This window comes from Solanum verrucosum, unplaced genomic scaffold, assembly GCF_900185275.1.
Source record: "Solanum verrucosum unplaced genomic scaffold, falcon-dt-bn FXZP01000196.1, whole genome shotgun sequence".
NCBI classification, from domain to species: Eukaryota; Viridiplantae; Streptophyta; class Magnoliopsida; order Solanales; family Solanaceae; genus Solanum; species Solanum verrucosum.
This window is the reverse complement of record NW_026020420.1, coordinates 2,415,942-2,488,030: the sequence shown is the minus strand read 5'-3', so window position 1 is coordinate 2,488,030 and position 72,089 is coordinate 2,415,942. Positions and strand designations below refer to the sequence as shown.

The 72,089-nt window shown below is 31.7% G+C and overlaps 8 protein-coding genes and 2 pseudogenes across 8 annotated transcripts; 3 read left to right on the top strand and 7 right to left on the bottom strand.

Moving 5' to 3' along the window:
• Positions 1 to 723: 723 nt before the first annotated feature.
• On the bottom strand, positions 724 to 1,698 carry LOC125807113 (NDR1/HIN1-like protein 10). The gene has a single exon (XM_049486885.1). It carries the CDS (start codon positions 1,557 to 1,559, stop codon positions 867 to 869), a length of 693 nt encoding a protein of 230 aa, XP_049342842.1. The 5' UTR covers positions 1,560 to 1,698; the 3' UTR covers positions 724 to 866.
• Positions 1,699 to 5,668: 3,970 nt separating this feature from the next.
• Positions 5,669 to 6,375, bottom strand: LOC125807115 (NDR1/HIN1-like protein 10; annotated as a pseudogene).
• Positions 6,376 to 9,021: 2,646 nt separating this feature from the next.
• On the top strand, positions 9,022 to 9,796 carry LOC125807116 (NDR1/HIN1-like protein 3; annotated as a pseudogene).
• Positions 9,797 to 12,851: 3,055 nt separating this feature from the next.
• LOC125807118 (NDR1/HIN1-like protein 1) lies at positions 12,852 to 13,799 on the bottom strand. Its single transcript, XM_049486889.1, has one exon. It carries the CDS (start codon positions 13,695 to 13,697, stop codon positions 13,062 to 13,064), a length of 636 nt encoding a protein of 211 aa, XP_049342846.1. The 5' UTR covers positions 13,698 to 13,799; the 3' UTR covers positions 12,852 to 13,061.
• A 7,095-nt stretch (positions 13,800 to 20,894) lies between these two features.
• On the bottom strand, positions 20,895 to 22,096 carry LOC125807098 (uncharacterized). Its single transcript, XM_049486867.1, has 2 exons — positions 21,161 to 22,096; positions 20,895 to 20,966 (listed from the first exon to the last, which is right to left on the bottom strand). The coding sequence occupies exons 1-2, from the start codon at positions 22,030 to 22,032 to the stop codon at positions 20,942 to 20,944; spliced, it is 897 nt and encodes a 298-aa protein (XP_049342824.1). The 5' UTR covers positions 22,033 to 22,096; the 3' UTR covers positions 20,895 to 20,941.
• A 1,144-nt stretch (positions 22,097 to 23,240) lies between these two features.
• Positions 23,241 to 27,002, bottom strand: LOC125807061 (exocyst complex component EXO70A1-like). Its single transcript, XM_049486820.1, has 11 exons — positions 26,718 to 27,002; positions 26,493 to 26,588; positions 26,020 to 26,225; positions 25,587 to 25,820; positions 25,221 to 25,359; positions 24,923 to 25,135; positions 24,579 to 24,784; positions 24,136 to 24,333; positions 23,951 to 24,050; positions 23,619 to 23,875; positions 23,241 to 23,488 (listed from the first exon to the last, which is right to left on the bottom strand). The coding sequence occupies exons 1-11, from the start codon at positions 26,877 to 26,879 to the stop codon at positions 23,377 to 23,379; spliced, it is 1,923 nt and encodes a 640-aa protein (XP_049342777.1). The 5' UTR covers positions 26,880 to 27,002; the 3' UTR covers positions 23,241 to 23,376.
• Positions 27,003 to 31,143: 4,141 nt separating this feature from the next.
• On the bottom strand, positions 31,144 to 32,334 carry LOC125807107 (uncharacterized). Its single transcript, XM_049486880.1, has one exon. The coding sequence runs from the start codon at positions 32,216 to 32,218 to the stop codon at positions 31,475 to 31,477; it is 744 nt and encodes a 247-aa protein (XP_049342837.1). The 5' UTR covers positions 32,219 to 32,334; the 3' UTR covers positions 31,144 to 31,474.
• Positions 32,335 to 36,915: 4,581 nt separating this feature from the next.
• LOC125807053 (coatomer subunit beta-1-like) lies at positions 36,916 to 43,379 on the top strand. The gene is made up of 5 exons (XM_049486808.1): positions 36,916 to 37,099; positions 38,012 to 40,076; positions 40,987 to 41,496; positions 41,950 to 42,035; positions 43,137 to 43,379. Exons 2-5 carry the CDS (start codon positions 38,031 to 38,033, stop codon positions 43,339 to 43,341), a joined length of 2,847 nt encoding a protein of 948 aa, XP_049342765.1. The 5' UTR covers positions 36,916 to 37,099; positions 38,012 to 38,030; the 3' UTR covers positions 43,342 to 43,379.
• A 5,499-nt stretch (positions 43,380 to 48,878) lies between these two features.
• LOC125807054 (receptor-like kinase TMK3) lies at positions 48,879 to 52,443 on the bottom strand. Its single transcript, XM_049486809.1, has 2 exons — positions 49,955 to 52,443; positions 48,879 to 49,624 (listed from the first exon to the last, which is right to left on the bottom strand). The coding sequence occupies exons 1-2, from the start codon at positions 52,245 to 52,247 to the stop codon at positions 49,113 to 49,115; spliced, it is 2,805 nt and encodes a 934-aa protein (XP_049342766.1). The 5' UTR covers positions 52,248 to 52,443; the 3' UTR covers positions 48,879 to 49,112.
• Positions 52,444 to 61,512: 9,069 nt separating this feature from the next.
• On the top strand, positions 61,513 to 68,486 carry LOC125807062 (digalactosyldiacylglycerol synthase 1, chloroplastic-like). The gene is made up of 7 exons (XM_049486821.1): positions 61,513 to 62,217; positions 63,974 to 64,006; positions 64,564 to 64,651; positions 65,707 to 66,191; positions 66,286 to 66,552; positions 66,741 to 67,090; positions 67,730 to 68,486. Exons 1-7 carry the CDS (start codon positions 61,579 to 61,581, stop codon positions 68,253 to 68,255), a joined length of 2,388 nt encoding a protein of 795 aa, XP_049342778.1. The 5' UTR covers positions 61,513 to 61,578; the 3' UTR covers positions 68,256 to 68,486.
• The last annotated feature ends 3,603 nt before the right edge of the window (positions 68,487 to 72,089 follow it).

Below are 72,089 nucleotides of genomic sequence, written 5' to 3'. Positions count from 1 at the left end.
GTCCAAAAAAATGATTTGTTCATTCGTCAGGTAAGATCCTGTTTTTATTACTTATCGATTAGAACCTCATGGAATATCAAGTAACGTAACGTCATTGATTTCTATACTAAAATGCCTTGTGCCTTCTTTGATTTGGAAGCTACTAACATAACAAGATAATGAAATTGATGTAAAGAGATAGCTCTTTGCTACGTAATTACTTATTGAATTCCTATCAAGAAATAGAAGTTGGTGAATCGAAAAGGACTAAAATGTAACATGTGTTGTCAAATAAAGGGGTGCAAGTGTAGTTTTTTTAAAATGAAAGGGCGTCTACGTGCAATTATTAATGGATTGTTATTGTGAATTTTCTTTTCAAACTTATCTTTTTGTACTTTTAATGATCGTGGTGTCTGTCCAGCCAACAAGTACGTACTTGGTAATCCTGACCAACAAGGCTATGTCAGATGGAAAAAATCACCTAATGTTTTTTTGTCTCCGCTAAAATTTGAACTTAATAAGACCTCACAACTCTCAACTACTTCATTGACTACTAGGCCACACCCTTGGGTGCTGGTTCGTAAAAGGTATTTTAGCTCACCTAAAATGAGAAATTTATGATCAAACTTAATGTAATTATTAGGAGTAATAGGTTTGGATTAGGTATCTCATTGACCCACCTAAAAAATTTTAATCAACACCCAAATTGAAATAACAAAAGCAAGAACCATTCCAATAATGAAATTAAAGAAAGAAAAATGTACATTATTTATTTCACAACAATAATCAAATAACAATAATACATATGTCCATGAATGCTAAAGTCCAAATGGAAAAAAAACAAAGAGATATAATAAAATAATAATACTCAAAAAAATATAATATATCTACCAATCAAGATGACATCTAGTTTCTTCAAAATTACGAGATCTACCATTAGCCTCCAAAGGTACCTTAAAATCACATTCAATTTTAGGCTTAATTTTGTGAGTTTTAATCCAACCAATCTTTAGCCTAATACGCATATTAAGCTTCACTTCAATCTCATAAGCCCCTAAATTCTTCTCATTAATATAATTTGATTTCTCTCTATCTCCCAATAAAACCAAACCTTGTCCCTTAAACACTGGATGCAAAATGCTAGTATTTTTGTGACCTTGATAAAATGGTTCCAAATTTTGACTAGCAAATCTCTGACCACCATATATAGCTCTTGCTTCTATCGAATCGTAGTAAATCCCAACGCGCTTGTTAGGGTTCCTAATAGTCATGTTGAGTGCTAGATCATAGTAGAGGGTGTTGTTTGTAGTGGAATAATCGAATTGTGTCAACGTGGCATCAGTCACGTAGAATTTGACCTTGTTAGGACGTAGGACTAGCCAAAGGACTAACGCGATGACTCCAATGATGATGAGGAGGGTGAAGATGATTTGGCAAATGCAAGTGCATAGACAGTTGAAGAGACAACTACATGGGTTGCAACAACTACCACCACCACGACTACGGTGGTAGGTTTTGGTTGGTGGTGGAGGAATTGAGGGGCCATAATAGGCTCCGTTTAAGTTAGGTTCTGGTGCCATAACTTAAACAAAGAAATACAAAAGATGTGTTGAGTTTCTTTGTGTTTATGAGGATGATGTTTTAGTGGAGGAAGATGAATTGTTTGTATTTTGGTAGGTTGAATATATATAGGTGTAAATTGTAATATGGATATGTGTGTTTTCTTTGTATGATTATAAATAGAAGAAAAAGGCCGTGTTTTGGAGTTTGAAGGACGCGCTAGTTTATTTATAGGTAGCTTCTTAGAAATTGTGCCTAACAATTACTCCCTCGGTCTGTAATTACTTGTCCACTTTTCCTTTTATAGTTATCCATAATTACTTGTCTATTTTGACAAATCAAGAAAGGATAAATTCTTTTTACCTATTATACCCTCAATTAAATGACTAATTATTTTGAAAAATGTGAAACTTTTTATCCACTTCATAATTAATAGGGGTAAAATGGTAAACTCACTATGTCATTAATTATTTTCTTAATAGGTGTGTTAATTCAAAAGTGGACAAGTAATTAGGGTCAGAGGGAGAGGAAGTATGTGTATCAAAATTATATTATACGTCATTGACTTGGTATTTAGTCAAGACTTTTATTAGACTTTAATAGAGGCTAAAGATGGGTACTTGGTCAATCTTTTATGATTTTGGGTGATTCTCATGTCCCCGCAAGTTAGCTTTCCGGATTAAATTAGGTCTGAGATTTATTTTGTTCTATAAGTATCGTGATATCAGAGTCAGACACGTCAATTCTTGATTTTTATCTATTGTTGGGCCTTTGTATCATATTATGGAAAAATTACCTAAATACACATCTTATTTTATCATAATCTCTAAAATTTCCTATCATTTAAAAATATTTCAAAAATTCCCTCTTGGATACATCACTCTCCTCTCGCTGATACATCCATATCCCTCTCATATACATCCCTCCACTCTCTGATACATCTCTCACCTATGTATCTAGATGTCCAGTGATGTATCAGGAAGTCCAGTAATATTGTATCTGAAGTCCATAAATTTTAAGGGAGTTTGTAATTTGGAAAAGAGTAGAAAAATAATATAATTAGCTCTTTAACACTATGTTATTTATGTAAGTTATACTATTATCACCCAAAGTCTAGATATTTAGTTGTAGGCGTGCGAAGGATCGAATAGGTAAAACTACTATATCTCCTATTTTTTTCGAGAGAAGTCTTCTAACTCGTTTTAAAACGTTGAAGATAGGGAGAAGTTGAATTTCAATTCCACAATTATACACATATTGCTCATGTGTACGTATGGGATTTGTGACTAAATTGGAATCTAAATGAGTACATTATTTTTCATATAATGTTGGTAACTTAGATATTTTGAGACAACTTTTGTTGGGCAGCTGTACTGTCTATTTTTGCTCCACTTTCCCAAATATGCCATAACACAACATTATCCTACCAAACTCTATTTTCGTATTCATTATGAAAAGGAAAAATGTTACACTTATCTATATTTATTGATTTTTACAACGAATTTATAAGTTAATATTATCATAATAATTGAGATTACAATTAATTATTTATAAAGATGAGTCTAATTTCGTATATATAGGAAATATTCCGTTTTAATCCAACCAGACTTTAGCCTTTTACGTATGTAATGAAGCTTCACTTCCATCTCATAAATCCACGAACTCTTGTCATTGTTGTAATTCGATTTTTCTTTATCTCCCAATAGAACAAAACTCTGTCCTTTAAACACTGGATGCAAATTGCTAGTATTTTTATGACTAGAAAATCTATCGCCTCCATACATATTACCTCTTGTTTTGATTGAATCGTAGCAAATCTCAACATGCCTATTGGTAGTCATGTTGAGGGAAAAATCGTAGTAAAAGGTTTTGTTCGTGTTGGATAAATCGAATTGTGTGAACATGTCATCTGTCACGTAAAATTTGATTTTGTTAGAACGTAGGACTAGCCAGAGGACTAATAACGCGATGATTCCGATGATCATGAGAAAGGTGAAGATAATTTTGAACAGGTAGTTGAAGAGACAGCTACATGGATTGGGTTCTGGCATTTTAAGAAATACAAAAGTAACTAAAATTGTGTTTATTTTGAAGTATATTATATATTGAAGCAAAAATATGTTTTTGTGTTAGATTGGAACTATGGAATATAGGTAAGCAAAAGGTGATTATATAATAATTAAATAGAAGAAAAAGGTCGTTTGATATTTTCAAAAGCACCTTCTTAGAAATTGAACACATTGTAGCAACGAAGATTGCGCGTGGTATATATTTATTATCAAGACTATTCTCATTGAAAAAATCTCCAAATTCTTTCGTCACAATTTAAGTGTTTTAGTTTGATTGGATATGAAATTTAAAAATAAAGAGAAATTCTTGAATCTTGTAATCTTAAATTAAAAATATGTGCAATCTTTTAACTTTGGCGGTCCTAAGCCTGTCACATGGAGTCTTCGAGTTGGAAAACTTAAATTGGGATATAGAGGGAGTAGTATAAATTATTTTTGTACATTTTCAAGTAACGATATATATAATAAGAAAGAAGTCACTACCAACAACAAAGATTGTGATAAAGTGGTAAGTCAAAGTTTCGAGTTCGAATCCTCCAAGTACGGAGTTACCTTTGTTACGAAGCACTTTATTCCCAAAGTGGGACTTCTTGGCATGACTCCAAATTTAGTCGGACTCCAATGTTAATACCGGACACAAAAAAAAATCACTAAAATTACATGTCTCGTATTCTAATTTGTAGTTTACCTCTCAAGTGAAAGTACTTCTTTTCACTGACTAAATTTGAATTTACACCGAAAAATCTCTCAAATGAAATATTTCCTAACAAACACAATTTCTTATACTACTTACCTCTCCCTCACGATTCTTTTTTCGCGATCGATCATTATCACTTTCATATTACTCTTTTTCATATTTATTATGAAGCCAAAGCATGTTAATTTCACATGTCTGGTCTTATTGAAGTACCAAAATTTGTGTCACAATCAAGACAGACATTGTGGCAAATGGCTTATTGGCTAGTCACATTCACAAGTCTCCATCATTTATTCATTTGTAAGAAAAACAATGTTATTAGCTTAATGTCAACATAAATTGATCTAATAATAAAATGTATATGGTTAATTTCTCAACGGATAGTTAATTGCACTTGACGTTAAGTGGTAACTCTACCTTGAAATGACTCGAACTCATATATATCAAGTACATATAGTTGAGCTACTAATTCGAGAATCTACATTACATACCGTGGCAGATACAAGATTTTAACTAAGGAATCACGAAAAATTAAAAAAAGTAGTGCTTGAATTATAAACTTGAAACCTCAAGATGAAATTTGAACCCCCTAAACCAATTAGCTAGTCTCTCTATATATTCTCAAGTATAAGGGATTCAAAAACACAGGAAAATTAACATGATTTTCCTAATAAAGGTACAAGCAAAAGTTTTTTTTGATTAATGGAATATATGCATGTGAAAATGTCTTACTAGGGAGATTTTTTGGACTCATCTATATGCATGACTATATATTGAATAATGAAATTTGTGGATTTCTTTAACCAGGCCAGCTATCCTTAGAAGGGTAGGAATATAGTGGGATTAATACCAAAATAATATTTATATCGAAAAATAATTAGAACAATCAATATCAAGGCTAGAAAACTCTTGTAGAACTTCCACAAATATTTATATTAGGGTCCACAAATATTTGTACTAGGGTGTATATTCTCTCCATTCCAATTTACGTGAGAAACAAAATATAAAAGAGAAAATAAGACTTCTAAAGCAACCAATATGTATATTTCTGTAATGTCAACCTTAGCCTTTTCTTGACATTTACTTTATGTTCTCTATGTGAAAAGGAAAATGTCAACTTTGCCTTTTCTTCAAAATTAAAAATTGGCTTTAATACACTTTAATTAACTTCCAAACTACTATATTAATAAACAAAAAACTATAGTATCCAAATTCCAGAATAAAGAAAATCAGCAAAAATAAAACAAACTCATTATTTATTAACAACCATAATATATATCCAAATAACAAAAAAGGAGATAAATCCCCTAATCAAGAAATTATACTAATATGATCCAATAAATATAGGAAATACAAAAAATCACAAATAAAAAAAATAAAAAAATTACCAATCAAGATGGCACCTAGCTACCTCAAAATTAACAGATCTGCCACTAGACTCCAAAGGTACCTTAAAATCACACTCAATTTTGGGCTTAATTTTGTGAGTTTTAATCCAACCAATCTTTAGCCTTATACGCATATAAAGCTTCATTTCCATCTCATAAATCCCTAAATTCTTCTCATTATTATAATTTGTTTTCTCTCTATCTCCCAATAGAACCAAATTTTGTCCTTTAAATACTGGATGCAAATAGCTAGTATTTTTGTGACCTTGATAAAATCGTTCCAAATTTTGACTAGCAAATCTCTGGCCTTGATACATACCTCTTGCTTCGATCGAATCGTAGTAAATCCCGATTCGTTTATTAGGGTTCCTAATAGTCATGTTGAGTGCAAGATCATAGTATAGGGTGTTGTTTGTAGTGGAATAATCGAATTGTGTCAACGTGGCATCTGTCACATAGAAATTGACCTTGTTAGGACGTAGGACTAGCCAGAGGACTAATGCAATGACTCCGAGGACGATGAGGATGGTGAAGATGATTTGGAAAATGCAGTTGCATAGGCAACCGAAGAGGCAGCTGCAAGGGTTGCAGCTGCTTCCCCGTCCATGTCGATGGTAGGATTTGGACGGGGGCGGAATGGATGGACCATAATAGGCTCCGTTCAAGTTGGACATAGCTTATAACAAAACAAGAAAGTCAAAATTAAGTACAACTTTTTTTGTTCTTTGTTCCTTTGGTGTAATATAAGATGAAAAAAATATATAGATGAGAGTTATGATCCTATGGTGAGTTGAGGTTAATATATATGTGTTTGTATAGTCTATGATTTAATGTGTATATTATTTGAGTAGGTAAAATATGTTGAATTGGTAAGCAAAAGTGGATTGATTTGAATAAAATACCGTGTTTTTATGTTCTTTGAAATGACGACGCGGTTGCTTCTTGGCAAGACTTCACATATAAACGCTACTTCATTCTCAATCAGAGATCTCGGATTTGAGTTTTTTTAATACAGAGTCATCTTCGTTGGGTAGAGTTTTATCCATGTGGAAATTTCTGACGTGATTTCAAATTTAGTCAAACTCCAATATTAATATCGAACATTGAATGAAAAAAAAAACTTAAAGCCTGTTTGAATTGACTTTTGACTTTTGCGTTTGGTTCGGAAATCAACGAGTCCTAAGAATATTCAAGCACGGAAGGCATGCTTACTAAGTACTATTTAATTTATTATTGCTAAAAATGGTAAGAGACGTAAGTTTGAAATATGAGATGAATAATATAATAAAATGTCTAATCATCGAAAGAATGCTTAACATAATGGATAAAGTCAGAAAGAAAGAAGATTTTTTGATGAGCTAATATTGATGTCTCAAGTTCAATTAACTACTCTAATTTTACTATTTCTATTCAAATTAATAATTAAAAACAAAACACAATTTTGAATTTTACTGTGTTGAAAAAAAAGAAATTGGTTTTCTTTTAGTTTTTTCAAGAGGATGCATCAATAACCTCTTTAACTTATCAGTAAATTTTATTTAGACACTAAAATATGGCATGTTTCGTGTGAATGCATGAATATATGATAAAATTATCCTATTAAACACATTTAGTTTAAATTTAGAAAATTCTTTTGTAATTTCTTATTGCATAAATTAGTTAATAAAATATGACTCATATATGATATAGTAATACATTAGCCTCAATTGGAACATATTTTTTTTAACTTAAGGAACATCCTTGAGGTTTTACAATTCATTGAATCTAATGTATAATTAAGAAAAATGACATATTTTAAGTAATTAACTTATCTAAATAAATGTGTGAAAATTTATTCAAAGCATTTCCAAAATTGACTGTAAATATCTAGTAGGAATACTTTATGATGTATTCAGTTGCTCAAATAAAATAGACCATCATTTAAGAAATTATCGACGTATTTAATTAATTTTTTAAGCTTCGTCAAATCATGACTTTCATTATCAGACAAACCACGTGTCCTACTAAACTGCTTTAAAAAATCAAATAACATCAAACATATATATATCATTTTCACTTGAAATTGTCTTCATAGAAGTTTCCATTCTTTTTCTATTTCCTTTTTATTTAGTCATGAACTAAAAATTCAACAACATATAAGTATGAAACTAATTTTTTATTTACGCGTGACAATTTATTTTTAAAAAAAATAACAGCGACCCTTAAAATACCATGTATACAAATTTCAACATCAATGTATATTTAGTCATAAAATGAGACTTTTCATTACCTAATCAACATATATATGATACCTACATGGAGTATTTGATTTTGACTATATTGTTTGAAATATATTTTATATTAAATCCGAGTAGTTAGGTTGTGAAATGAGAAAATGCTATAGAAACAAATGTAAGCTAATTATAATTAAAACCCAATTGGAAACGCATTACGTGTTCACGCAGGGTGAGGGAAAGGATCGCACCTCAAGAAATGTGATGTAAACAGTCTAAGTTAATGCAAATATTAGTGATTGTTTTCACAACTTAAATTTGTGATCTATAAATCACGTGAAGACAACCTTATTGTTACTCTAAAGGCTCCTATTCAATTAAAACCCAAGTACATTGCATAGATTATGTGAAAAACTTTGATGGGGGATTTCTAGGAATAACGTAAACAATCTTCTATGAAACATCGGCACAATCCTATGCAACTCAGCTACAATTTAGATTGTGAACCTTTCCCTTGCGATATGTATTTATACAAATGTAATTATATATATTGACGATTGACTAGGAATTAAAGTAATTCACACTTCATTTGTGGAATCAGACTGAATATATCATATATGATATCGTTGTAATGAATACCCTAATGAACTAGGTGATATTGATTATTCCTTCTACTTGACAAATTAGACAAGAAGGAAGAATGTTCCAACGTCCCTATCACAATATAGATATTTTAATTATAATACCACTTTACTCTTCTCATAATATCCCATTCACATTATTATCTTCTTAACTAATTAAACATCATATATATATATATGAAGAAGATACTTGAAAAAAATAACAAAAAATGTCTAAAACTTAAGTCAATAACTATATCTTAATTGGAAATTTCTAAGAAGACAATGTCAAGAGAAACCGTGTCTTTCAAATAAAAAATACGGCCTTTTCTACTATTCAATTAAATCCACATTTGCTTACCAATTCAACATTTTCCATTCTACACAAAAATAATATCTAACACATTAACCAAAGTTTAGTTAACAAACACCTATATATATTCATCTCTACTCACCAAAAGTTATATCATTCTCAAAGCAACAAATTATAAAAAAAGAAGAAGTTATACGTACTTAATTTTGACTTTCTTGTTTTTGTTATAAGCTATGTCCAACTTGAACGGAGCCTATTATGGCCCGTCTATTCCGCCCCCGTCCAAATCCTACCATCGACATGGACGGGGAAGCAGCTGCAACCCTTGCAGCTGCCTCTTCGGTTGCCTATGCAACTGCATTTTCCAAATCATCTTCACCATCCTCATCGTCCTCGGAGTCATTGCATTAGTCCTCTGGCTAGTCCTACGTCCTAACAAGGTCAATTTCTACGTGACAGATGCCACATTGACACAATTCGATTATTCCACTACAAACAACACCCTATACTATGATCTTGCACTCAACATGACTATTAGGAACCCTAATAAACGAATCGGGATTTACTACGATTCGATCGAAGCAAGAGGTATGTATCAAGGCCAGAGATTTGCAAGTCAAAATTTGGAACGATTTTATCAAGGTCACAAAAATACTAGCTATTTGCATCCAGTATTTAAAGGACAAAATTTGGTTTTATTGGGAGATAGAGAGAAAACAAATTATAATAATGAGAAGAATTTAGGGATTTATGAGATGGAAATGAAGCTTTATATGCGTATAAGACTAAAGATTGGTTGGATTAAAACTCACAAAATTAAGCCTAAAATTGAGTGTGATTTTAAGGTACCTATGGAGGCCAATGGCAGATCTGTTAATATTGAGGAAACTAGGTGCCATCTTGATTGGTAGATTTTTTAATTTTTTTTAATCATTTTCACATTTATGGAGTTTATTTATTTATTATCCTTTTTTTTCATTAGTATATTTTCTTGATTAGGAGATTTCTCTCCTTTTTGTTATTTGGATTATATTATGATTGTTAATAAATAATGAGTTACTTTTATTTATGCTGATTTTCTTTGTTATTATGAGGATATATATGTTAGTTTGTTTATTAGTTTGGAAGTTGATCATACTAATTCAGTTTGTTAGTATCTCACCTGATATGTTTAAGACGATAAAATTCAAATGACACTTTGATATATTGTTATCTGTTAGTACACCAAAAGTTCAAGATTACCTATCTTCAAGGTCATCCTTGTAAATCACCCAAACTTCCCCATTTCTTTTCGTTTTTACAAAAAATAATCTTGGTGGGTTGTTTTAACCTTTTACTCCGCTTGTCCTATGAAAAAACTAACGGTCAAAAGTTCAAAATCAACTATTTCCAATATAATTTAGTGCATCTCCTTCGACCAGTTTGAATGGTATTGAGCTGGATTGAGTCTCCTAACATGGGGCCATTTCTCTGTTCAACCGGCCCAACTACTACCATCACAGTTTTATCACTAACACATTATATCAAGAATTGCTTAGACTTGTCAGAATATTTTATTTAAAAACTCAAACTAAGCGTTGTTTGATCAATTGAACATCTTTTTCCCAGTAAAATGTTTTGACTAGACACCTTATCTCATTCTTCTATTAGTTAGTTAAGTTAACCACGTAAAATATGGCAGTTCCTTTAATTAAACATTCACTTCAATAAGTCATACAACCTCACACATTTCTTGAGATGACGCGTATAATTAAAGAAGATGACATATTTTATATGGTTAACTTCAATACCATATGTTATGATTCAAGCTCAACTATTAAGATATTATCTGTTTTCACACAACCCCTCTGAATATATCATCTCAAATTTTTTAATCTTATAATTTTATGTCGTTGGATTTTAACTAAAAGATAATAATAATTGAATTATGAACTCACTCTTCTAACTATTTCCCTATCATTCCAACTATTTGAGTTTATGTGCCACTTGTTCATCTTGGACTTTTATAGATTTGGTTTGTTGTAATTCTGGACCATGAAAACAACGAGCATAAAAGCCAAAATGGGCCAACCATAGATAGAATATTATTGGATGTCATATAGTACAATAGAATACAAATAAAAATTAATTAGAGATGGGACATATGCTATAGTCTATATTATTAGGTCATCCACCCATTCTTCTATTTTAGTCACATCTCTTTCTTACACGTAAAGTGCATTACCCATTTTTTGTCTTCTCCTCAAACCACTATTTATAATCATTCTATATTAACGTTAATCAGACCTCTTTATAATCGTCATTTTTTATAATAGTAATATTTAATTAGAAACTCCAGTTTTTAAAACAAATTGATAATTATTCATGTTATGTTATGCTATATATTCTCTTATTAAGATAAACGATGTTATAATTATTATATAAAGTTGAATGTATCTACTTTTTGCTAGTCTCTTTCATTGTTGTCCGATGACATAAAGCCACATAAATCTTATCTCTTTGATACTCAATTTTCTTAATCATAAACACACTTTCCCACTAATACTCTACCAACAATTCACTAATAATTAATCCACCTACTGCTAAGCACTTTCATAAAGTGTCAAAAAATATTTTCTTATAAAATTAGATCACATATATCCGACCTTAAATTATCATATGATTGAATTGAAATTGTTATTATTAAATCATAAATAAAAACCAATAATTATTATGACCCCCTCCCCCAATTAGTACACCTAACTTGTAGCGGATTCAGAGAGTAACATGCAAATTTACAAAAACACATTTTTCATGATCGATAAATTCTGAATTTGCCACTGCGTTAAATACCATCCCTAAAAAAGTGTCATCATGAACATTGAAATTGTGGTATAGTGAAGAGCGACGTATGAAACAAGTTATAGTTTGGTAAACAGCCTAAATCAGGCAGTACATTAAAATTAAATTATATATCACATGGGTTGCCCCCTTCTATATATTTCTAGACTAATCAAAACAGGTCACATGTCCCATTTTACCTAACTTTTAATATAAAAAATACAAATAAACGATAATTAAGTGCACAAAATATTTCACGTTAGCATGATTAGAAAAATTCACTACCCCTCAAAACCATTGAAGAGTAAACTTCAAAGCCTTAATATAGGCATGAGAAAGAAAAAAAAACAATTAAATCAACTTGAATACAACTGCAACAATCCAAGTTAATCAATTATTTTAATTATATATAAATTCTTTATGATCTTAATTAATTATTTGTAACTCTATATATTATAGTAGAAGGGAATATCTGTCACTTTTATATGTCCCTTTCATTAGCAAAAATACAAATAGAAGAATCACCATATGTAATAGTCATGAAAAATACCCTTTTCACATAAAGAATTAACTTTTTTTAATTTTACACTCGATCTGTCATATTCGTATTAGAATTCATTTTAATTCTGAATGAGGAAACATCAAACATATATTGAAAATAGAACACTATCTAAAAATATAATTTCATAATTAAAGGCTTGACTAACTCAAAACCTTGTATTATGAATCAAGAAGTACTTATTACTCATCTACAATCATATATCAATAAACAAAATATAATTTTTTTTAAAAACATAGAGTAAACATCAAGTAATTATTAGAGTAAACCAATTTTTTTTACATGATCCAATATTTCACCAATCCCTAAAAACGTTAGATAATCGAAAAACCATATTTCTAATTTTTTTAATTAACAAGCAAATAATTTATTTAATTAAAAAGAAAGGACAGTTCAGTGCACTAAAGCTCTCACTATGCATAGGATTCAGAGAAGAGTCACAAGACTTATTATACGTAGACTTACCTTACATTCCTGCCAAAATGTTTCCAATTACAAGAACTTATTATGCGCAGACTTACCTTATATTCCTATCAAAACTGTTTCCAAGACTTGAACTCAAGTATCGTTCACTTTTACTTATTTAATTTCTAACTAATGACAATAAGAAGACAATTATTTGTAATTTATTTATATATATAATATAAGTTTTCCAATATTATTCTTTAGCAGAAAAAATGTACAGTTCATTCAACTTTATAGGACCAAAAATATTAAAACTGTAAATAGCAGAAAAATAAAAATTAGAAAATAAAAGTTGGTCCAAAAAAAAAGTAATTAAAAAGAAAAATAAATACTTCCAGTGGCAATAAACTCCTCTGCTTCATCATCTTCTCCAAATTACTAGACACTCACATCACAGCTCCGGGCAAGTTGATATTTCACGGCGTTATTTCCTACGAAAATTCCGCCGTCGCCGGGATGATTTCCGAACGGTACATAAGCCGTACACGTAACATGTAAATGATAATGCCCAGTAGTAATCGTTCCAACTCTCCATTTCACACGGCCGTCAATTTTGAAATCGAGCCAAACGCCGCCGTTTTGCTGGTCTTCTTTCAGATCTGGTCCATTAAGAGGTGAAATCGGAACATTGTTACTGAAAACGAACGGCGACCATATGTTAACGTCTTTATGACCTTGATAAACTGAAGGAATTTGGGTATAATAAGTAATTTGTTGATTGTGATAGTTCGCGTATGATTTCATCTTATCGTAGTAAATGCCGATTTTGTCGTTTGGGTTCCGGGCATATATAGTGATTTGAATTGAAGTGGAGAAGATATTGGGAGCGGAAACGTTGAAATTGAAGATTGTAGCGTCTTGGAGAATGAATCTGGGTTTTTTGGGTTGTAGAATTGCCCAGACCAGTAAGATGGTTAAGAGGACGACGAAGAGGAAAATGAGGATTCCGGCGAAGAGTCGCCGGACGAGTTTTCGTTTTTTGTCTTTGTGGTGAGTGCACTCCTTGACTGACATGGTGGTGTTTTCTCCGGCGGTAGCTCCGGTGATCGGAAAAGTAGTGGTGGAGCTGAAGATGTGGATAGTAGTAGTACTAGTGTGGAATAAAAGGGAAGTGAGTGGTTATGGGGATTGGTTTATCTATATAGAGTAATAAAGTGAGCTAGTGTCACGTCCTTTTAAAAAAATGGATATTCAAAATTTAACCACTCGATTAATTTGGATTCGTATCGTATAAATATATAGTAGAATGAACTATGATGTCAAAAGATTCTTCCTTCTCATAATGTATCTATCTGTTCGAAATCACTGATTAAAGATGAAAGGTTAGAAAAAAACTATAAGAGGTTCATATATATATATATATATATATATATATATATATATATATATATATATATACTAGTAAAGAAAGCCCGGGTGCTGGTCGGGCCCAACATTAATAAAGTTATATTGTTATTCTCTCCGTCCCATATTAGATGAGAATCTTACTAAAAATATTTTTTTCATATTATTTGAGCACTTATTAAATTAGGATAGAATTAATTAATTTTTTTCCATTTTACCCCTACAATTAATATGACCATTCCTATATTGTATGTGTATGTTTTGTAACTCATTTCAATGTGCATTAATATAAACAAAGGGCAAAATGGTGAAGTCTTCCAATGTATTAATGATTTCTTAATCACCGTGTAAAGTTGGAAGTGCCCATCTAATATGGGACGGAGGGAGTATAGTTTATGTATTGTTATAAAATTAGTAAAGATTGTTATAATATATTTTGCTCATAAGTGAGCTAATATAGAAACTTATTTGTCATTTGTCTTTTTAATTTCAATTTAAATAGCAAATAAATGTAGCGATAAGATAGAGGGTAGAAATGAAGCATATATTTCTAAATTTAAGTAAAAATAAACAGAGTAGAAGAAACATTAGGGTTATTGATAGGACGATTCATTCGGTTATTTTTTTAAAAATTATATCATTCAATTTTTTAGCTATTTTATAATGTATAATCAAAATTAAAATTTTAAAATCATCCCAATCCTAATTTATGTGACACAAGCAGTACAAAAATTAGTGTTTTTTTTGTTGTCTTGTAGATATTTTAAGTTATTATTTATTGTAAATTATAGTACTTTTTATTAAAGTTTTTAATAACATATGTTACTTTTTATGTTTGAGAGTCAAACCAATTTTTTTTTATATGTCTTTTAATTTTATATGTGTTTTGTCTTTTCCATTTTCAAAAACTAATACTCTCTCCATTTCATTTTATATGTCATTTCTTTTTATAAATATATTGGTTATTCCCTGTTCTTATTGGAAAACACATGTTGACTTGTGGTGCTTGTTTATTTCCTCTTCTTATATAGTAATATATTATAGGCATGTTGAACCTTTTTTTAAAAAAATCTTTTTATATATTTAATTTGGTATATTTAAATGTAAATTTGATTCGTGATTGAATAGAAGTATTTCAATAGTCCCCTTTCTTATTATAAGCTAAAAAGGGATGAGTAAGTTTACTCAATTGAGATGTAGTTATATAATTGGTAATTGTTACCCAATTAAAGTTGTTTAAGAAGAATTACATATAATTGTTAGTTATTAAAAGTACATGTAGTAGTCCTTTGGGATGACTCAGTTGATTTGGAAGGTGGTTATTCACACGGATGACTCGGGATTGATCTTCCCTCAATGCCTTCTGAGTCGAGCCTGTTGCATAGGGCTTGCCTAGTGCGGTTTACATCCCCTGTGTGGTTTGCAGGCTATTACACAGTGAAGGATTTACCCAGTGCGCACAAAGTGTTCACCCAAAGAGCAGAGGCTATGACAAAAGTTGTAGCAGCTGCGGATTATCCTGGGGTTCCAAAATAAAAAAAGTAAATGTTTTAGTTTAAAAAAGAAAATTATGCTATACGTAGAATTCACAAAAAATTGATAAATGTTTGTTGAATACAATATGTTTTTCAAAATCCTTGTTTAGCTTGTGAAAATGATTAGTAATAAATGTTTGAAAAATAATTTAGAAGATAATAATGATGGCGTAAATGACACGTTTACATCGTAATAGGGTCCACTTGTATTATTATGGGGCAAAAAAAATTTCCCACCCAAGCCCGCCGACAACCGTTGGTTCTTTGTATATCCCAATTGATTATCGTATTTATTCTCTCAATTTCAAAATAAATATTACACCGTATAATGTAGTAAAATATTTTTAAATTTGAAATATTGTTATCGTTGTTTTTATGCCTTCCTAAAGCTCACATCTTGTTTGCTTCTCCGGTGACTTGAAGCTATAATTTTAGGATTAAAATAACGTCGTGATTGTTTTATGCCATTTTTTTTAATGATGAAATGACTTGAGAGATCATTATATTTGATTCAGTTTGTAAGTTGGATTCGTATACTCACGGTTTTGTCAATTGTACTTTGATCCCTTAAACAATGTTTCACTGTGTTTTATTGACAAATTCATAAGTACTATAAGCGTCCAACTTACAAACAAAGCCAAATATAAGAAACTTCTAAGTCATTCCATCTTTTAAAAATTATGTTCAATACAAGTACATTTCCCCCCTTTTTCCTTCTTCAAAAAATTGGAGGCAAAATATGTAAATTGAAGTTAATTTATAATCAGATAAATTAAAATAGACGTCAAGATCAATTAAAATGGAAATTTTTCATTTTAGTTTTAAGTAAATTGATTTAAGTAGTACTCATGATTCAATAGTATTACGTACAGCTATGAGATTATATCAAACGGGTGGTTAATCATTATCACGAAGCTAATATCTCAACTAAATGTTTCTATTTTGATTAGTGAAATTGTTTAGTAACGTCATTACTTAATAATCTCTAAAAAAGAATAATAACACGCTCTTTTAATTTGCATGAAGGGTTGTTTTCATATTTAATGTGAATAGTGAGGATGGTAACAGCCTAGCTAAGGGTGACAATGATGTTAACCACGATGGATCTAGAGGTTTGATTACATATGCATGTAAATTTAATATATTTACATAATCATGTATTTAAGTATATTTTAAAAAATTATTAACTATCTATAAATATTTGATTATGTATAAATTATTATTATAATATTAGCTTAAAATAATTATAAATATTTATAAATCTCAAATTCAAAATCCACGTCGGTAAGGTATGTATAGATAAAATAATGTAGCCGACCAAGTGGGAAAATGGTGCATCAAGACCCCCTACCCTTGGAAGGTTCATGTATAGGCCACGAGTCCAAAATGTATGTTATAAGAAATTAATGAATGAATCATGAATTAAATTGACAAATATAATTGATCAGAGAGAATTATATAAGAGTTTGTATGAAATGAATTTTGTCCGATTCATGTGATACATTTTTTAAGTTTTAAATTGCATATTACCATTTTTATATTTTAAATTATTTTATTTTATTTTTATAATAAAATAATTTATAACCATATAAATGAATAAATCACAAAAAAATTAGCAGGTATTACTATATAGAATAAGAGTCTATAACCAAACAACTCATAAACGACATATCTACTTGAGCTATGTGTTTATACTTTGTAATTAAAGGTGTCAAACTCATTTTAGTATTCTCTCCGTTTTAATTCATTTATCTAGAGTACATTTTTATATGACATATTATTATTAATGATGGAAAAGAAGAAAAGTTTTTTAAGCAACCATCCATGTGGTCAATTTGGGACATCATTTTCCTTGCATTATATTCCACCATATATACCCTACTAGCTAATGTTCACTTTTTCCCCTAATCAATAATTAACCTAAAATATTCTCCATAGTCTATTAATTAATTGATTAATTAATCAAATGGATCCACATAAATTTTGCTTCTAATTATTCTTGGATTTGACAAATTAGCAGCCCCAAACAAGGTCAGCAAAAGGCTCAAGTACTAGAAAGTTCAATCAACAACTATTTGCTTGGAAATTATTGGCATTTACATGTGAATAATTATATATGTTGTCTTATGATTCTAAATTATTGATCATGGGATTAATTAAATTAAAAAAAATTATGGCAACCAATCATTTTTGTCTTTAAACAATAAAATTCTTTAGCTAATTTTATCTAACGATGCATTATACATATAAATAACTTGCTTATTATGGGCTAGCTACTTGAACGCCAAAATTTATAGTTAATTCTCACAATACATCATATGAGCCATGGTGGGAAAATGTGTCTTAATTGTTTCAAAAATATTTTTTGTTTCTCACTCAGTATTTAATTCTTGTGTTAGAATTTGACTAAATCTAAAAAATCCACATACATTAGGAGATGAGAAGTCTCACATTGGGAGAGGGAGAGGGGGGGGGGGGCGGGGGGGGGGGACTGCTTCCAAACAAAAGCGACCTCAAAATACCTAACACATAAACCTAAAAAACTTTGAATGAGTACTTAACATTCCACTGTAATTTTATCAAATCATACTCTCTTTTTTTTGGTTGAAATCAAATCATACTCTCACAAATTAGGTCATGTATACCTTTTACTACTAACAACTTTTTTAGGTACATGGAGTTGAACTCCTCTAGTTGTTTCTTTTGGACAATATTGGTAGAAAAAAGCAAGAAGCAACAAATATAGAAAAGCCCCCCACAAATGCCATTTTAATGTTGTTTTGCTGGTGTCACTTAAAAAATCTAAGTATATGCATATTCCCCACAAGAATTTCATATGCTTTAACCTTATCATTATAATGTATATATATTCCAAAAGTAAAAAGGTATACTTTTTGGGCTCTGACACACACACAAACCTTCCTTGGAAAATTTCAATTATTTGTACTTGTAACTTGTCCTTGTTAACATCTTGTTTGAAGTTTGAGCTCTTTGATTATTCAAAGTACTTACACACAAGTTCATAATTTCCCTTTAAAAATTGGTTATTTCATCCGATGTGTGAGTTACACGTGGTGTACTAAATAAAACTATATTTTTTAGATGATTCATGCTTCCCTAATAGAAGAATGTGAAAATTCAAAAGGAATAGAAGGTTTGAAGGTGAGTGGGTGCGGGTAGGGGGTAAGACTTGGGGATGATGGAAAATATAGTAAACAAAGGATGTCTAACCAGAGTCGGAATCAAAATTTGAACTTTATTATGATTTTTAAATTTTAGTATAGCGATATTAGGTGTTATTATTAAGTGAATTTTCTAAATTGATTGTTTTATATATATATATATTTAAATTATTTTTAATACAAATAAAGAATTCAAATTAAATCTGTTGAGTTTGATTGGATTCATAAATAACAGTTTAGCACATATAATGAGTGGAATCAAAAAATTATACTACATAAAGAAGATTAAAATTATTATTTTTACGTATATATAGTAGACTGTTGAATTTCTTTAATTTCCTCGTATGTCTATTTTATATTTTAAATTTTCTTAACAAAAATTCTTACTCCGCTACCATTACTTCGGAGAAAATTAAAGTAGGTGTGGAAAATGAAAGGATGGATATATATAGAGGAATCAAGTGTGAGTCATACATGTGTGTGTTGTTCATTGGTCGTTTTCACACATTTAGCGCCTTTCTAGTGTATAGATAGAAAAAAAAAAAACAGTAAAAAGGGACCTTCTTTTTTGACATTTGAGGACTTTCATTTATTTAATTAGGTGTTGCTAGCTATATATCATGAGAATAGAGACTTTTCAATTTCCATAATACTCAAATAATTAAAATGCATTGTTAAGTTATGTCAAATAACTTCATAACATGAAACACAAATGTTTTTTTTTCTTCATTTTTTTAGTGTTAAATTTTGGAAGCTCGCTACATGATAACACGACTAATGTAGATTTGTATTAAGAAAATTAACTAAACAAATAATTAAATTGTTTTATTTGTAAGATTAACCATACTCAGCGTTTGAACTCAAAATGTCTTGCTTGTTGAAGGAGATATTTCAATTTCATACGACCCATGTTTCTGGGGCGGGGGGCGGGGGGGCGGGGGGGCAGGGGGTGATTATTAAATTAAATTCGACAGTTGAGCAATTACTTTAGGGTGCATGGGAGCCACATTTAACATTTAATTCAGAAGATATAAGAGACCTTTTGAAGGAGTATTATTTTGTATTACATATATTACAATATATATTATTATTAAATGTTGTAATAAAAGTAGTATGTACTTAATTATTTATTCTTAATTATTTTTTTTGAATTTAAGTTTTAGATATAAAGTTACTTTCGATAAGGAGCACTAGCTTTATCCTCGAAGTCGGATTTCCTAGAACAAATTTAAATTACCATGGCCTCGAAGTGATTATAAGAAAAAGAAAAAAAAGACAACTCAATGCACTAGAGCTCCTGTTATGCGCAAGATCCAAGAAGCGTCCGGCTATAAGGAGCTAATATACACAGTCTTACCTTGTATTTCTGGTAGAAGAAAAATATAAAATCAAAAAGTTCCCCCTCCACACCCCCACCCACATGCACTTCACCTAACTTTCCACAACTGCTTAAAAAAGTTATTAAGCTAATTAATATAACAATAACAGCATATAACATATCCAATATAATTTCACACATAAATATAAAGAAGGTTAAGTTTACATAGATTTTATTTTTACTTTTATGAGGTTGTTTCCAATAGATTGTCGGCTCAAGAAAAAGTATTTATCAAAACAAAATTTTAAAAATACAAAAATAAAAAGTCTTCCTGTTTTAAGAACATTTATTCTATGGCCACCAACTGCAAAGTGCTAAAAGTAATTAGGTGATAACTACATATCTACCCAAAAAGAGAGACAGAAATCAAATATATTTATATACATTAAATTTTGTGCACAAAAAGTTTTTACATTATATCAAAGGATACTTACAGATATGCCTCTATAAAAATTGAGATCTGTAAAAATTAAAAATAAAGGCAAATTATATGTTACTAAAAGTAAACATGACCTAAATAAAAACTTGATAGTGTATATAACTTAAACTATTTGTAATATCCATGTCTATGCTTTATCTAGGTTTTGTGATTTGATTGCTAATATATATACTAGCTTAAGTTTATCAAACTTGACTAAAAAAAAGGACATGTTAATTGCTGGTGAAAAAACTGTACACGTAAAGAAGCGATCTGTATCAGAAGTTTCTTCATTTTTAGGAATATTTGAAACGCGAAACTCTGCTTAAGAATGAAGGATTCATCTCACCATGCGTCACTTGTGGCCACTCCTTCTTATTGGTTGATGTTTACATGAAATTTCACCAAGGTTCCCATATGACATCCCTTCAATTAAAATGAGACAAGAGAATAAAGATGTTATGATGAGTAATTCAATTATAGATATATCTGAATAGTTAGAATTTTCTGTAATAATATTTTATCGTAATGGCCAAATATTTTGACAAACGATGTTATTATAAAGAGATTTATTTATAATTAACTTCACGTAAGAAAAAAAAGAATGAAGAAAAACTTACCACCATGTCTCATCGTACTCGCATTTCGATTTGTAATTATTTGTTCTACCATCCCACTCTGGCAAGCTAGTTGAATTCTTGAAATTCAAAATTAAATCATCACATGATAGATACAACTCTCTTTTGTAGCGACTATTGGTACCTTGATTTATTATTTTAGCTTCTATCCTCAAATCAATTAACAAGTTGTAACCTCTTCTCAAATCTCGAGCCATTTCATTAACCACAAGTCCTCCTATTTTCACCTGATTTGGATTTGGAATATTAGAATCGACATGAAACTTAGCATTACTTTTTCTAGACACATTGAAAGGCGCGCTGAACGATGATTCGAGTAGTTGTAGATTGTACATCAAGCTAGTTGATATGTACTCAAAACTAATTTCCACTTTCCTATTTGAATTCCTCACACTCACATCTACTTCCCAATCCACTGTTAACTTATTGGTGGGATTTGATATGTTGAAAGAATGTACAATAAATGATACAACCTCAAATGAAGGGTAATATGCGTAATTTTTCCAAATTCGAACAACGAAAAAAATACTGAAACTCAATATTAGAACGACGATAAGGCAAAAAAGGACACGACAAAAAGTTATAATTTTTCGTCGTGGAGGGGGTACGTTAGATAATTGGGGTTGCAAGATATTATTATTGTTGTTGTTGTCATTGTTATAGTAATTGGATTGGTAATTTGGGTAGTAATAATAGGGGTATTGATATGGATATTGATCATATGGTGGAGGATAGTGATAGGCAGGATTGGGATAAGGTGAGGCAAAATTACGATCCGATTGAGAAAATTGTTCAGGATAACCTAAAACAGGTTTTGTTTCATCTTTTTTATCATCACCTGAAGAATCTGTCATGGTTATAATTCGTCCCCTTCCCCCCTTTCTTTTTGATAAAAGAAAGGGAGAGAGGACGATTTGTTTTTTTTCTCGGAGATTTTAGGAGAAGGGAGATTCAGAAATTCAAAGATATAAGTTAGAAAAAATACAAAGGCGAAATTTTTGGAATTAAAATGTGGAAGAGAGAACTCAAGTAAGAAATATTTTTTTGTCCATTTTAAAACATTGTCACTAAATTAATATATATAAAGCATTTTCTTCGGATCGAGATGAATATGAATTCTCAATATTGTGGGGACTATAGAAGTGCTAAAAAAATCCACTTGTTTTACACTTATATTACTCGTTTAGGACGCGCAATTGATTTAATATTTGACATTTAGATTTATCACGAATTTCAAATAAAAATAATTATAAATTTTACCATGTTCAAATTATTATTATTAATGGTCAATATATGGAGAAAGGGGCATCTCCTTCAATTGGTGTGTAGTATATATGTACATAAAATAAATATACAGATCAAATTGAAATAATATAGTTCTACCTCCTTCAAATTCAGAACCTAATTCAAGAGATGAAAATTGTCTGAAATTATATACGGAGTATAGATAATTTAAAATGAGTTGAAAAAAAGATCAATTGGGGTGGACCTTGTTTTGATATATCATGTTAAATAAATGAATATTGAGTATAATTTAACCCAAAAATTATTTCGAAGAGGTAAGAATTACCCGAAATTGTATAATATATCACTAACAACAAGATAAACTACGTACTCGTTAAATGTTACTCACAATGAAAATTGAAACAAGAAAAAAACATTTGCCTAACAATTAACATAATTAATTCTCGCACTATTATTAGCCTTCAATTTATAAACCTTTGCTCGATCGTAGGAATAATGATGCAATTTTTCCTTTTTGAAACACAGGAAAATTATTAAGAGTCGTTTGGTATTGTGTGAGGGTAGAGACAAAATAAATTGATTTTTTCAACAAAAAAAAAATTGTAATTTGAAGTTGGAAGAGAGTTTTGGAAAATGTTTTCCTTAAGTTTTGAATGGAAGTCATTTTCCGAGGAAAATGAATTGATTTGGAAAACGGCATACCAAACACACCCTTAATCCTTCTATCAGACAACAAAAGATAGACGAGAAAAGAGGAAAACAAATGTCAAGAGAATATCCAAAAATAAATTACTTACTTGGTATATTTCAGAAACTCGAGACAAAGTGATCGAAATGATTTTATTTGAATCAAGATATGACAATTACAACATTATAATAAAAATGCATTACACACTTCATTTGATCAACAATACAACTTCAAAAAAACTAGAGTACCATTTTGTTACATCTATTTAAGGTCCTTTCCAGGTTTTTCCTTCAAAAAACTCAGCTAGCATTCGTTCAAGATCTTCTGGAGTGTATCTGATATACTTCTGCGGATTTTTGCCACCCTCGATCATTGGCCTAATCACACATAACATTAAGTTATGGATGAACAGAACAAAAAATGACATTGGATAGACGCAGGAGAGAAAGATTAGGAGTTTGATCAGTTGTACTATTGATTTCCAAAGTAGTGTTAAGAAAGCATTACCCGAAACGCTTGGCAAAAGACCTGTAGGCAGGCAATAGGACTTCAGCAACTGCTAGCCTTAAAGACTCGCGCAACTCACTGTCAGGAACTGTCCATTGAGATTGCCTCTGATGAATTTCCTCAAATAACATGTTGAACGTCTTAAACCTATCTTTCACCGTCGACCTTGAGATACCACTGTTGTTACTCACAACTTCACCAGTAAATGAAGAATTCCCACCTGCTGAAGCTCCTTGGACGGACAGAGTCTGCAGAATCTGCACCAGGAAGATTGTACTATAATAATGTTACTACTTTGTAAAACACAAATGTCAATCAAACTACAGAGATACCTTAGACCAAGAAATCCTCTTGTACTGATTTGCATGCTGCTGGACTACCCTTCTATGAATTTGAACCCAATCATCACCAAGCACGTCCTTTGCTTCGGACCTATACCATCATAGAACGAACGTGCAAAGATAAAATTTTGTAGTACAAACAGCTCATTATCTCAAGTAACATCATCTTAACGTACCTGCGAACAGATCTTACAATATAGTGAATGTTATTCATCAGAAATAGTTGAGTCAATGCAGGATCTTTGTATTGCTTAGATTTCCCATCCAAGTTACTCTGAAGAGCTTGCAATATCCGTGTGGTTATAACTCCCAACTGGTCTTTGGAATTACCATCATCAGCGTCTCCGAAAAGTTGCTTTAGAGTTGATTGATAGCTGTCCACAGTCAATAAATAATACTGAGATAGATATTGCAATGCAGAAATGAATGTAAAGTTCCACCAGATCAGATAAGCTAATTGTTTCCGGTAGACAAGGAAGTGATGCAATCAAAAGAGGAACATATCAAAATCGAAAATCCATATCAAGAATGATCAGCCAGAGTGCAATATATAGAAACTCTCAATTTTCAACAAAAGAAGAATGTAAGATAAAGATTGGAGAGCATTGTGAAGACTTACTCAAATAAAAACTTAACATAATTAATCACATAACTAGTTAAAGGATGGACAGTTCCATCAAGAACAGCAGTCTTGGTGGCATCTTTTTCTACTGCTTCTTCAAAATCCACAAAGGTCTCTTGCGCTGTCTCAGCAAGACGATTAGTCAACACTTTAGCAGCTTCTCGCATTTCACTGCAATATTGGCTTCCAAATATATTATCCATCTGTCACACCAACAAAATTCCCCTTCCACAGGGAAGGATAATGGATAGAAATACCAAAATTAGTACAAGTTAAAACGAAGATTTTCCAAAAGCAAAGATTACGGAGACAGAGATATCTTCTCGGTCATTTCATCGTACCTCTGACTGAAGTTCTCTCATTATCTCATACATATCTAGAAGGACAAATAGCTTTTCAGGCGATCGTTTGCTTTTGGCAATGGCTTCTCCAAAGCTAAGCAACACCGCGACACTATTTCCAGTAACCTCTGCGAAACATTGATCTCTAAGACTATCCTGACCTTCAAAAATTTGATCAGAGACTTTCTTCTCTGCAGCAAATAAAAGCCTTACCTGTGTCAAAAGTGATGAATAGGTTATAACAAGGTGAATAAAAAGTAAGGTTCAAATCAAAATTGGATGATGAGACAGTGCTTACGGATATCCTCATGTAGTGAATCCAGTTTCCTATTTTTGCCTCTAAAACTTCCCACTGCATTTTCTGTACATCCTCTTTACCAAGTCTTTCCACACCTAGTTTTTTAAGACTCTGCTCCATGACTAACGAACGTATTTCACTGGATACAAACAGCATGTATGGGAAATGCAAATGACATGAGACATAATAGCATATCCGCGGAAAAAACTACTTTGTCATATAAAAGTTCATCATAGAAAATTAATCAAGAAAAAGATTATGATCAACTTGAGTGCATCCTTCATTCCAAGCTTTATTTCTATCGTAATTGGAAGATCAGGATTTCTCCCTCCTGCAAATATTCCATTATTTAAGGAGATAACTTACTTATAAATAGTATACAGTTGCTGTTGATGACCGGCCTGAATCATTTGCTGAGCCAAATCATGTAACAAGGGAAGTATTCTAGGTGGGATGAGATCCGGAGGGTGGTAAACAACTGTTTCTAAACTTCTTTGGTGCTCTTTTGCTCCAGCACCATCACTTTTACTATCTGATCCTGTAGACGGTCTCAGAGATTGGGGAAGGCAATCGAAAAGACGATCAGGTTCCACAGGTTTACTGCAATCAATATAAGTTACCTTGAGTAGTGAACTTAAAAAGCTATAAAAGAGTTCTACTTTTACATGGATCAGGCAATGTTTATCTTAGAAGGTCTCAATATCACAATGTAAAACATATGAAGAAATTTTAAAAAACGAAAAAAGTTGTATGCATTGGGAGAAAGAAATAAGTACTACTACTATATTAAATTACAGACCTGTACAAGTTTAGAAGCTGACGGAACTCTTCTTCAAGCTTAAGAACAGACTTTGCGAGTAAACTGGAAATATGATTAATCATACCAATACTACTCTTAAGGCCTTTCGTACTGCTGAAAAATTTAACAATACTCCTTAGTTGATTAACTGCTTCCAGATAACTTTCCAAATCCTCATGTGGCCCTCGTAATATTTTGGCCTCCGTCTGTAAAGTCCAAAGAGAATTTAAGTTGTAATACTCACGTAAAGATACATGATTCATGACATAGAATGACTAATTGAAACAAAAGAAGTAATCCTCAAATGGAGTATTGTTTATTTTACTTCCATGTATGCATGTGTACAACAAACTAACTTTGCGTATTCGTAGTGCAATACTCAGCAAAATCCAGAGTGAATATGCAACGAAATTTTCAAAAACAGAGCACCAAAAGCAAAATGTTACAGAAGAAGTACCCAAAATAAGACGAACCTGGCGTGCGAGATCGAATTGACCTAATATCGATTCAGCTACCTTCAATGTCTTGTCAATATTCTCATGTGCTTTTCTAATCGAATGCGTCCTTATCTTTTTTTTCCATCAACGAAAAAAAGAAAAATTAATCATCAAATTAGATATACAAACAAATCACATTTATTCAAATCTACCAAAACATCACATACAGAGATAGATAAACTCAGACGATTATGCAAATACCTGAGTAGGACGCATTGCGGTTTCGAGGGCGGAGAGGCGGTGATCAAAGGAACCGAGAATGGAGATCATATTATCAGTAATTGTTTGGCTTTTCTGCATCGATTCGTTCATAAATTCTGATCTCTCTTTCAAATTCTCCATTACCACTGCGTAAGACGCCATTGTTTTCTGTTTTCGTTAGCTTCTCCAACGAAAAAATGGAAACCAAATGTTAGATAACAGATTTTACAGAGAAACGAAAAGGAAACTGTATGGCTTTATATGAAAAAATGTTATTAGTTTCGTGTCCAAATATTTACTAGATCCGAATGTATTTAAGTTAATAATCTACATTTTTAATTATATATATTAATAAAGCTGAAAATGAACACGCTAATATGGTATGCCTCATTGGCCTCTATTACTATTTATTCTTTTTCTCATAATTTTGAGATTTTTTCTTATTTTCTTTCTTCAAACTTTCAAAAATAAAAATTATTTCTTTCATTATTATTTGTGTTGATTACATTATAATGGGTCATTAAAATGGCCAGAATTGAATTGTTTATTGCATTTTTTGGTTCATTTCCGTTGTCTGCTTAAAGAATAATTAAAGATCTCATAAAGCTCAATTAAATATGGCAAACAAATGCAGAACAGTCCCTTCATTAAGCATAATTATGCACTTAATGCTCATTTATATGAAATTACTCAAAATCCGTTAGTTTTCTTCAGTTACTAATTTTTTTGAGTAAAGAAAGTCATTTCCAAAGCACAACATTCTTCCTTTTTCTTTCCATAGCATTCTTCTCAATTATTATTATTATTGTTATTAATAATTGTTAATATTAATAATGGCAACAATTTGCTCCTTTTTTGTTGGAAACTTTATTCCCGAAAAACAAAAAAAGGTTCGTACATTTTTATTTTGTTTTTGCCACAATTATTTATATAGTGTACTGGAAATCACTTTCTTCCTTATGAAATGAAGTGGAATGGCATATGGGCCCTTTTTTAGCAACATATACATTTTTATGTTGCTTTTGCCACATCTATTAGTTTAATATTCCCTCCGTCTCATTTTATATGTCAATTTTTTATTTTGCACTTGCATTAAGAAATGATGTAACTTCACCCTTCTATCCTTATTTAATTTTTTTGGAACTCAAGTTTTCAATTAGTGAATATGAATTAATTTATTTTGATTAATTAATTTAACCAATGAACATGAATCATTTACTTAGCTTTTCTAAGTTGGTCAAATGTATATTTTCAAGGTTAATAACTTACACGGGTAAAAAAGGAACAATATAGTAATTTATGCATTGATTTTATGAAATGACAAGTATTATGGACCAACTATTTATACAAAGGAATAACATATAAAATGGGACGACAAAAGTATAGTGTACTGGTACAAAACATATTAAATGAAGCAGGAACGACTATAAAAGGAGAGATGAAAAATGATTTAATTGCGCTCAGTATTAATTTAAATTTGATATTGTGTTAGGTTGGATCATCGAGGGATAAGTTCTTTTGAGTTGGGTTAGAATTTTATGTGGATTAGTTATTTAAATATATATATATCATATAAGTTTACCTTTTATCAAGGGATAATATTAAGATTGAAAATAACGTTTGAGTTCAAATGCAAGTTGCTACATTTTTTTATAAATATATTTCTGAAAAGATCAAGGGGCGTTTACCCTTGTTTTTTCTTAATAAAATATTTTTTTAGAAGAACGTCATCGCCACCGACTCACAATTTTCCGACGTTGTCGAGTCCATCAATTTTGGATCGGTTTTAGTCAAAATAAGGGATAAGGATTTGAAAAATACCTCAATTTTGGTCGAATTTGCTGTTGCGATACTAAACTTTCATGAAGACCTATTACCTCCCTAGACTATTTAATACCGTATTTTAAACATATATATTTGCCCACGTGGATATAAAAAATAATGCAAAATTATAAATAGTAATGTGTCCACGTGGGCACATATATACCTTTAAAATACACTATTAAATAGTTCAGGGGGTAAAAAATACGATATTAAATAGTCTAGGGAGGTAATAGGTCCTCATGAAAGTTTAGTATCGCAACAACAAATTTGACCAAAGTTAGGATATTTCTCAGACCCTTATCCCTCAAAATAACGAGTGCTTTTGTCGATTTTAACCTTAGGTTTTTGACATATTTTTTAGTAGTAATTTAACAAGGCTCTGCAAAATTTTCTTTTTTCTAAATATGCTAGTGCCTAAGACTCAGGTAGACCACTCCTAATTAGTAATTAATGCCTACTCATTAGCTTTGCCAACCCAATTTCCTTCTTGTTAAAGTAAATAGTATCTGAATTAAATAGGTCATCTATACACTAAATAAATCCAGGGGTATTCTTGGTGCGGTTTGACTTGCTTAAAAATAAATTAAATCAACTAAGTTGATTTTTTAAATCAATCAAACTAATATTGAGTAATTAATTAAGCACTTACAGTACAATACCAACATATAGATAGATAGATAGATTTGCCCAATCTACTGCTATCTAATTAACTAACTTTGTCAACCCAAATTATGTGTTATTAAACTTGGTTAGAACATAGAAATACAAACGTTATCTTAATAATTCAATAAGACTTGCGGGAGATTTTACAAAGATAAAAGAAAAAATGCAACACTAAATAAGATAGTACACCAAATTTTAATTTCCATATTTTTAAGAAATAAGTAGTGTATTTTAGAGGGAATAAACACTTTTATTTTCAGTTTTATTAGTGAATCTTTATCAATGGGTTAATTTCAGGACTATATTTTGATATGCTTATTATATTTATAGAATTTACTGAGATGTCTGCATTATTTAATCCAATATATTAGTATCTAGACTAGACTAGATATTAGTGATGTAATATAATTAGAAATTAATTAGAAGTTAAACGCAAAAAGATAAAGACAGAGAAATATTTTCTCGTTCCATTTTTTGTGTAAGTATTAATATTTGAGTTAGATTTGATTTTTTTTAAGTATACGTATTTTAATTTATTAACTATATAAACTTATAGTATCTTTATGTTATTTTTAAATATATATAAATTAAATTTTTTAAAAGTTAATAATTTATATTCAAACTTAAAAACTAAATTACAAATGTCTTCACAAAAATTAGAAAAGAGTATTTCATATAAGTTACGAAGGAGAACATACTAAGTTTCGTTTCAAACGAGGATAGATTATTATCTGGTATAATATAATATTTGTTGTGATGGTGACTTAAATTTTACTAAATTATTTTATCGAATTAATTGTTATGTAATGTTTAAAAGTCCTATTCTATATAACTATCGATTTATTATGATTGTGTCATAATCTTTTTATAAATATATATGTTTTGTCTTTACTTATATTAAATAATTATTATTATTATTATAATTTATTCTTTATCTAGCCCTTTTTTTCCTAATAACTTTATCATGCATTCTATTCTTTTTAGATTTATCCTTTGGATAGCTAATATAAGATATTATGTAATGACGGAAAAAATATAATTCATTTAAACGCTAAACGATCAAAGATAAAATATAATCCAAGAAATCATATGTAACAACCTTTGAACCAAGCTGTTAGAACAGTGAAACGTTATTTTCCCTTTACTTCCTTTTGAATCTGTTTAATAATCAAAAATAATTTTTAATATAAGGATGAAAAAGTGATTTCGATCTATGTTATTCGAACTCTATAAAAATATCGATGGGTGCGTGTCAGATCTTCTAAATATAGTGTATTTTTGAAGGATCCGACACGAGTGCAGTAACATTTTTGGAAAGTCCGAAACAATATCAGTTTAAAGTGAATTGGTTATAATTAGTTTACTCAGTTATCTTTTTTTTTTAGTTCAAATTATATGTTCTTATAGTTAGTCTGCAATTGACCTATGTGTTATTTGTAATTTAATATATTTGGCTAATTTAAATTCATATTTACGTAGGATACATTTATTGGTGAAAATGCTTCTAGTCAATAAGTTTTCAGCTCCATGATTTAAGAATAGAAACGTTTCTTATGAAAATTTATAAATTTTCATGATTTGATCATGAAAAAATCATAGGATTAACCAATTAATTCAGATTGAGGTTGTGTACAATTCATTCAATGGTCAAAGCATTCCTTATTAAAAAATTCTCAATTTCCGTGATATGAATTTTAAAAAGTTATTGATTCGACTCATTCAAATTTTGTACTGCATAGTATCAAGTTAAGGTGACCGGAATTTCTCAATTTCAATGGAAAACATACTAATTCAACTAATTCAAATTGACTCATTTAAAAGTAAAAAGTGTTCCTTATTTAAAAAGCTGATCAATTCCCATATTATGAACTAAAGAAGTTATTAATCCGAATAATTCATATTCAAAAGCATAAGAGACAATAGAGGATGAAAGTGTTTCTTATCAAACATTTTCGAGACATCTTATTCATACCAATAATAGGATGGATAAATGCAAGCACGCTACATATGTCGGAACTTTAAAAGTTGCGTCAAAGCTTATTTATCCGAATTCAACAGTTGCGCCAACCTCCTCTATCCACCAGTCAATTGTATTTATCCTTAAGCCAATTTATGTACTAATTGACATTCTTCACGTCTGTAATTTCTATTTTTGCTAATCTATTTTGCTCTTTTTTAGGCTAACTAAAACATACCATGTACCTTAGCGCAGCTGATTATACCACTTCTGCCTAATTCTGTAGACTGTACACAAGAAAGGCGAAACGGTTTCACAGAGATTGTTTTGCAGGCCGGTTAATCGGTCCAGAACGGCTCCTGAACGAACCAACAAGTACAGCGTCGTTGTTGCAGTGGTGGAACGTCGACGTTTCGCCGTTGGAGCTCGTATTCGCACATTCATAGCAGAGTGATTTCTTCGTCGGAAAAGTATCTTGGATCCTCGGAAATGAACTCGGATTATTCAAATGCATCAGATTCGGATTCGGATTCTGCATTACTAGATCGAAAGTTTCCCTCTGGAGCTGTAGATTCTGCACACGTTCATTCATGCTCGTCAATTCCATCTGCGTAATTCGATCATATAACTGATTCACTTCCGTCTGGTTTCGACGCAGGAGAATCAGATTCTCCGACGAAGAGAGATGTGAAAACACAGTTTCCTCCAAAAACTCTCCGAACTCCATGCTGTTAGACTTCACCTTCCTGTTCCGTGCTTTTCTAGAACGCTTCATGACAACAAGGAAGAAACAATTCTTCTCACGAGAAATCACAGCGAAATTCGCTTTACCTGTGACAGGCATTTTCCTTCGATCCTCGAACCTATTATTATAGCCTTTACGATCACATAAGTAAATTGAAATCTGATTCGGTGAAATCCCGATTCTCTCACTGATCATCAACTGAAAAGGCTTGAATACCAGCGTCGGTTGAATTCTGATGTTGCCAATGTTCATCTCCCTCTCCCCGTCGAAAAATATCACCGGAAACACCGATTCCTTACCTCCCTCCACCATTTTTCTAGTAAAAACCACACCGAAGAACCCGTCGATTTGCAGCCGAGTAGTTGAAAGAGAGTTGTAGATGGAGAAAAATGTGGGGGTTTTAGAGGTTTAATAGAAGTAAAAGAGGAGATAAAACGTGACAGGGTGGTGTTGAGAGGCTTTTTATGGTGAATTGAAAGGGATGGAGAGAGAGTATGGTTGCTTGGTAATCAAGTAATAAAGAGTGAACCGTCAGTATTTTTCTTCTACTCCGACCCGTCTTAATTTTTCGAGATTCAAATAAATCTATTTTTCAAATATTTAAAATTATCAATTACCTTTTACCTAAGTTAGTACTAATTTACAAACTCAAAAAAAAAATCATTTTAAAAAAGTTGAAAATTTCAGAAACAAATTCTCGATCAAATTTAATTTATTTGACTTTCAGAAAAATGTGCCACAAAATTGAGATAGTGGGAGTATTATTGTTATTAGATGATTTTAGTATTTACTAGAGTATATAAGATATGAGTATATAAGTTAATACTGCTAATCTGCTATATGAAATTTGTATTCATTAAATTTTGGTATATAAATTTTAGTATGGAGATATTCTTGAATCTTCTTACAAGACCATTTTACTTGTTATATTTGTTTGTGTTTTCACGTCTCTTAATATTTTTTTGAAAGACTAAATATTCTTATTTATTTCTTAATTTTAATTTAGTTCTATTTTATTTGCCTCAAAATAGTTATCCTTTTTGTAAAGGTTTGTTTTGAATGTTTCAATGAAAAATGACTAAAATTTTTAGGAAAAAGACTTAAATGAGTTCGGAATTAAATAAGCCACAAAAGGATAAAAGTGATCAAAATAGGTCACTATTCTAGTAAGTAATCAAAATAGGCTTAGTGGAAGAAAAAATTTCATTTTATGTAATATTTCAAACGTTTTCCATTAGTCTCATAACGTGTATATTTTAATTTATAACGGAACTATTTCTTACACCGTATAAAACGGAACTATTTCTTACACTTTGTAAAGTGTAAGTTTTTCTTACACTTTATAAATTAGAAGAAAATCTTACACTTTATAAAGTGGAAGAAAATCTTACACTTTAAGAAAAGTTACTTTATCTATACATTGTGTATAACGTAAAGTGAGAAGAAATGTCGAATCTCAATCTATAAGAGAGTCCAAAATCTTTTACTCCAAAAATCAAAGGATTACTCAAATATGAAAGATTTATATTTTTCCTTTAGGTAAATTAAAACTAATTATAAAAATAATATTCTGTCAAACAACATCATTTGGGTTCCACTGGCTTGCGAGCAACAATCTACATCACACTATTTCATCAGTACAAACATTTTGATGGTGTCTAACTTGGACATACGATATGAAGTCATAATTTATAATTAATGATTGAATATGCAATTTGAAATTTAATTTCAAATTCTCCAAAAAGCATGATCCGGGATTTCAACTTTTGAAATGTAAAACTTGATGCATATATATATATGTGTGTTCGATTGTCCATATTGGACGTTTCTTGAGAGAAAATCTGCAAGAGAATTATCAATTCCTTTAATATGTTCTATTTTAAAAGAATAGAAAGATAACAAAACCTGTCACCTTTGCAATCTCCTATATTGCGGTTATATATATATATGTGTGTGTGTGTGTAAAACAGACCCATCATTCTGAATTTTGCGAAAGTAACTTTTCTTGAAATATAAGATTTTCTTCCACTTTATAGAGCGTAAGAAAAACTTCCACTTTACAAAGTGTAAGAAAAACTTAAACTTTACAAAGTGTAAGAAATAGTTCCATTTTACAAGGTGTAAAAAATAGTTTCATTATATATTAAAATATACACGTTATGAGATTAACGGAAAACATTTGGAATATTGCATAAAACATAATTTTTTCTTCCACTAAGCCTATTTTAGTTACTTACTAGAATAGTGGCTTATTTTGGTCACTTTTATCTTTTTGTGGCTTATTTAGGTTCCAGACTCTACTTAAATATGTGTTTGGAGTTTGAGAAAAGGCTTATTTATGTTCTTCGTTAAAACTTTGACTTATTTATGCAATTTCAGTTAGCAAATAATGGCATGGATAAGCCTTTTCTCAAACGAAAACGGGATAGATGAACCACACTTTTAACAGATGACATGGATAAGCTTTTTCTCAAAGTTTGATGACATATTTAAATTTTTTTCTTTTTTTAAAATAATTTAATTATTGATGTGGCCAAATCATAATTGACCATGTGTGAAAAATAGTTTTGCAAAAGGAAAAACATTTTACTTTACAAATAATGGCATGAATGAACCTTTTCTCAAACGGAAATGATATAGATGAGTCAAACTTCTAATGAATGACATAAATGAATTTTTATTCACACAGTTCGATGACATATTTAATTTTTTTCCAAATTATAATAATGTTCTTTTATATTCGTCTCTCGATTTCCATTTTAAACTCGACTCTAGTTCTTGTGAAGTCTTAATACAAGAGTAAATATATCTTATTAAAAATAATTTTATTTTTTAGGGGCCAAAATCAATTTTTCTAACTAATGGTGTGTGAATTTTCATTATCATCACCATTATCTCTTTTAATTAATAATGACTAGTGTGCTCTAAATGACATAGCAATATACTTTATGGTTTACTTTTTAGAAAGATATATTGGATACAAAATGAGGTGTTTAAATAATTGTTATTTCCTCTTTCTTAATTTATGGGGTATTTATTTTATTAACATGAAAATTATAAAATATAAAAAAGACTTTGTTATGCTTATCAAAGCCACATTGAAGATGGACTAACTTTCTATAACAAAAAGTAAAGATTTCATCAACTTAAAATGTTCTATCAATCTATTTGCAATTGCAATGCCTTTTATTAGAATTTGCATTATTTAAAGTGATCAAAACTCTTGTAAAATTTTATTTGTACTAGTATATTGACACATATATAATCATTAAAGGATGTGATTAAAGTCCATAAATTATATGTCAGATATTTTTAACTAGGAATACACACACGTTCTGACTATTTCTTTATGATTCTCGTACAATTTATTAACGTTAACTTTTTCATTGATTCATGAAAGATTTTTAACAATGAAATTAAAAAAAAACATGAATACCAATGATCCTTTTATATTACCGATAATTATGACTAATACAGTTCTAATACCTTTTCACGATATTCTATGTGATTTATTGACATTAACTTGTCTACTATGCTTCTTTTTTATGTTTAGTTTATTGACGATTTTTAAGTTTATAATTTTCGAAGTTGAGTCAACTAAAAAAATAAATTTGCATTTTTTATTTTTTGACCATTATTTGTCGTCTTCGTTAATATTCCTCAATCTCTCATAAAGTTCCACAATACAAAGCTTCTTTTTTTTTTATAGATTTCGGATGAACTTGAAAAGCTTTCTTAAACTTCTTCAATAGACGCTTCATCACTATAATTTTTTTTCCCCTTTAAAATCCCCAAATTTCATAGATAAACCAAAGGAGAATAGAAGGAGCTATATGTCTGACCTATATAATACAAAACTAGGAATGAAAAACTCATCCTTAAACTCTAACTTATCAAAGAAACGAAAAGGGAAAGAGGAGAGTTATTCCTCACCAAATGAGCTTATAAAAAGAAAGTTCCGAAACAAAGAACTTCAAGCTATATAAAAGCTAAAGAAGAGTTGGCGGATATTATCAAAAAATGAAGTTGTCTTCCTTCATTCGAATTCTAATGTTAGACTACTATGATCGTAATAAATGATACAAATTTATTGCATACCAAAATGACATATAATTAATTTACGCAATAGGCAATTGAAGTTGGTCAATAACATATAAAATACAACTCAATAAACAAAATTCATGCTAGTGAAATGCGAAACTTTGAGTGCATAAATAGAGCACACAAGGTCTTGTGAGCATAAAAAACTAAAAAAACATTATCCACGTGTATTTGAATTTGAAATAATTAATTTGTATAGCTATTGATTTTAAAATTGAAGTTTTATTTGAATTTCAAAATTATAATTGTCACATAAACATAAAAATATCATAAAACATATCCCCATATTTTTTTTAATAAACAAAATATTTTGCGAGATTACATGTTATTACAAAATTTTCAAACATACATAATTTTTTTTTTTTAAAATCAACAATAATAATAGTAAACAAACTATTCTTTAATATAAATTTTATTTTTCCCATATTAATTTAATAAAAAAAAAGTATAAATTTTAGGAACCACATATTATAAGTACTAAATAACATTCTATCCCTTCTAGTTTTCTATTTACCAAAAATCCCTTAAAAATGATGTTTGCGGGATACATAGCGTTGTGCACGGGATACATTAGGTTTGATACATTTCACATAGCAGGAAACATAGCGTTGTGCACGGGATACATAGCATTGTGCACGGGATATATGCGAGATACATAGCGTTGTGTACGGGATACATGCGGAATACATAGGTAAATAAGGGATTTTTGAATTTTTTGAAATAAGTAGGGATAAATGGATATTAAGGTAAGTAAAGAAGTATAGTTAAGTAATTTGTCCAAAAAAATATACATTTAATTTATTAATCAAAATTTACATCTAACAAAATAAAAAAATGTCACTAAGACTATTAATTAAGCCTTTCCATATTATTTTTCCGTTTTCTCTATGTACTCGTAGCTTTGCTCCAGACTTGTAGCATTACAACATTTTACTCACTCTGCGGATCTCGCAGATCTGAGAAAGAAGACACCAAACTTTTCTCTTTTCTTAAAATTCCACCCCATTTTCTCTCCTCCGCCCCACAAAACCCACAAATTCCTCTCTACAAATTTCTCTTCACTTTGATCCCACCATTTCTGCCTTTAATCTGGTAAGTTCTGTTTCTTATCTCGTCTTCTTCTTTGATTAGATCAATTACGCTTTTGTTTCTCGTTCTAGATCTGTTCTCTGCTCGATTTTGCCTATGTAAGTCTGCTTGCATTACGAAATTTGATTATTAGGTCTACCGGTAATAGTTTTGTTCAATTATACTGCCGTCGGTAGATTCAGGCGTGATGTATACTGATTTATTTGTTCATTTTGATGTATAAACATGTATTGTACATGATCTGAGTTTTGGAACCAATTGTGATTAGGTTAGATCGGCCTATTTCTGAGCTGAGAGTAAGATTGTGCATTTTGTGGTTTTGTTACTGAGATATAAAGTGATCGGTGGTTCATTTGTATGATTTAATTTGATTCTGAGGATAGAGTTTGATGGATGCCTTATTTATATTGAGTAAGGTTCAATTTGGAATTGAGGCATTGTTGAGAGATTGAGTGATTGGTCACATTTTGCTTGTGTTTTTGTTGCGGCAGTGTGATTGAGTAGTGATGTGAGTTGTGGAAGAATTCTATCTGGCATTAGGTTGTAGTGATTGAATCGCCTAACCTCCTTTGTTCGGCTGGTAATATACTTTTATGAATCTAGTAAACGTTGTTTAAAGTTTTTTTTTTTGTTGCGATTTCATTAATTCTTATAAGGAGGAGCTTCATTTATGCATTATTTCCTGTCTTATGGATAGCTTTGTGGTTTGAAGCCCTCTTTTGAATGAATTTATTCTATTATAATCAAAGAATCGATGTTGTATTAGTAGTTCTTTATATATGACTGCTTAAGGGTATTTTTACTGCTTCAACTAAATAAAAGTTGGGGTCTTTTTGTGATTGTTGCAACTTTGTTCTCCTTTGTCAAAGTTATAATATGTTATCTTGGAACTTATGGGAAACTTTAAGTTTTCAGGTAAGCTAACTAGAATAAAATGGAGAAGTCCTGTTCTTTGCTGATACACTTTGATAAGGGCACTCCAGCTCTTGCCAATGAGATCAAGGAAGCTCTTGAAGGGAGTGATGTTCCTGCCAAGGTTGATGCCATGAAGAAAGCTGTCATGCTTTTGTTGAATGGTGAAACCTTACCCCAACTGTTTATTACTATTATTAGATATGTCTTGCCCTCTGAAGATCACACGATTCAAAAGCTGCTGCTTCTGTATTTGGAGATTATTGAGAAGACCGATTCTAAGGGGCGTGTGCTTCCTGAAATGATCCTAATTTGTCAGAACTTGAGGAATAATTTGCAGCATCCAAATGAGTACATTCGTGGAGTAACTTTGAGATTCCTTTGCCGGCTAAATGAGGTTGATATAATTGAACCTCTGATTCCATCTATTATGAGCAACTTGGAGCACCGGCATCCGTATGTTCGCCGGAATGCAATACTTGCTGTGATGGCTGTTTACAAGCTTCCACAGGGTGAGCAACTTCTGGCAGATGCACCAGAAAAGATTGAGAACGTTCTTACCACAGAGCAGGATCCGTCAGCTAAAAGGAATGCATTTTTGATGCTTTTCCAATGTGCTCAGGAACGTGCTATCAATTACCTCTTGACCCATGTTGATAGAGTATCTGATTGGGGTGACTTACTTCAAATGGTTGTCTTGGATTTGGTCCGTAAAGTTTGCAGGACAAACAAAGGGGAGAAAGGGAAGTACATCAAGATAATTATATCACTGCTCAACTCCCCTTCTGCTGCTGTTGTCTATGAATGTGCTGGAACTCTTGTTTCTTTGTCTTCTGCCCCAACTGCTATAAGAGCTGCAGCCAATACCTATTGTCAACTTCTACAGTCTCAGAGTGACAACAATGTGAAGCTTATCGTGCTTGATAGACTGAATGAATTGAAATCTTCTCATAGGGAGATCATGGTTGATATGATAATGGATGTCCTCAGAGCGCTCTCAAGCCCTAATCTTGACATCAGGAGAAAAACACTTGACATTGTTCTTGAGTTGATCACCCCCCGGAATATCAATGAGGTTGTTCTCACACTTAAGAAAGAAGTCATGAAAACCCAAAGCGGTGAACTTGAGAAGAATGGTGAGTACCGTCAAATGCTTATCCAAGCCATTCATTCATGTGCTGTAAAGTTTCCGGAAGTCGCAAGCACAGTAGTCCATCTGTTGATGGACTTCTTGGGAGATAACAATGTCGCTTCTGCAATTGATGTGGTTGTTTTTGTCCGTGAGATTATTGAAACAAATCCAAAATTAAGGGTTTCCATTGTTACAAGACTACTGGATACTTTCTACCAAATTCGTGCTGCACGTGTTTGTTCATGTGCCCTTTGGATTATTGGAGAGTATTGTATATCTCTTTCTGAAGTTGAGAGTGGCATTGCAACTATCAAACAGTGCCTTGGAGACCTACCATTTTATTCAGCTTCTGAGGAAGGCGAAGCTAATGATTCTTCGAAAAAGTCTCAGCAAATAAACTCCACTACTGTTTCATCTAGAAGACCTGCTGTCCTTGCTGATGGGACATATGCTACTCAAAGTGCTGCCTCTGAAACTGCTTTTTCACCCCCTACAGTAGTTCAAGGATCTTTGACCGCTGGAAATCTGAGATCCCTCCTGCTAACTGGTGATTTCTTCCTTGGGGCAGTTGTTGCTTGCACCCTGACTAAGCTTATTTTGAGATTGGAAGAAGTCCAACCATCCAAAGTTGAAGTGAACAAAGCAACAACTAATGCTTTACTGATCATTGTCTCAATGATACAGCTAGGGCAGTCTTCAGCTCTTCCACACCCAATTGATAATGATTCCTATGATAGGATGGTTCTGTGTGTAAGATTGCTATGTAATACTGGCAATGAGGTCAGGAAGATCTGGTTGAATTCTTGCCATGAGAGTTTTGTTAAAATGCTTTCTGATAAGCAGATGCGAGAGACAGAAGAGATCAAAGCAAAGGCTCAAATTTCTCATTCTCAGCCTGATGACCTCATTGATTTCTACCATTTGAAGAGTAGGAGGGTAAGTACCTTCTATCTGAACATTTCAGTACATTATCAAAAAAGGAAAGAAAGTATCTTCTATCTGAACAGTATTTGGTTGATTAACATGGAGGTCGCCTGTAGCTATTTTCTCACATTTCAGTTTATATATATGTGAGAAGAAAAAAAGAATTATCTTAGCTGAACAAGGGAGCAAAGGTGGGAGCTTCTTGGGGAAGGGGTTGAAAAAAATAAAAATAAATGAAGTCCCATTTGGGTTAAAAATTGATTGGAAGTATTTATTTGTCCATCAAAAAAAATTCTTAGCTGACCATAAAATTGAATTATGAGGTTTTCTTTGTGTAATCTCAATGGTGTCTTCTTTGTGCTGTGTGGGCCTTGCACGGATGCAGATTTCTTTTGCTATTTTGTCTCACCTTTCCACCTTTACTGTCTCAAGCCTTCTGAGAAATGTTCTTTAAGTGTTATTTTCAACATTTTATTCCAGCTTTTCCAGAGCTTTTAAGTCATACTTTTTGTTTCTTTGACTACTGTTTCAATCACATTAAGAGAGTCATGCATATTACATTGCATAAGTTTCCTTCAGCATCAATGTCAAAAATTTGATTGAATATGAATTACTAGCTGGGACTTCAATTTTTTATGAATGACTATAGTCAAGATTCAAGAGTGCAGATCTCTCCACACTAAATTAGCTTATTATGATCCAGGGAAGAGGAGGGGTGATGATGATGTACCAAAATGAACAACAATGAGTTTAACTCAAACATTTGCATTTGAATTGTTTCTGTTTTCCTCAAAATTATGTTTCTTAAGTAGTTTCTACTTAATGACAGAGCTCATCAATTAGAGCTGGTGTTTGATTCTTTGGTGCTTCAATGCAGGGTGATATTTGTTCTTCCATGTCCTAAATTTTTTCTGTTTTCCAGGGCATGAGTCAGCTGGAGTTGGAAGATGCAGTCCAAGATGATTTGAAGCGTGCCACTGGAGAATTTGTAAAAGACGAGACTGATGCTAATAAACTAAACCGGGTTCTGCAACTAACAGGATTTAGCGACCCTGTTTATGCTGAAGCATATGTGACAGTTCATCATTATGATATTGTCCTGGATGTGACAGTTATTAATAGAACTAAAGAGACCCTCCAGAATTTATGTTTGGAATTGGCAACTATGGGTGATCTTAAACTTGTTGAGCGTCCACAGAATTATACTCTAGCTCCTGAGTCGAGCAAACAAATAAAAGCAAACATCAAGGTGTCCTCAACTGAGACTGGCGTCATTTTTGGGAACATTGTTTATGAGACGTCGAATGTGTTTGACCGGATGGTGGTTGTGCTAAATGACATTCATATTGACATCATGGATTATATATCCCCTGCAGTGTGCAGTGATGCTGCTTTTAGAACCATGTGGGCAGAATTTGAGTGGGAAAACAAGGTAAGCTATTCCTTGACTCTTTACCACCATCAAATAGTTCTTTCTGTCCTAGTAGACTATTCATTTTGAGTTGGAGAATTAGAAAGTAAAACTGGGTATAGTTTTTGTTGTTTTTGATGACTTCCAATCTTATGGTGTGGTTTATGTGGCATCATAGTGTAGGTTACACATAGGTTTACTAAATACTTCTATAGGTTATTAATGTTTTGAAAACGACTTGTTAATGTTGTAAATCTTGATCTGGGCGTGTGTTATAGCAATATTATTAACTAGTTATCTCAAAAAAAAATCTTGATCTGCTTATGGGGTAAATTGATTTAATCAATGCTCTGCTTGGCATCTAAACTTTGGAGTAGTCTCTTGTATGTCTTACCATGAATATAGTGGAGCAATTACTACATGAATTATATTTATAAGCACTTGAGAATGAGCCACTAGCTTTCTAAATTGCAGGTTGCTGTCAACACTGTCATTCAAGATGAAAAAGATTTTCTTGACCATATAATCAAATCAACCAACATGAAGTGCCTTACTGCGCTGTAAGTTATCTGTTTGCCTATAATTGTGGAAAGTTGTACTTGGTTGTTATGTATGCCTTTACTGATTTTGATGTATTTGTTGATGTCCATACCATCTTGTTCTAGATTATTATCATTTTCTATTTTGTATAGTACTATAGTCCAAAGTTGTGATACATGAAACTTGTTTTGGGACAATTTTGGAGACTACATATGTAAGAGAAAAGGGGGGGACTTGTAGCCACAGGATTATTGTGCTGTATAAAACTTAGAACTTCAATATCGATGACAAACAAATTGTGTTTGATTGGTGCTTATTATTTTCCATTATAGATAAATTGATGTACTTTGATGTATATGGACTACCAAGAATATGAGTTTGTCCTGCATGAAAATGTGGAAGTACTTGAACTGATTCGTCATGTATATGATGGTGTTTGCATAAGACTGAGTTTAGGACTACTCTTCTTAGCGATCTTTAGAATCTAAGAACCACTGGTATTATGGTTGCTGTATAGACCTAGGAGCTTACCAAATTATACCTAGTCATCGTGAGAACAGTGTGTTTCAGGGGAAATTTGGCTATTCCAATTATTACATGTTTTATTTTGGTGTTATATTCAGAAATCATGAAAGAATTTGAAGTTGGATAGCACAAGTTACTTTATCAAGGGAAAATTAGTAAACTTTTTAAAATTGGATCCTACATGTTACTTTTAGTTGAAATAGTAGTTTATTATTGCATAGCCTTGAGTTTTTGCTTTAGGTTTTAACTCACAGATCCTAACTGTGTTTTGTTGTTCTGGAGTTTTCACCTATTTCTCTATGTAACTTCTTGCATCTTCTTGATGCTTTACCACCTCTTAATTAATAAAAAAAGAAAAGAAATCGTAGTTTATTATTACAGGAACTAGTTTAGTTTCTTTATTTTACCGCTGTTTTTTTACTGTTGGATGTAATTGAACTGCTTCGAATGAGTTTCTAAATAATGTATTCAAGCTCCAGAATGGCCTTTCAGTTCATTTTGTTCTGTTACTGATCTGGATATATTGAGCAATATTATTTGTCCTAGTGATGCATGGCTTGGTTGACACGTATATGCGCTTTCATGCATGATTCCAGGTCTGCTTTGGAAGGGGAATGCGGGTTTCTCGCTGCTAACTTGTATGCAAAGAGTGTGTTTGGCGAGGATGCTTTGGTGAATGTAAGCATTGAGAAACAAGCAGATAGTAAGCTGAGCGGCTACATCAGGATAAGGAGCAAAACCCAAGGAATTGCTCTTAGCTTGGGAGACAAGATAACACTCAAGCAGAAGGGAGGCAGTTGATCAGATCAACTTGAATTTAGTATCACCTAGATCTGCTGGTATCTTATGCTCTCCATCTTTAAAGAGATTTTGCATCTTTATTTAGTTTTACCTTGTGTCTTGTTGTTATAATTAAAATGAGGTGGCTTTTTATTGAGTGGTTGTTAGGACAGAAACCAATTCAATGGGTACCTATTATATTGCATGGCTTTTGGAATACATAGGGGACTGAAGTAAAATAACTTGTTGAAATACTTGTTGTAAAAGAAAATATTGAAGTACTGTTGTTGTTATCCATCTGATGGGGAATCTTGCTACTTGTGAAAGTTGTATAGAACACTTTCAAAACAATAGTACTTGGAAGCTTTGATCCTTATCAATAACAAGGAGCTGCAAACATTGATAACTAAACTACCTGTACGTGTCTTTTTTGTTTTAACCCTTTTTTGGGTGGTAGTCCATTCTGCAGTTCATGATTATTTCACTAGCAGTGATAGCTAAAATACATGGGCCTGTGTGTCATTTTTCTGTAACCCGCACCAGGCTTGCCTAGTGCTGGTTACCTCTCCTATGTGGTTTGCGACCTATTGCATAGGAGCGGAGGTTTTACCCTGTGCGCACCCAAAGAGTAGCGGCTGCGGGTTTCTTGTCATCAAAAAAAAAAAATTGGCTTGACCTTCACATATACTTGAATGTATATGTGATTGTATCGTTCACGGACTAGTTATGTGTTGTAATTTTTGTTATGGATAATGTAGGGTTTTGTCATGCATAGTTATCAAAGTCGAGACTGATGCAGAGTTTTGTATTAGAAACAAGACGTTATTTTAGTAGTGCAAAGTGTAATACCGAGTCTACTTTCTTATACGAAAAGATGAGTCCTTTTATAGTTTCCTGTTAGGCTTCAGTTTCCATCTCTTTTAAATGTGAATATCATCTTTGAATATACGACCTCATTATCTCTTCATAATTTGCAGATTTATACACTTTGAATTTGAGGCTCCTCCAAATCCCCCATATGCAGCTTGGAAGAGTGCTGGGGTTATTGAAAGAACATGTAGAGATTATAATACTGCATTTATTGTTAGTTTCAGATACAAGAGATTCAAGTATTTTTATTATCTGTGAGGACAGTTTTTGTAGAGAAAGATCTGAAGAAATATTGCTTTCTTTTTGTCATGTTTTGAGCAGGAGTTTCTGTTGAGGTTAACTTCATTTTTTCTGTTGAATTCTTTACCCAAACTTTTTACTTTATCTTTGGTTGTTAACTAATCTCCTTTTCCTTCTTTACTTTATCCCGTTAACCCAACCTACATGGAAAAATCCTTAGTAGGAAAAAAAACTACTTGGAATTGTTAATGTTTGGTAAAATTAGTTCATAAACCTTGTCAACATATTTGGATGAAAAAATATTCATTCATATGTCAAAGTTATTAAAGTGATAAAACTTTAATTAGTTTTGTTTGGATTAATTAGATAAATTTTAAGTAAAGAAATTAGAATTTGGTAAGAGTTGGGTAGACTGTACTATTATTCTTTGTATAACTTTTGTGATGGGTCAACAATCAGAGGTGGATTTACAATTTAAATTTAGTGTTCTAGATTGAACTTGTGGTACTATTAGTTCAAATCACTACTATTATTTCTTGTATTTTAAATAAATTAAACATTTTCATCAAAAGTAATGAGTTTAAACAAACTCACAGCTAGTGGAGGTGGTTGTGGCAGAAGTGACAATGATGGTTGGCTATGTGTAGTGGTGATGATTGGTGATAGTGATCGTTAACAACAGCAGATGGTGGTTGTGGTAGTGGTAGTGGCGAGCAGTGAACATAATGCTAGTGAAAGCACACATCTTCACAAGAATCTTTAAACCCCCACATAGAAAAGAAAGTACAATGAAGAACAAGCAAATCATATATCAAAAAATCCATTTATATTATTGTCAAGCATTATCAATCGCGCCAAGAAGGCGCTACATACAGCAAAACATAGGATATACAATACCCAAGTGTTACATATATCATGTACAACATTTGTAATACTCTATATAAAATGGCAATGTTCTATATATGTTGAGTGTTTTCTTGCTCCTCTCTCTCCCTCTAGTTGGAACATCAACCTGTCAAAATTTCTGAATCCTGCATACCAAGCAAATGTGTAGTATTTGCAAAACAATATTGATCATTTGCATTTAGACATATAGTTTAGATTTCAGTTATACTAAATCTTGATCTCCATTATCCAAAAAAGATAGCTACAACATTATAATAGTGTCTGGTACATAACAATACAACTACGAAGAAGCTAACGCATTATTACAGGTATAGGTTGAGCTATCTTTAACAACTAAGCATCATTAAAAAGGGCATAGACAAACTCATACTTTTAGCAATTACCTAAAGCCATGCTTGCTTTATTTTACACCACTTGAGAACAAGAAAATTCTTAAGTCCCAACATTAACATGGTTATGGATTGCTGAAGGATTTGTGAAACATAAAAGCGTTCTCTTTGGTAAACACATTAGACTATCTCTCAATGATTTTTCACATCTAACCTCGTTGTTTCACATCAATCCTACAGCAACCCACAACCATGCAAAATGAAGAGAAAATAAAACAAGCATGCTCTAGATAATACACCAAAACACAAATAAAGATAGCCTAATTCAAAGGTCATGGACACTCATAACATTATGTGCTTGACAAGGAAAAGTTCATAAAAAATTGACTAAACATTCTAAATCATATCTCACAACAAGCAAAATAACCAAACATTGACAATATAAGGAGTAGCTAATTCCAAGTACAAGAATCAACAGATACTAACAAAATAATATGATAATCAAAGTACAAGTAGCAATTGGATCTTCAACAAAAGTTAACAAACAGTGTGACTAAAGCAAATATATGAGCAAAACTCAAAGATTTAATTAGCATTTACCTCAAACCATGCTTTCTTTATTTAAGAAGACAAGAAAATTTCAAGTCACACATTCAACATGATTATGGATAGCCGAAGGATTCACGAGAAACACAGTGTTTTCTTCCTAACAACAACTCTTTGAATTCTCCAATGTTCTTCACATATCACTTATTTGTTTCACATTAATCCTTTGCTACCCATAATCATGTAAAATTATGAAAAAATAAAGAAAGCATGTTCCAGGTAATCTGCCATAAATCTAAATAAGCATAACTCAATTCAAAAATAAAAGGGGTGGCGGCTAAGAGCAAAAGAACCCTAATTTTGTGAGATGAATGATTGGGGACTGAAGGCAAGGTATTTATAGATAGGGTTTTATATTTGGGTTAATAACACTTTTGGTCCCTCAATTATATGTAAATTCTGATTTTTGTCCTTTGTGTGTTATGATTTGATGTATTTAACTTGTAATTAGTTGGAAATGTGTGCTTTTGGTCCTTTTATGTCGAAAATAGGCTATGTTTAGACTATTTTTTTATAAGTACATTGAGATACCCTCAATTATAAAGTAACAATTAACAATACAAGTTTGACATAATATATGAGTAATTAAATGTGATCAATAACAAATAAGGGGATCAAAAATGCATATTTCAAGTAATTAAAAATGAAATTTTTTTAGTACTAAAATTAAAATTTATTAATAGCAATGGTACCAAAAGTACTATTAAGCCTTTCTATGAAGTTGTAGAATATTTAATAAACTTTGTCCTCCTTTAAATCCCTTTAAAAAATCTGTATAGAACAAATTTGATCCACTAACATAATGAAATATTTTCTTTAAAAATAAAACTAATCGTAATAATACACATGCATTCCATGTGGATTATCGTAATAACAACGTGATATTTGGTTCAAAATAAATCGTTAAATATGTGAACAAAATCTTATATCGATAGTTTAAAAATATGAAAAGATGCATATAAAATGTAGCAATACTCTTTATTGTCGATTGGTCATAGTTTCCATGTAATTTTTTGATCACTTTTCTTCGTTATTTTATTGGTTAGAAAACATAGGTAAAGTGACAAGGACTAGCACAAAAGTTTGTACCAAGCAAACCGATCAATGTATAAATATGTGTACTATATATGATTTAAATTATAGGTACACATTGCGTTTAACGTATCATAAAATAAAAAAAACATACTACTTATATGCTATCGATAGGTTGCAAGAGCCATTAAGGGATTGGATCAATCAACTTTTAGAAAGGACTGAAAGATCCTATGTGGCACGTGAATTGTTCGTGTGTGAGAATGAATTTGTCCCTCATGAGTCACCAGGGGCGGCTCAACATAATTCGAGGCCTAAAGCAAAATTTTAATTAGAGGCCTAAAATCTAAATAAACTTTCTTTGTATTTATTTATTTTTCTAAATTTTTAGATGTAAATTACTACTAAATATCTTTTATATAAATAATTTTTTCAAATACTTTTTTCAATTATTATTTTAGGTAAGATTTTATCAATTCAACATTGAAAAACATCCTTTTATTAAGACAATTATTATATGAATTATGAACATATTTCTATAAGTAATAAGTTGATAAACTTTAAAGATAAGAGTTAGAATTATAGAATCTGATTCAAAAAGTTGATAACTTTGTATGCCTACTTTAATATGAAAATTTACGAAGAAATAAAAAAAGAATTTGTAATTTACTTTGTTCAACACTTTTCGACTATTGATTCATATTTTTGAGAGTATATTACTCTAACTATCAAAGATTTGAAAAAATGGAGTGCAAAAAAGAGTTAAAAATAATAAATAATGTGAGTGTTACCGAAAAAATGTAAGAGTTTAAAACAATGTTTTCTTGATTTCTTCTATTTTAATTATTTTAATGGAATTAAAATACATAATTTTTTATTTGTAGAAATTTGAGGCCCCCAAAAACGGGGTGCCTAAGGCCAATGCCTTAAATTTTATAAGCAAGAGCCGCCCCTGTGAGTCACTATATTACTATGGTGAAAAATAAAATTCATCTTATAAAGATCTTTTGTATTTCAGTTACCGATTAAGTACATTATTTTTCACCTATCTCCTATGAAAATGACAATATAACTAAAAGAGCATTTGTTTGTAATACACATAAAGCCAATATCCCCATCAAATCTTTAGGGTCCATACTGTATGTGTATGGTACCACAGGTAAGTTAAAGCCAATATTAGCTGTAATTGAAAAGGAAAGTCTAGTTGGTAACTCCAACCATGGACCTGGTCCTTTCCCTCAAGCATCTTCTTCCTTTTTTCAAATAGTTAAATGTCACATACATAGTCGGTATGAAGATTTTTTACACTATCAGGTCACATTTGCTTGTTGTAGCAAGTAATATGTCATATTTTCAAGATTACAAATCTCACATTTTAAGATGGTTTGGTTTACCTGTCGATATCCTTTAGATGACCTAATAGAGTAAAAAAAAAAATGGTCTTTATATTGACTATATATATATAACGAACATTATTCTTTTTCAGTAACACCCAGGCAGACATGCCCTCGGCCTAATGACTTTGGGCGCAACTTGCATTCAAAGACTTTGATGGAAATAAAGATCTTGTGAAAGAATTACACATGGAAACAGTTTTCATTCATCAATCATCACTATACCATATCTACATCCCACATAACTTCAAAAGACTATACATTGGAGTAAAATTTTCTACTAATAAAAGTGAAAGAAAGCATAGATAAAAAACAGGATCAAAATATCACACAAAAACAAACAAAAATGCTATCCACATTTACTGAATAAGAATATCAGATCAACTACACTACAAGTAGTGCAGTACCTTTTTTCTCATCTACCATCAACTGATGTAAAGGACTCGGCGAATCCAGTAGGTCTTGAAGGGATACTACCCTTAGTGTCTTCAAGGTCGACACAACTCAAGTCTTTTCCTTCTGATTCTTGCCAACCCTTGACCATTTGATTGAGTGGAAGACTGTAATCGATACCACAATCGTCGTCTGAATCTTCCTCAAGAGGCTTCCATTTCTCAACGAGCGGGGAGAGCACGTTCACAGCATGGGACATGTCGGGGCGTTGACCAGGCTCTCTTGCTGTGCAGTGACCAGCAAGTTCTGCAACGGTGTAGATGCTCTCAAATGTACTCTCTTGTTTCACATCCAGAGCTGGATCGATTGCTGCAATAAGTTTCTCTTTAGAGGATTTGATGTTCCAGAACCATGCAACTAAGTATTGGCTCTCATTTGGTCTGTCGTCATCAAGTGCCATCCATCCAGTTAACAACTCCATAAGGACAACACCGAAACTAAAGACATCGGCTTTAGTGGTGATTTTACCAGTAACTGTATTAAAACAGCAGGCAAAATGAGTTGGGAAACCAGCAGACGGAAAAGACAGAATCATCTAAAGAAAATCCTAGGTGTCTACAAGAATAGTCATTAACTAGTTATCAGTGAACAGATTTATTAGGTGACATAAGATTTAATTAGACTATGCAAAATAGTCCTTAACTTATCAACCCCAAAACAGACAACAGTTACTAAACTATTTGAGTTTTATGTAACTGTAATCATACCAAAGAGAACATCAAATGGCAAATAGAACATCTGTTTCCTGTTTTACAAAATAAAATGTCATGTTAGGAATAAAAGAACAGGAAATGAAATGTTTACCCGCATATTCAGGTGCTAAATATCCGAAAGTTCCAGCTAACTTGGTGACCACAGAGCCCTTCTCTCCATTAGGGGCGGGTTTCACGAGTCCAAAGTCTGATACTTTTGCTCGGAAATCATCAGTCAGCAAGATATTTGAGGGCTTGAGATCTCTGTGTATGAAGCACTGATGAGCTAATGTATGTAGATACTCCATTCCTCTAGCAACATCTAATGCAATATTCAGCCTCCTCTTCCATGAAAGAGGCTCTAAGTTCAAGTTTTTCCAGTTGAAAAGATGTGTGCTAAGAGCACCTTGTGGCATGTGTTCGTAAACCAGAATCCGTTCATTGCCTTCAACAGAATATCCCAATAGAGACACTAAATTCCTATGTCTGACTTTGGAAAGAACAGAAATTTCAGATTGAAATTCATCCAACGCTTTGCTGCTAATTACTCCAGACTCCATTCTTTTGACAGCTATTTTTGTTCCATCATCTAATTCTCCTTTATAAACCACTCCAAAACCACCACGCCCGAGTTCATTTTCTGGAGCAAAGTTCTTGGTTACATCCCTAAGTACTTGGACTGATATGACCAAATTGCCAGCTTCCATCACAGGGTATTTACCACTGTGTATACTAGAAGAACCCCTTCCAGTCAGTATCGAAAGACTTCCTTTAGTTTCATCGGAAATTGCAATCTTGACCATCCGATCCAAATCAGAAGGATCTCTAGGATGAACCACTAGAGAAGTTGGACCTTTGTGCCTATCCATACTCCTCTTTCGAACGTAAACATATAGTAGCATAGCAAAAGAAACTAAAAGTGCGAAACTTGCAATAGGAACCACAAAAATGACTAAGTTAGACTTGGAAGAGCTTGACTTATTGGTCGGTAAAGAGGGTGAAACAGCAGTGGATGTACTATTCTTTTGCAAAGGGCTTGCTATAAGAGGACTAGAGTTCAGTAATGAATTTCCACTCAGGACGAGTTTCAAGGGGGGAGTAAATTCAGGCAGAGGAAGGGAAATGTGGTTATTACTCAAATCAAGCAGAACCAAATGTTTCAAACTAGTCCAACTAGATGGAATAGAACCAGAAATATTGTTAGATCCAAGATAAATATGAGTAAGAGAATCTAATTTTGCAATTGAAGGACTCAAGGTACCAGAAAGATTGGACTTAGGCAAGTTTATCACAATAACTTTTTGGTTAATGTCACAACTTAATCCCCACCACGGCCCGTCACAAGGATTATCTCCTGACCATGATTCAACAAGTTTAGATGGATAATTCAACTCATCAAGGAATTCTAAAAGAGCAAGAACCTCAGGTGCACAAATTTTGGCTTGACAAAAAGAATTGGATTGATAACTAACATTTATAGCCTTGAAATTTGGTATTGGCCCCATAAAATGATTATTATTCAAATCAAGATGGCCTAATGGCATATTTGCTAAAGATTCAGGAATTAAACCAACAAGATCATTGCTATTAACATTAAGATCCTGCAGATATGTCAAATTACCAATCTCCTTTGGAATTTTACCTGAAAAATGGTTCCCATGAAGCCAAAGACTAGTAAGTGATCTCATTGTTGAAACCACATCAATTGAACCACTCATGCCATCACCAGTCTGATCATTCAACCATAGCATTTTGAGCTCAGAATCCTCAAAAGTACCTGGTATAGTCCCCGAAAGTCGATTCTTGGACAACAACAATACATCTAAAGAAGACATATTTCCAAGAAACTCAGGCAAAGAACCAACCAAATTGCAGTTCATCAAAGTCAAGTTAGTCAATTGAGCTGAACTTTGCAACTCATTAGGCAAACCCCAACCAGTAGTTGCATTCAAAGGATTATCATCCAATGCCAACACCTCTAAACTCACAAGCCCATTAAAGAAATCTAATGGAATACTATCAAACATGTTGAAATCCAAGAAAGCATAGCGCAACTCAGACAAACCACTAAAAGATGGTAACTTTCCACTAAATTTGTTCCTTTGCAACCCCAAATTAGTCAATTTAGACAACTTATTAAAGTTCTGAGGCAAAGGGCCTTTTAATCCCAACCCCATAACTTGAATCTGTTGAATTTTGTTTCCAGTACAAATTATATGAGGCCAAGCTGGAGGACCACAAGGGTCATCACCATTAACTGGCCATTCTAAAAGCTCAGAATTTTCTAACCCTTTCTTGAACTCATTGACAATGGCTAAGTCATTAGGGTCTGTAACACTGTAAACAACTGAAAAAAGTGAAATAAAGAGTGTTAGAGCAAACCCCATTAGCTGAACAGCCTCCATTGATGATGATTTCACCAAGAACCACTAGACAGCATGTATTGACAAGAATCACATAATCAAGAAAGTTGATTTCTTTGTGCCAACTAATGGCTGTTTTTTGTACAAACCCATGTTAGAATTTAGACAAGGAGAGGTGGGAAACATGGGTTGATTCAGATCACTACAAAGCCAAGAATAATGGAGAAATAGTAATATACAGTGTTATAATTGGAGTGAGAAACTATTAGTATGGAATTCTGCACACACTTTGTTGCATAATAAAATAATACCCATTTTGTTTCAATTTGTTTGTCTTATTTTAATTACAAACAGAGTTTAACAAAGTAAATAGTAACAAGTATCACTATATTAAACACATCACGTGAAAAATTTATATAAAGTTGCTAACAAAAAAAATGCATTCTCTTTAAACATGTCACGAGGAATGTTTGAATTAGAAACTTGCTAATAAAAAAAAAGAAGAGGAAAAGAAACATTTTTTAAACGGATTAAAAGAAAAAATAAAATAAATAAATTGAAACAAAAGAAATACTAATAACTATGCATCAACTTTATACAAGTTGGGGTCAATAATGTATTTAGGGTCGTTTGATTGGGAACATGTTATTATGAGATTAATTATTTCGGGATAACTATTTTGTGATAAGATATTCCACCATATATATATGATAACTTATTCTATCACTAAAATATAAGTAGTGGGATAATTAATCCCAAGATTGTGAAATACCTTCAACCAAACGTAAGATAAAATAATCCTATATTTTATTCATAGGATTATTATATCTTAGAACCTCACACCAAACGACTTCAGTATAATCTAGAGAGGAGGGAGAGTAATAGTTACGAATTCGAATAAACTCGACAACTTTTATCATTGTATTTATATTTAAAAAAATTATTAAATAAATATAAATATTTGATTCATTTGATAAATTCAGAACTGATAAACTTTAATTTTTGACTCTACGCATGGAGTACAATCCAATATAATTAATACAAGTGGTATGGTTGATGAAAGAATATTAAAGAAAAGAAAATTCTGGTTGTGAAGATTTAGCAAGTGATGACCATAAAAAGTGGATCTTCCATTAAAAGGGTTTATTTATGCAAATATAAAATGCAATAGTGGAAGGAAAATTGTCCTAATTTTCTGGGCATTATGAAGTGTTACTGGCCTTAGAAAATATAATAATGACAATTGACAAGGACATTACTGTCTTTTTAGAAAAAAATTTATTTATATTATAAGCACGTTATTTAACTCTTTTATTTGCCTTTTTTAAGGAAAAAGATTTTGGAATTGCTCACCCTTCGCTATAAATATTAAAGGTATGAAAATGACATGAAAGTTAAAAATTAACTTATGGCATTAAATAAAAGGATCAAAATAATTGGAGTTATATATATATATAAAAAAAAGTTGAAGAATGTTGTGAAATTAGTGAAATATGACTCATTTAGATATATATATATATATATATATATATATATATATATATATATATATATATATATATATATATATATATATAAAAGTTGAAGAATGTTGTGAAATTAGTGAAATATGACTCATTTAGATAATGGTCACTTTCAATATATTCGAAAATAAATTATATATCGTGATCTAAAAGATCGATAAATTAAAAAAAATCATTTACAAAATAATTATTTCGATTGTAACTCTTTTGGTGTCAAATTAAAATTTCAATTTTGCCCATTACCACCATGCCTCGTGAGTGGTCAATGATTGAGAGACCACTTCCCAGCATGTGGGTTGTTTCACAAATAGAAAATATAAATTGCATTTTTACCCCCTCTAATATCAGAAAATATCAATTAACCCCTTAATTTTTTTTTTAAAAAAAAACATTTTTTTATTCGACTACATGCCTATGAGGGATGGATAAGATTTCTTCCATTTATAAATAGAGATTTCGTTTTTGAATTTTGAAAATAAACAACTTTTCGATATGGAAAGCTTTCTTCTCTAATGTGTGTTCAACACAACATGGATATGTACTAATTATATCTACTAATTGCGAATATCATTAGTCTTAAACTATTTGCATTTGGTAAAAATTATATTACTTAATGATTGTTCGCTCGATGTTGATCATCTAATGGATGTTTAATGCCAAAAATATTATGATGGAATGGTAAATATTTATCTATCCTTAATTAAATATTACAGTTGAAAACTGAATTGATTTTGATAGTAAGAAGTTTTATTCTCAAAATAAGATTTTTTAGGTGCAGATTTAAATTAATTGAGTTAAGAAAGGATATTGAACACCGAACAAAAACAATTGAATGGATGTTTATGATTATGTATAAAGTTTCTTTTCCTTATTATTATGTTGGTATATAGGTAAAAGAAGTACGGACCAAAAATTTGTAAAGGAAAATTAGTTCAAGTATCCTTATTTGTTTTTCTTATTTCCTTTTTAAAATAAATATATTAAAATACCTACTCATTTGTGATTATAAAATATTTTGTTAAGTTTCACAAGAATGTAATTCTTTGGATTTTTGTTTTCTACACTATGATATAATGCCTTTAAATTATACATCTTTTGTACTTTTTCAAGAGAGAAAATATAATAACTTATCATTTTTATTTTTATTTGAGAAATTTAAAGATAAGATAACTTTTAAAGTTCAACAAGACAAATAGTGTTACGATTGGATCTTGTCTTTTACGTTTGAAACCTTTTATTTCCTGTCAATGAAACAAAAAAATTAAATTAAAAAAATCAACTAGTAAAAAAAATTTATTTATATTATCCATGTGATATTATACTGATGAATATAATCAATGCACGTTATTGGACATATTCGATCAATCATTCACCTCACAAGCACTATTGCTATAATGGCCGATAAGTATTTCATCACACGTTTGATATCTATATAGGATCTTGATTAATTTAAATTCATATTGGACAAGACTTGTTTAAATAAAAAACGTTCTTTAATCAGATTTTTATTCATAATCAAATGCTCGAACCCCATCTCTAGTTATCCTGTCACATATATATACTTCATGATTACATTTTAATAACTTTTTCCCATTCTATTAATTATTATGGATTAAACTGTTTGATAATAATTAAAATATACAAAGAAACTTTTTTGTTAATATTATATATATAACTATATATTGACTGGACCTGATGGTGCAAAGCTGGCTTATGGTACCATCATCCAAAAAAAAGGCAGACAAAATAAACCCCCACGTATCCCCCACCCCCCATCCCCCACACCCACCCACCCCAAACCAATAGATCTTCCGTAATACTATTTTTTTATTCGATATTTGTGTTAGAGTCCGATTATTCTGAATTCGCGTTGCATAGGACTTCATTGATGGGAAGCGTTTCGTGTCATGATTTTTCATACACAAGGCTTGAATATGAAATCTTTAATTAAAGGACGAGCAACTTTATCCATTGCACGATATCTTTTGGTGGTTATGTAATACTAATACCTTTTGTTTGTATATAGCATGAGAGATTACTTAGGTTTAAAGGGTCAAAAAGTTGGGCCATTTGTAGCACTTACCTATTTATATTTTCCTTGAATAAAAATGTCTTAGGTTATGAATTAGTATTTAATTGAAAGATAAATTTTCTTAGATTGAGAATGATTAAGTACTTTATATTAAGTTTTAAGTGTTAATTTAAGTCGGTATTGGAAGCATCAATATGTACTTTGGACTTTTCTTTAATAAAAAAAAAAAATTCCTTGATAAAGAGGAATAAGAAAAAGAAAGCTTAATTTTTTCTTTCGATTAATAATTATTATCTCATAAATTAGAATTTTTTTCCTAATTAATCTTCAAAGAAACGATCAGAATGCTCTCCCATGAACTAGGGGAATAGTTTTTATTTTAAAAAGAATTAAATCAAATAATCGTTCATCAATTGATTAAATAAAAAATAGTCGATGGATATATAATTATGATTCATATATAATATATGTATGATAATATATAAGTAGTATATAATCTATGTATATTGATTAAAAAAAAGTAAATACTAAATCCTTCTGATATTTATACATGTAAAGATTCCTTTGAAAAAATATTGGGTCAAAATCGAAGAATAAATGTAAGTTTAGAGTATGATATCAAATTCGGACTCACACAATATGATGGTGGCCAAACCTCAATAAAGACATTGAATCTTTAAGGGATGTTGTATATCATATAGGACGACTAGGGCTCATGACAAAGGACGAATCAAAAAGAAAGATTGACATGCTTTTAAAGAAAAAACATATAAGACACCTTAGACAAGTTTCATATCATAAAAAGAAATAAAAGTGAAAAATATTGTACTAGTTCGAATGGTATATAAAAGAACTCAAAAAAACTCTATGGGTATAACTCAAAACACAAATCTCTGAGGTTTATTAGATCATAATAAACAATATGTGTCATCGACTTGAATGGCAACATCACCCTTCCCCAACTTTGTACAGGTTCATTCACCACTAACATGATATGTAATGACATGTTTATGTCTATTAATAGTCATATCATTTTAGTTTTATATCTTAAGAGAATGTCCATTAATATTTCTTTACTTCAAGAAATTTTAAAATATCTAATCAATTAACTAAGGTATATAAGATTATAAGTTTTATTACTTTAGGACTTTAATCATGAAATATCTATTTCTAAAACAAATGTTTGCTCAAACTAAGAAAGTTGTTGTCTATCATGACACATGAGGCATATTCATTGTACAAGTGCTAAAATTAGTGCTATATTGATGCCAATGTTGGTAGGATATTTTCCAAGATGGAGCCAATATGCTTAACAAATATTAGGCTGGAAAAGTATTTTTAAACGGTACTTTATAGCATTTCGGAAATTACACTGATTATGTTATTATAATTTACATTTACTTTTTGAACCTTCTAAATGGCAAAATTACGGAGTTTTTCCTCTCAACTACTCAAGTAATTACTCATCACACATGTTCCATCTCATGTCATGGACTATATATGTTATTTACCTTCATCACTACCTTATTTATAGTAATGAGTATTAAATCATCAATGTCTAATCTATTGGAAAACCACATACAATTCAATGTATCATTATATATATATATATATATAAAACCCATCTTTCATGAGAAATGCAAGATTAGATTGCATACAATAGGTCTTTAAGAAGTTGTAATCTAGTTCTTTTTTAAATTCCGTATATAACGAAAGCTTAGTACATCATTTTTTTTTTTAAAAAAAGACAAATAAACTGTGTAACATGGAATATATATATAGGAAAAAGGGGAAGAATCAAAGTGATGGAAGTAAACTTTTCTTGGTTTCTCAAACATTATGCAGTACTGCATTGAGTTATATTTAATTTGAATTATTATTGCGTAACATCCAAAAAAAGAGAGAGGGAGAAACACTTCTAAGTTCTATCAGGATCTTTTTTCATAGTTAGAACTCAAACATGAAATTATTATTTAAAAATAAAAGAATTTTATCTATCCGATCCTACCACATCATGAAAACAGATTATTATCGGGTAAAAAGAAAACAAAATGAAAATACAGATGGGGTTATGTCTTTGTAAACTGCAAAAATGAAAGTGAGTTAACTGAATTGATCAATTTCAAATCAGTGACTCAAGTAAAATCCAAACTTTTAAGTCCAAAATAATAAATGAAACTAAAAGGTATAAATTATAGGAACCACATATTACAAGTACTAAATAACATCCTATCCCTTCTAGTTTTTTATTTACCAAAAATCCCTTAAAAATGATGTTTGCGGGATACATAACATTGTGCACGGGATACATTAGGTTTGATACATTCCACACAGCGGGATACATAGCGTTGTGCACGGGATACATAGCGTTTGATACATTCCACATAGCGGGATACATAGCATTGTGTACGGGATACATGCGGGATACATAGGTAAATAAGAGATTTTTGAAAATTTTGAAATAAGTAGGAATAAATGGATATTATGGTAAGTAAATGAGTGTAGTTAAGTAATTTATCCAACTAAAAATACTAATCAAATGGTCTGTTTTTAAATCTTTAAAGAAAATCTTGTTGATGGACACGTAAACGGTGAAGCCCATATACAACAAATATTTGTGGGCTCAATTTTCTTGTAGCCCACAAAGTTGTTCAACAAACGAGACTCAAAGTCATCATTGAATATTCACGTGGAGCACTAATAGTCCCTCATATTTGTAATATTGGTGCATTTTTGGTCCTCCTATATAAATTTTTGCCTATTTTTTAAATAATTTTGTTCATAATTTTATGTAAGGAATGTCCCATCGTCTTTTTATATATTTAGTAGAAATAATAACTCTATGTGAGAGAATGTGAGAAGAAGAACACATTATTATGTTCAGTATAAATATTACTGCAGCTAAACTAAGAACATTTTATCATATGACATAGCAAGAAAAGAAAAATTTGTACGTGAAATCGTCGTGATGAACCTCTCGACTTTACCTGCAATACGATTTCTACTAAACAAAATAAAGTATTTTTCTTCTCACAATCTCTCAAATGGAGTTATTATTTCTACTAAATATATAAAATGACAATTAAACATTCCATACATAAATTATGAATAAAATCAATGTTAAAAAATAAGCATAATTTTGAAGGAGGACCAAAAGTGCGCCAATATTGCAAACATGAGGGACTATTAATGCTCAATGTGAAAACCTCAAGGATAACTTTGAGTCCTAACCCAAAGATAAGGGACTATTTTGGGCCTCTTCTCTTCAACAAACACGAACCACTTACCTAAAAAAGTCTAAATATTTGTGTTTAATAGTTCGATTTATCGATTATCAATTCTAAAATACACTAGATCGGAAATCAAACTAATAAGATATCGATTGATGAGTATTAATTTAGGAATTATTGTTCAGTTTGCCGAATAAATTAGTAAGACTTTAACGAAAAACATGTTAAATAGTATAAATTATGAGATAAAAAACGTATTCACCAACTTATTTCATGTTTTTCTTAACAATAAAAACTTATCACGTGTCGATTTGAAAGACAAAAAATAATTTTCAACCATCAATGGTGCTTTGTTAGTCCCTCTCCAAGTAAGCATATATCCGATAACATTGATATTGTCTTATGAAATATTTTCCTTGTTCAAGATGAGCTTCAATTTATGTTTATCCAAGTATTCATTGTTGTCAATTATATTTATTGACACTTTTGTTTTTATTTTTATATAATTTTAGTTAAGTGAGAAATTGACAATGACTCCTTTGTTATGAAATAAATTTATCCTAAATAATGTTATCACATGTGGAAAATATCAAAGAGTGTTAAACCAGCCAACCTTTCTTCCTAAAGCAACAATTAATATTACTGTTGAACAACCAAATGTCATCTTTAATTATTTTGTTACGTATATCATTTTTATGATGAACTGCTTAAGAATATTCTATCTTTAATTAAAACTTTCGAATTGAATTGAATTCTAAATAAATAGAGTAATAAAGTATTGATATGGAGTCTTTTACCCTTCTCATTAAGTTGATATATTCAACATGAATTTAAATTAATCAAATCAATAATTATCGATATCAAATGACTAAAACAAAAGACAAAAAAAAGAAGAAAAAAACAGTATTTCTTCATTAAAAAAAAACGACTTTCAATAATAATATTCAACAAGTAACTAAAGTTTTTTTCTTCGACTGTTCAATGACAAAATAACATCAACATAGCTATCAATCAACACGTGTCAAACAACCTATTATAAAATCTAGATTTTTAAATTAATACTCCCTCCGTCCCTTTTTAGTTGTCCACTTTAGAAATGACACACAGATTAAGGCAACAATGATTAGCACAGTGAAGTTACAATTTTACCCTTATGACAACTTTTCACTTCAAAATTACAATCACTTATTTGAATTCAAGTGAAATAAATTGGAGGGAAACAACATACACTTTTACAATTTTCAAGAAGTGTAAATAAGGGTATAATAGGAAAAAAATTGTTGTCCTTTCTTGATTTGTCAAAATGGACAACTAAATAGGGACAACTAAAAAAGGAAATATGGACAAGTAAATAGGGACGGAGGGAGTAATTGTTTTTGTCCAAACAAAGCTCCAAAGTTGTGGAAGCATATTCCATCTTCCTGAATATTCTAATTAAAAAAAATACAACAACGTGTGATGACCCGCCATATTATCACGTCACATCACTCATAAGTGCCACGTAAGTTTTACATGACACAAAATTGTCCATGTGGAAGACTTACATGGGAAAAAGGCTCGCCCATAGTGGAAGGTTTTAAAGAAATGTGAGAATTTTCCGTGTAGAATCTAGAATATCATAGATATTACATGAAAGGTCCTTAGAAATTATAGATATTATTAAAGTTATAGAAAAAGAATTACTTTGTAAATATGTACGGACTTATGTAATAAGTATTATTTACACTTTAGTCCCTAAGTTAATAGTATAAATAGAGGGACATCCATTTATAAATTCATCAATCAAAGTTTTCTACACAATTCTTCCTAACAATCCTCTTGTGTTCTTTCTTCCATTCTCTTAGTGGTTCCTAGAACTTTAGACTGATTTGACATAGCAAAATCGTGATCAAGTGATGCAAAAACATGAGTAAGTTATCAAGTATCATACATGTGCTTAATAAAAAACTAAAAGCCAATTAAACAAAAGATTAAAGAACAAAAAAAATAAAAATAGATGCAGTTTTAAAGCACAACTTTGTAGTACACTATATGATGCTTTCCGTACAACAATTTATTGTGGTGTTCGTCTTAGCCCTTGTTAACTTATAAAATAGAGTAATATAAGTATTATCGAACCACAAAAATTAATAGAAAAATGAAAATGCCAGCAATTTGAGATTGTAGCATAATGTAAGTACTTTCATCTCATATATTCTCATTTTGTCGTTCTTGGTCTAATTTGCACAATATATTTCTTGTGAATTGTTACATAGGAGCAAATTTATCTGAAGCACACTCTAAATTTGAAAAAACAAAGAAAGACTCAATATTATTTAAATAAATTTGTTATCAACTCACGTGATTAAATCCACATCACTGATCTCCATACGTCCACGTCATTTCCCGCGAATCCAATCAACACGGTTTCATCCTACGTGTTAATCCACGTGGAATTCATTTTTTAAATTTCCCAAAATCATAGCCTTTAAATTCTCAGCCGTCCCCTCTTTTTCACTTCCCTTTCTTCACCATTGAAGAAAGAGGAGAAAACACTTTTCAATCTGAACACTCCAAACCCTAGAAGCTTCCAGAATCTCACCGAAAAAATGATCAATTTCAGGCCGCCGGAGACGAGAACGAGGCCGTCTGTAGGTTCGAGTTCGAGCTCCGTTGTGACGGCGGAGAAAGCGTTGTCGTTTATATCGAAGGGATGGCAAGAGGTACGATCTTCAGCGGACGCGGATCTTCAGCTTATAAAAAACCGAGCGAATAAGTTTAAGAACTTAGCGGATAGAGAGCTGGAGAATTTCATCAATTCAGCTTCGGTATCGCCTTTCGCTGTTCCAGCAATTACGGCCTCTACCACTACGGCACCGGCGGAGATTGATTTTGTGAAGAAGCTTCGTCCGAAGCTTTCTGAGATACGTAGGGCGTATTCGTCGTCGGAGTTTAAGTGGCCGTCGCAGGGGAAGCTTAGGATTGATTTATCAGCGATTAAGAATGCAATTGTGGCGGAAGTGGAGGAGGAGGAGAAGGAGAGGGAGAGGGAGATATGGAGGAAGTGGAGGTGTGACAGGCTTAAGGAAGAGAGGCATTTTGGGGAATTTGATTGGGAGCCTATTAGAGCTTTCAAAACTCGGTTAAAGGAGCTGGAGGTGGAGCTTAAGGGATCGAGTTCGTCCCCAGCGGAGATTTTTGAAGTGATTAAGAATAGTGAGTTTGTGGGGAAAGTAAAATCAAGCTTGGTAATTTCAGATTCTGATTATTATGCTTTATTTCCTTTTATCATTTTTTACTATGGAAACATATAGTATAGGTTTTTCATTCATGGACTAAAAGTATAATTATTTGTCATTTTGCTGTTAATATTTAAGCTATGATTTACCATCATTGTTGAAATGATTTGCTATTTCTTAAAAAATGAATCTTGGATGAGTATATGGATGGTCTTTTTCATCTGTTCTCAATTGTTGGAGTATCTTTGCTATGGTCGAGTAAAATTTGGTATGGAAGTTTTGATGGATGTGTTACTTGTTTAGTTTGAAGGAATATAGTAGGTGTTTGGTGTTGATGAATGATCTGTTTAGGCTAGTGATTATGTGCTGCTACTCTGTGACAGTTGCATAGATTCTTCAATAACAAGCTAGTTGCCTCTTCTCCCAAAAATTAAAAACTTTAAGCAAATTATAACTTAAAAGACCTGTTACTCGTCAGAGGAATCGAGTCTGAATTTGGTTCTTCAGCTTTTAACATAAGTTATCTTAAGCAAGATGGTATGCATTTAAGAAGGTACTACAATTCACATTGTTAACTTTGGTTTTGTTGTTCCTTTTTAGTTCCTAGAGCATAAAAAGTGTTTTTACGTTGAAAATTACCTCTATGGTTATTTTTCCTCAACACCATCTCTTTAGATGAGAAATACTGTGTACTGTGAATTATGTTGCTCGGACTCTTCAAAAATGCCAACAGGTGCGTGTTGGATTCGCCAAAAGTAGTGTATTTTTGAAGAATCCGAGACGGGTGCCGCATCAAAAGTGAAGAGTCTGCGCAACTATATGTGATTCATTATTATCGGATATGCCTTCTCTAGTTAAAGTTTTTTAAGCAATAATTGGACTGTCAGATCACCTAGTAGCCAGGGGCAGACTTAGTGTACAAGTTATTACTTCATCCAAACCCAATAACTTTGACTCTGACCCAATATGTGTTAAAAGATCCATTAAATATGCAGAAATAATATATTCCGACTCTGGTGAATCAAATGGATGGGGTAGAATTATGAACTCGGACCCATAAAGTTCAAATCTTGTATCTGCCTCTGCCTAGTAGTTTAGGTATTACAAATCTCATTTTTGGGGAAAGCACAACTACTCTGTCTCTTTAGGTGGTACATGTTTTTTCACAAATGTGCTAGATATTTTCATGATACTTCATTTCTCTTATTTTTGAACTTCCTTTTTGTGGGTTACTGTGCTAATTGTGGAGTTCAGTTTTTCTGTTGTCCCATCATTTTTTTAAAGTACCGACAAATGTCCCAGAGCCATGCACAGTTCGAAACTAGGTGGGTAATGGGTCTGCCCCACTAACCTTCTCCACTTAAATTCCAGGTTTTAGTCTGTGATAGGGTTTGAACATGTGATGTGCGACTAGACCAGAACCCTTGGGGATAGGTTGTCCCATCTTGATGCTGGTAATTGCTGGATTTTTTTTTTTTTGTTGCGGGATTAAGTCAAATGGATGGTGGATTTTTTATATTGAGCTTACTGTTTAATGGTATACGTGAGTGGTCTTGGTCGCAATGGGAGGGTACGCTTGTGTTTGTTTAACTCATCAGCCACGGACAGTTGCTCTCTTTATTTTAGATCTTTCTTTGTGTCTTTCGATTCATTCACCATTATGTGTTGACTTGTTATATAAGTTGTCTTTACTCACATTTGTATTGATTGATGTTTATCCATGTGATTAATATATTGTTTTTCTATTTGTCTAATTGTTTTCCAGAAATCAATTTGCAAGGAACCAGAAGAGACAAAGGTTAGTGTCTTATCTTTTAACGTTGGATGAGGTTTTATTCTACAAGGTTTTCTATGCGTTTGATTTGGACCGTGCCCTGCGCTTAATGTCCTGCTTCAAAAGTTTGAGAAAGGATGGGAATCGAAAGAGAAATAAAAACATTTCTCTTGCGTAATTTGGTTGTACACTTATAATCTGAGAGGTGATGAAAAGTTTAGGAGGAAGACACAGGGAGGGGATTTTCTTTTCTTGATAAGCGAGAACAGAATTCACTCTTATTTGTTTCACTATTTTAAACAAATGAAATAGAAGACGTATCTCTTATTTTTATCTTGATTTATCTCTGTGAATTTAACATTCTAAATGACCTAATCTTTCCTTTCATGTTTACAAGTTGGATTACATGTCAACAGCAGAAAAGTTGGACATAATATTTACTATCTAGGAGCTAGTCTCTCTGGGTTAAATTATTGGTGAATTTTAACTAGGATTAAATTCTATTCTAGTAGATTGACAGCAATTAGACTAGAGGCATTTTCTTTCTCTTATCTATTCTCACATGATATTCATCTATGCAGGGAGTGCCACCACTTGATGTGCCAGAACTATTGGCATATTTAGTTAGACAATCGAGCCCTTTTTTGGATCAAATTGGAATAAGAAGAGGTAATAGTTCAATTGGCATTTACAAATCTATTGTTGTAATTTTGGATTGTCTTTGTTGTTTATGATCTGTTTGCAATGCTCAACCAATACATTTAGTCTATGACTCTACATGAATGTCCTCATTTTTCTTCTTCTTTTTGATGCTTAGTCTCTTTAATCTGCTGAAGGTAGATAATCTTCACTAGCATAAGTCAAATTGGTGATGCTACCTATGCGCTCCTGTTATTTTATCAGTGCTTTCACTTTTCTCTAGGTATCACTTATTCTTTTTGGTTATTTAGTAGGATGAATAGCCTACTATTGCACATTAACTAGGATGGTTAGCTTACTTTGCATCAAGCTATATTTCTTAAAATGTTCTCAATTTATATTTATGGTAAATTGTTGCACATGAAGCTCCGAGTGTTTTCATCTTGTGTGAAATTTGTGGTAGCGCTGTTAATTACGAACTTTCAACAAGTATAATGGGATAGTTTCTCCATTATGTGTCCTTGACATGTCCAAAGTGGTGATGCAGAGATTTGAATGATATACTGGGGGTAGCACGGTATGCATATAAAAAAACTGTTAACAGACGGATGTTAGTTATGGATGTCACAATTTAATAATGGAACTTGATGTGTCATATCTTCAATGTACAACAACAAGAATTCTGGGTTCTAATGATATACAGGAATAAACTGAACTTTTCTTTCCTTTTTATTTTGATATACTCCCTCCGTTCACTTTTATTTGTCATGTTGTGCTTTTCGAAAGTCAATTTGACTAATTTTCAAAGTTAAATTAGATTACATTAATTCGGTATTTTAAACAAAAAATTTAGATATTCAAAAACTATACGAAAAGTACTATAAATTGCAATTTTTTGCATTTCAATATGATGAAAAAATACATCGTAAAATGTTAGTCGAAGTTTTTATAATTTGACTCTGAAAAAGGAAACCATGACAATTAAAAGTGGACGGAGGTAGTAACTTTTATTCTAATTTTAAATGTCTATCTGCTGTCTGTTGAAACTATAAGCCATCTTCTCTGTGTCTTTAATTTGTTTGCAGATATATCAGAGAAGATTGTAGAAAGTTTATGCAGCAAAGGACACAGCAAGCTTTTGCTAAATTCCTTACCCGGAGGGGGGTCCTCACTGATTGATGGTGAAATTATGAATGATGAATTAGATTTAAGAATCGCCAGTGTTCTTCAGAGTACTGGCCATTGTTATGATGGTGGATTTTGGGGAGATTCTACCAAGCAGAATCTAGAAGGTGATAAGAGACATGTAGCAATAGTTACAACTGCTAGCCTTCCTTGGATGACAGGAACTGCTGTAAATCCTCTATTCCGAGCGGCTTACTTAGCCAAATCAGAAAAGCAGAATGTTACGTTACTGGTTCCATGGCTATGTAAGTCTGACCAAGAGTTGGTTTATCCAAACCAACTTACTTTTAGTTCTCCTGAAGCTCAAGAGCTTTATATACGCAATTGGCTCGAGGAGCGAATTGGTTTCAAGGCTGACTTCAAGATTTCATTTTACCCTGGAAAGGTAGTCCTTGATTAACTAGCTCAATAAATTATAACATGATAGGCAAAGATGTTGAGATGGATGTGATTATTGACAAATATTTTTTCCATTCCAGTTCTCCAAAGAAAGGCGGAGCATATTACCAGCTGGAGACACTTCTCAGTTTATCCCATCTAGGGATGCCGATATTGCAATTTTGGAGGAGCCAGAACATCTCAATTGGTACCACCATGGAAAACGTTGGACTGATAAATTCAATCATGTTGTTGGTATCGTCCACACAAACTATTTGGAATATATCAAGAGGGAAAAAAATGGGGCTCTTCAAGCTTTTTTTGTGAAACACATTAACAATTGGGTCACAAGAGCATATTGTGACAAGGTATGGTTAGTCTATGGTAATTGTCATCAGAAAAGGAGAAAGAGGGAAACTGTGGGTTATACATGCATTGAGCATTGGAAGATGCTTTAACACTGCATTTTAAAGCACCGTGTCCTCTTTTAAATTTTAAGTCACCCTGCCTGTTATTTCATGTTGGTCCTAAATGAGATGTCAATTTTCCTGTTTAGGTTCTTCGCCTTTCTGCTGCTACACAAGATTTACCCAGGTCTTTGGTCTGCAATGTTCATGGTGTCAATCCAAAGTTTCTGAAAATAGGAGAAAAAGCAGCTGCAGATAGACAAAGCGGCCAGAAAGTTTTCTCTAAAGGGGCATATTTCCTTGGCAAAATGGTTTGGGCGAAGGGATACCGGGAGTTGATAGATCTCCTATCAAAGCACAAAACTGAATTTGATGGTTTTAATTTGGATGTATTCGGCAATGGGGAAGATGCGCATGAAGTACAGAGTACGGCAAAGAGGTTAAATCTCAATGTCAACTTCATGAATGGTAGAGACCATGCAGATGATTCTCTTCATGGGTAAGAATCCTTTAATAGAACCTTTCTCAGAAATCGTTACACAGAATAATCATTATTCAATGTGTCTTGTTACATTTTGGTGCAATGATCTATAAAGCATCAGAGAGGAATTATAATGGAACTGACAATAGTAACATTCTGCTTCCTTGTGACAAAATGATACTAGAATTACTGTTAATGTATCAATTACTAAGATGATAAAGATATTCGTATGATAAGCAACGGTAGCGCATGTCCGAGACCTGATTTCAATTTACTTGGGAGCAAATTTTCTTGTTCTTTCTAAGGGGTAGATACCTCTTTAATGATTCTACTTGTATAAAGTCTTAAATTTTCTCGGAAACATCTTTTGTAAAAATTGAATAAAATCGTTTTTTTCTTTTGTGGCATTTTTCATTGAAGAAGTGGGGATTTATGTTTGCCGATCGCAACTTGTTTGGGACTGAGTGGTAGTTGTTGGAATTTTTCATTTACATGATCCTTCTAACTGCTAGATCTTGTGCTTGATCAACAGGGTTTAGTACATACAATTTGCTGCCTTTTGTTTGATGCTAGTAGTTGATTTTTCCCATTTCCGTGTTCCCTGTTTGATTTATTTATTACCGTTCACCTTCTTAATGTAACATATTTTGCTTGCAGTTACAAAGTCTTCATAAATCCTAGTATCAGTGATGTGCTCTGTACTGCCACAGCTGAGGCTCTTGCAATGGGGAAATTTGTAGTATGTGCAGATCACCCATCTAATGAATTTTTCCAGGAATTTCCCAACTGTTTGACTTACAAGACACCTGAAGACTTTGTTGCAAAAGTTGAAAAGGCAATGTCTAGCGAACCTCAACCTCTCACACCCGAGGAGCAATACAAGCTTTCATGGGAAGCTGCTACCCAGAGGTTCATGAAATATTCTGACCTCGAAAAGGTTTTGAGTGATGAAACAAGTCTGGACAGGAGACGTCGGAAAGGCATGGGTAAATCAGTTTCCATGCCAAACCTAGAAGAGATGGTTGATGGGGCTCTGGCATTTACACACAATTGTCTCACAGGGAACGAGTTCTTGAGGTCGTGTACTGGTGCAATACCCAGAACTCGGGATTATGACAAACAGCATTGCAATGATCTCCATCTCTTGCCTCCTCAGGTAGAAAACCCAATATATGGCTGGTAAATAGAATACGTAACTAACAATGTATATCATTATTTCTGATATGTATTATAGGATGTTAGGAAAACTGGATGCTTGTTAATCCTTAGCTCCAATGCTAATGGTCTAGGTTTTGATGCAGTTAGCCCTGCAGGGGCAGTTTATAGGATTTATACGTAAAGTTTGTGACTTGTAATAGTCATACCTCTCCTATTTCACGTTAATGGTGTCGGGGTTGCTCCAAGTTTAGGATTATACTGTCTCTTTGTTTACGAAGGTTGGAAAACTTCCATCAGCAGTAGCAACTGGTCACTTACTTGTACAGCTACTATTATATTGTAGTTTTGAACTGTAGCAGCACGAATATTACTCGAAATTATGCTTGAGAATTTTGTAGTTGTTTCTTTAGTGTATAGCAGGAAAGTAATTCACTCACTTGTGAGGAAGTGTTGTTTGTAACAGTGATCAGTTTGTGTAAAGGAACTAAATGAGCTAAACAGCTACTGTGTAAGCCCAATTCTATATTTTGCTACTGGGCCAAGAGTTTATTGCAGCCCCCAGCATACAATAGAACTGGTTGATGAATGAGGGCCCATATAGTTTGGGTCATCTGCACTTTTGCTCTTATTTTATGTTGGTCTTAATTTATGCACTTCATAATAAATAACTTTTTCGTGAGGTATAAGTATATATTTTTGTACCATAATATTTCACAAAAAGTTATTTCTAGACATGACTTTGATTTCTAAATAACGTATGCCCCACTAGGCATAAGTTCAAACGCTATAGAGTAAAGACCAGACCATTTGAAGGACAAAACGTATAGTTTCATGTTATAGTTTTTCTAAAAAAAAAAGTTTCTGAAAAATAAGATAATCATTTCTCTAGTGAAAATATGAAAAAACTAGTCCATATATAAAAATGTCATCAGAATCAATATTGATTGTCTCTTCCCATCCGATCCTCCAACATGTCTTGACCCAATACCCACTCCCATAGTTCCCATGGGCACCACCCCACAGCCCTAACCCTTAGCGCCACACTCATAGTATTGTTTGCTTATCAAACACAAGAAAATGAATAGTTATTTATTTTTCAGGAAAACATTTTTTGTCGTACCAAACACAACCCATCTTCCTTATACTGTCTGCATAAATTTTCTTTTATAAATTTTCACTATTTTTATTAATTTATTATTATTTTAATAAAAGAAAAGTCTAGTTGTGGGATCCCAGGTTAGGCAAGGGGTGGTGGTAGGGTAGGTGATTGGAAATAAATAATATGTACAACATGAAGAAGCTGATGTTGAGAAGCACTTAGTTGAGTGTCATGCATTTTTGTTTTTGGCCAGCAATATTCTTTTTGCATGGATGTGGATTTAATGTGTTAATTACTAGTATAATATATAATTCAATTCATTTCTTACAAAGTTAAATAAAAGTAGTATAATCATGTGACAACCATTTAATTTCTTGGAGTAATTTGAATTAAGTGACCCTTCAACACGTACAGGAGCTTCTACATGCAATATATCAATCGAGAGAAAATATATAAGAGGACTGAAATCATTATTATCATATACTTAATGAGGACAATTATAAAGAATGTGTAACAATCCACCGCACAATTTTAAAACACGTTAATAGTGTATAAGGTCCGCCTACTTATACACCTAATATTTCTTTTGTGTTTTATTAATGTGAGACTTCTTATTTTAAGTTAGCGTGTCACAATATGCCCCTTGTTATGGACTTATATAGCATCTCACTGCATGAAATTTGTTTAGACTCAGCACATTCCGTCTTATCGAGATTTGCCTAAACCCACTTGAACTCTGGGCCATATCGACAAGGCTGACAAAAAAGTGACTCTGTTACACGATTCAGTCGCTAGTCATATTTCGCTCTGAACCTAGACCCATACGACTTTAAAACGCATTGCTAGTGTGTAAGAGCGGCTTATTTATATATCTAACATATCTTTTATATTTTACCGATATAGAACTTCGTATCTTAAACTAGAGTGTCCCAGAATAATAAGCTATTGTTCATGCTTTATCCCACATATTTTGGAAAAATAAAATCAGAATTTGTTTATCACTTCCTTCTTTGGATTCCATGATAAGGTGGAAATATAGAATGAAAATTACTTACTTCCTCCGCTTTCGTTCCATATTAATTATCCACATTACTATAAATAATTATTTTAAATTACTTTTTCATTTATGAAATTAAGATATAATTAGTCAAATGTTGCAACTAATTCTTTTTTTTTTAAAATGTAAATAAGTTTGTAAAATTTCAATTTTTTATAAGAGATAAATTAGTAAAACTGTCCTTATTAATAATTTCTTAAGTAAATTAACCGTTAATGTGGGACGGTGGGAGAATAATATTTCTTATGGTATATTGTTCAGAATTACATCAGAAATAACTTTTCCTATCATTCATGAACTTGATTATAATAAATATTGTAGTTCTAAATTAATATTTTTCTGATTATAAAACAGATTAAAGGTTAATTAGCTTTAATTAGAAAGTGGTTATGCAGTGGGATTGAAGCCTCCACTTCTAATTCCTCACTTAGTTTTGTTTCTCTTTATTTACATGGTAAAACGTAAGCTTACAGTGCAACTTGGACTACAATACTAATTTGTTTTTCAATTTTCTTGGTAAAGGGTGTGTTCGGTACGAAGAAAAAATAATCAATTATGTGGAAGGGTACTTGTCTAACTTATTTTCCCTAATCTATAGAGAATACATTAACCTTGAATAAAATTCGAAGAAATAAGAATATTTTATTAATAAACTATTTGGGTATAATTTTATTTATTCTTTGATTCTTTTCTTTGAATTATCTTCATGATTCGATGGTTATATATTACTCTCAGTAGTTTATTTCTTGAATATATGTAGGATGATTTGGATCTCCTTATGATGTATTTAATAATTGAAACGTTTGGTGAAGGGACAATATTTGATATTTTTATGAATATCCAGAAATCTATGAGATTTTGAGATGTCTCTTGAAGAGAATATGTTACCCTTTATATTATATTGACGTGAACTAGGATTTATAATAGAGTAACTTTCAAGAACCTTAATAGAGATTGGACTCATACGTAGAGTCCCACAAAATTCGTTCTCCTCCAATAATATTGTAAATTAATTACTACTTATAATTTAACCAGAGATTTTGAGTTCGAGCCTCTGACAATGAAAAGACTTATTGCACTACTAGAAAAGTACGAATTACATGGGGATGATGTTCATCCGAACCCTTTTTTTAAATAAAAGATTACACCGTATATATATAAAGTAATTTTCTTATATATATATATATATATATATATATATATATATATATATATACTCTAATGACTTAAAAAGTATTTTGTTGTTACATATGCCCACAAAAGAATATATATGAAAATTACTCTAGAAGCCACATTTGTATGTAATTGAACCCTTGAAAATAAAACTAATTAAATGAACCACTTGACTTTTTATTTTTTTACCTAACTTAAAGCATGTTTAAATGTATAATGTGTTCATGTGCTCAAGCCAAGACAAATCCCACGTCTCTTACCTTTCTTTTGCACATCACATGACTCAATTATGATATACTAATTATTTTCTTTTATCCAAATTAGCATCATTAGATTCTAATTAAAAAGTGTACCTAACATTTAAAAAAAATAATAAGTTGCATGTTGGTTTCTCTAATTTTGGATTAATTATATTTGAAATATGCTAATTTGAAGGGTGGAGGTTTGTTTGTAATTTGTAAACCAACAATGATTAAGATAAGTAAACTTTCTTTTCAGAATTAGAGAAAAAAATAATTGAAAAGGAGAGG

Coding starts and splice junctions, on each gene's coding strand:
- LOC125807113 (XM_049486885.1), bottom strand. CDS start 1,559: ATGGCACCAGAACCTAACTTAAACGGAGCCTATTATGGCCCCTCAATT.
- LOC125807118 (XM_049486889.1), bottom strand. CDS start 13,697: ATGTCAGTCAAGGAGTGCACTCACCACAAAGACAAAAAACGAAAACTC.
- LOC125807098 (XM_049486867.1), bottom strand. CDS start 22,032: ATGACAGATTCTTCAGGTGATGATAAAAAAGATGAAACAAAACCTGTT. Junction 20,967..21,160: donor GAGTACGATGAGACATGGTG/GTAAGTTTTTCT, acceptor TTTTAATTGAAG/GGATGTCATATGGGAACCTT.
- LOC125807061 (XM_049486820.1), bottom strand. CDS start 26,879: ATGGCGTCTTACGCAGTGGTAATGGAGAATTTGAAAGAGAGATCAGAA. Junction 24,334..24,578: donor TATGTTAAGTTTTTATTTGA/GTAAGTCTTCAC, acceptor GACTGTGGACAG/CTATCAATCAACTCTAAAGC. Junction 23,876..23,950: donor AGAGGATTTCTTGGTCTAAG/GTATCTCTGTAG, acceptor TTCCTGGTGCAG/ATTCTGCAGACTCTGTCCGT.
- LOC125807107 (XM_049486880.1), bottom strand. CDS start 32,218: ATGGTGGAGGGAGGTAAGGAATCGGTGTTTCCGGTGATATTTTTCGAC.
- LOC125807053 (XM_049486808.1), top strand. CDS start 38,031: ATGGAGAAGTCCTGTTCTTTGCTGATACACTTTGATAAGGGCACTCCA. Junction 40,077..40,986: donor ACCATTTGAAGAGTAGGAGG/GTAAGTACCTTC, acceptor TCTGTTTTCCAG/GGCATGAGTCAGCTGGAGTT. Junction 41,497..41,949: donor AATTTGAGTGGGAAAACAAG/GTAAGCTATTCC, acceptor TCTAAATTGCAG/GTTGCTGTCAACACTGTCAT.
- LOC125807054 (XM_049486809.1), bottom strand. CDS start 52,247: ATGGAGGCTGTTCAGCTAATGGGGTTTGCTCTAACACTCTTTATTTCA. Junction 49,625..49,954: donor TTTAGCACCTGAATATGCGG/GTAAACATTTCA, acceptor GTTTTAATACAG/TTACTGGTAAAATCACCACT.
- LOC125807062 (XM_049486821.1), top strand. CDS start 61,579: ATGATCAATTTCAGGCCGCCGGAGACGAGAACGAGGCCGTCTGTAGGT. Junction 66,192..66,285: donor TTTCATTTTACCCTGGAAAG/GTAGTCCTTGAT, acceptor TTTCCATTCCAG/TTCTCCAAAGAAAGGCGGAG. Junction 67,091..67,729: donor GCAGATGATTCTCTTCATGG/GTAAGAATCCTT, acceptor TTTTGCTTGCAG/TTACAAAGTCTTCATAAATC.